This window comes from Triturus cristatus, chromosome 7 (genome assembly GCF_964204655.1).
Source record: "Triturus cristatus chromosome 7, aTriCri1.1, whole genome shotgun sequence".
In the NCBI taxonomy this organism is placed as follows: domain Eukaryota; kingdom Metazoa; phylum Chordata; class Amphibia; order Caudata; family Salamandridae; genus Triturus; species Triturus cristatus.
The window spans coordinates 432,215,334-432,287,422 of record NC_140590.1 but is presented as its reverse complement, the minus strand read 5'-3'; the positions used below and the strand labels follow the sequence as shown (position 1 = coordinate 432,287,422).

The 72,089-nt window shown below is 41.7% G+C and overlaps 1 protein-coding gene across 1 annotated transcript; it reads left to right on the top strand.

Moving 5' to 3' along the window:
* The first annotated feature begins 12,854 nt into the window (after positions 1 to 12,854).
* LOC146809877 (myosin-1B-like) lies at positions 12,855 to 68,585 on the top strand. Its single transcript, XM_085616733.1, has 41 exons — positions 12,855 to 12,890; positions 13,364 to 13,413; positions 15,712 to 15,928; positions 16,026 to 16,169; positions 18,116 to 18,272; positions 32,262 to 32,289; positions 32,382 to 32,496; positions 33,783 to 33,875; positions 38,589 to 38,652; positions 38,728 to 38,826; positions 38,943 to 39,046; positions 39,799 to 39,937; positions 41,898 to 42,016; positions 42,105 to 42,254; positions 42,373 to 42,543; positions 44,048 to 44,354; positions 44,786 to 44,853; positions 44,951 to 45,038; positions 45,691 to 45,808; positions 46,537 to 46,660; positions 46,900 to 47,036; positions 47,829 to 48,084; positions 48,383 to 48,625; positions 50,305 to 50,481; positions 50,605 to 50,750; positions 53,727 to 53,817; positions 55,290 to 55,679; positions 55,790 to 55,916; positions 56,018 to 56,136; positions 57,484 to 57,680; positions 58,466 to 58,649; positions 60,662 to 60,827; positions 61,969 to 62,093; positions 62,214 to 62,522; positions 62,613 to 62,816; positions 64,331 to 64,456; positions 64,638 to 64,808; positions 65,878 to 65,982; positions 66,082 to 66,177; positions 66,975 to 67,106; positions 68,446 to 68,585. The coding sequence occupies exons 3-41, from the start codon at positions 15,725 to 15,727 to the stop codon at positions 68,458 to 68,460; spliced, it is 5,808 nt and encodes a 1,935-aa protein (XP_085472859.1). The 5' UTR covers positions 12,855 to 12,890; positions 13,364 to 13,413; positions 15,712 to 15,724; the 3' UTR covers positions 68,461 to 68,585.
* Positions 68,586 to 72,089: the final 3,504 nt, after the last annotated feature.

Below are 72,089 nucleotides of genomic sequence, written 5' to 3'. Positions count from 1 at the left end.
CATTTCTAACAATCACCTACCCACCTCCCTCTTCCCAGCTCCCTTTCTTTTCTCCTCATACCTTCCACATCTCGCTCAATCCCCATCTTTCTTTTTCTCGGTCTTTGTTTACTCTTTTGCTCGCTTGTTTTCCTGTCTCCCATCCCATCACTTCCAGTCTGCTTAGCTCTCTCCCTGCCCCCATCATCCCGAGCTGCATATCGTCACATGCTTCCTCACTGTCCTGCCTCACTGCTTTCCCTGTGCCTCCATCACTCCCAGTCTCTGTCCCTTCCAATCTCATTTGCTCTCCTGTGGCACAGTTTTTCACCACAATTTCCAGCCATCTCTGCCACTACTGTCCTCGTTCACTTACCTTTCCTTGCCTGGGTATGCCTTGTACAAATAACTTCTAGATAACCACTAGACAGGTGATCCAGGCGTAGAATAAATAGAGGTAGTTTCTGCAAAGAAGTCACTGGTCATACTTCCAACCATTCGATCCTTTATAGTTACTATAACTGCCATACCCCAAATTAGGCATATTTAGTTAAACCATACAAGATAAGAAAACAATAATTAAACTTGTAAAAATGAGTGTGCAAACTATATGTTGAAGCCACAACCTCTATAGGAGCTGGCACGCTCAAAACAAATGCACAGTCCAGGTTTTTTTCCATTGTCCCTTTCCACGCTGAACAAAAGGACACGTTCAAGGGCCGAATTGAGAATGCTTGTAAAACTTCTAGAAACAGCCTATGGTGCTGCAGACTGCCACAGCAAGCTCTTGAGTCTGGCTCGAGGGACCGTTTATGAGGAATAAAGGCACTGCAGCCTACTACAGAGAGGACTTGGGTCCGACTTACAATACCTCTAGTAATGTCCAACGATACAGCAGCCTGCTATCAAAAGTGCTACTATCTGAGCCATTTTAATACCTTAGGGTACTGCGGTTTGCACCAGGAAAGTGCAGATTGAAGTCTTAAAACCTCCAGGGAAATGTTAATATGAACATCCCATTTGTCTGAGTTTTGTGTGTCTTTATTTAAATGGCATACCTTTGGCAGGTGCAGAGTATGAAAACGATATGTAGTAAGAATGTGAGTGTAATATGAAGAACCATCGCCAAAACAGGTAGTTCAGGCTTATTCACTTACAAGGCAGGCCCATTTTCTTTGGCAGTGTTTGTTTTTAAATAAAAAATGCCCTATTCCCTATTACAATACTTGTTAGCTTTGTTTTGCCACAAATCCCTCCTGAATCTAGTGACCCAGAAACTGTGTTTTCCAAGATTTAGCCCCAAATTGTTTTTATGCCGCAAATAGATACACCTTTATGTGGGTCTCCTTACAGCCCTGGGCTGGCCCTACCTGGCACTGGGCATTTTCCTCGTGTGCTGCCACGATGTGGGCTGGGTTCATTACTGGTGGGTGGCGGTTATGTTGGTGCAGATAGGCTGGCCTCTTGTCCTGCTTGTAATGCGTCGGCGCTTTAAAAATAAACAATGTAAAACCTATAGTTTTCATGCTTGCCTCTAAACCGATTGTTTTTGTAGGGTGGTTCCTGTCTCCTGCAAGGTCAAGAGGAGCAGCGCTGATATTCCGGGCTTTTGGGGGTAAAGGGCCGCTCTGCTGTTGCTTGGCTCAAAGAGCCCGGTACATATATGAATAAGACTCTTCAAAATTCCAGCCACAGTGTATTTCTGTAAAATGTAATCTTTGCAAAGCATTTCAATTCAATTCAATCAAGCTTTATTCGACAGTTGAGTCATAAAAGCACATTACAATCATTACATAAAACAGTTAATAAATTATCTAAAAGAATGAAAAATTACAATTAAATCTCTAGACAACCTTCAAATAAGATGTTTTAAAAAGATATGGTTAAGCCAATCTAAAAAAGAACCAATCCATTTGCTCTTATATTACACAAGTATTAACGTGGCTCAGCTTAATGGTCGTACTACTTTAGTTACCAACCTATATTAGCTACATCAAGTGGATTCTACTAAATGCAGATTTTTTTTTAGGAGGGAGAATTTACAACGTGCCTCAGTGCTTTTGACCTTATGCCCCAAGCCCACCCTAAGAATTTAGCCACGGCTATGCAAATTGGGGGTGCGGAATCTGTACACAAAATACGGAGAGCTATAGCATATCTTCTAATGCCCAGAAGTCTACAGATTGGTTTTATCCATATTTCCCGAGGTACTACATACATGGGACAAAAAAATAGTACGTGTCCTACGGATTCACATTTTTCTACACAACTGTAGCATTTATCGTTTTTGTTTCCTTGGCCCCGCCATCTGGAGGTAAATTCAGCAACGGGTAGAGTACCCACCCGTATCTGAAAAAACAATTTACGATCTAGGGTTTTTTCAATTGTATCCCAGTACCTCTCTAGGGATGGGTGGACTTTTAGATAAAAAAATCAACATGATAAATGGGAGGAGAGCATTTCAGTTTAGCACATTAAATTATACCATTGCAATAAGTGGTAATTGTTTGAAATGTCACATTGTTAAAAGAGACCAATTCTAATTATGAACTTAGAAATATTGATGCCCCCTCCACCATCCTAACGAGGTGTCTTTCATCCCCTATACGCAGCCTAGGTTGCTACTATAAAGGGGGTAACATGATATACTTTGTGTTCATAGCACCCACCCCAAACTGATGTATTTCTAGGTGCTCTCATGTGATGATGAAGGAAAAGGAGGCTGTGTGAAAAAAGTAATTGCCTAGGATCACACAGTGTGGTCAAGTGGAAACCACGACTGATGCAAGGTTTTTTGTGAAATTTAGTCACTGCATGGTTAACTCATTCTCTCTCCCATTTTAGATCAAAACTTAATGCTCTGTGTGTAATTCTTTGAGAAGCTAAATCAATACACTGGGTTAAATGCATCCAGTCTATGCATGTTCCATAGTGATTGGAGGAAATAGTGTTTGGGGAAGATGATGCTTTAATGTGGAAGCTAAAATGAACCCCAGAGCACCCACCCATGGTCATTGCATTGACATAATTTGCTCCACATAGATAAACGTCTTTATTCATTGTCATTCATGCTTGAATTAACTCAACCGCCAACTCCTCACCACCTAACTATTCATTCATAGATCAATGCAACCCTGACTCCAATCTCCAGCCATCCATTCAATTATTGGACCAGGTTTGATGATGAAAAATATGTTTAAGATGCATTTGCAAGTGTTTTAAAAAACTTCTTGGGAGGAATACTAACCCAACCCCCCTGAGGAAAAAAAAACCCCCTTGCAGTGGTCAAGTTTGCTTGCTACGGCCACACGGAACTTACAACACAAACATTTAGGGCCAGATGTACATAGGTTTGGCTTTGCGATTACCAAACAGCGAATTTTATTTTTGCAATTTGGGTATCGTAAAACCCTATATAATAATGTCTTTCTGAAACAATTTGCGATTCCCAGTGAGTCGCAAATAGACCTACCTCATTAATATTCATGAGGTAGGGCTTGGTTTGTGACCCATTGTCAATCGCTAAACTCACAGGAATGGTGGCCTGCCGGGGTCAGCAGACCACCATGTCTGTGTTTGCTTTTCAATAAAGCAATTTTTTTCAAAAGCAGCCTATTTTCCTTAAAGAAACAACGGAATGCGTTTTAAAAATAAAAATATTTCTTTTCATTTGGGAGCACTGCCTTGCCTTCTCTTAAAAAATGTTTTCATCAACATTCACAAAGGGGAAGGGGTCCCTTAGGGACCCTTTATCATTTGCGGTTGGGGTACCTCGAACCTGGATTGGTGGTAAAATGCAAATGTTTTGTGAACGCATTTTGGTCACAACACATTCACACATACCACTGCGAGTTTGTACTACAAAGGGACGCAGGAAACACGCCTCTCCCTAAAACCGAACCGCAATCAACCCCATTTGCAATTCGATAATAAGCTATTGAATCGCAAATAGGGCTTGGTACATGTAAGAAAGCATTTTTTCGTTCGCAAATGGCCCAATTCTGTGAATTGGGCCGTTTGCGGCCCAAAACTCGCTTTGTAGATCAGGCCCTTAATCCCAAAACGAAGACACTTAGCACGAGAAATATCCAGAAGGGATGTTTGTTCCCTGCATGCCGAATATCCTTTCTGGACATTTGTATCAAATTTTTATAAGGCAGCTTGTTTGGCATTGTATTTGCAATTCAGCAATTATTTCGTAGTTAATCTCTAAGGATGACCCTTGTCGTTTAAATATATTTCCTGCAAACTCTGTCCTCCAGGCCTGGGTCAAGATATCACGCTAATCACTTCAGCTGAACACTGGACAAGTAGGGACATTTTAAGAAGACTGCCTTTGAGCAGTGGAGTTTTGTCACTAATAGTTTTGTCAGTCACCACCGTAATTATAGTGTGCTGTGTAGGTTGTGAGAATAGACCCCTCCTCTCCCTCCCCAGGCGTGGAGTGGCAGCTGATCAGTCATGTGAAGTTTTCGTTGCAATTAACGCTGCTTTCCTGTAAAGTGATAGGCTACTGACTGGGGTGGGTGTGTGAGGGGACGAAAGAAGACATAGTAATTAAAGTAAATATATTATGGCCATGCACCCACCCACACACACAAGTATATGCAAATACATGGATAGTCACTTATGCATGCACATAAATAAGCATACACGCTGACATACATGTACTGTATACACACACACACACACAAACATACATCTAAATAGATTTGTGTCTATATGCATAATATATACATAGATACATATACATGTATACTCACCAATACAGCTATCCACACCCTTACACACAGACACGTACATCCACACATGGAAGTCCGTTTACAATCTGCACGCTTTCATGTGTGTTCACATGCAATATTTATCTATCTGTCTGTACAGTTACAAAAAAAAAACCACAGGTTGTAATGAAGCTTGCCAGTGAACCTCTGCAACCTTCCTGAAACGTTAGGATGCTAAAAATAGTTCCCGGATCGCTACATTTTGACTGCATAAAAAACTGATGAAAATAAGGTCAATGGTGGGATAAGATCAAGTTAGCTCTGAAGAGTTTCATACTAGGCCGTGCACCCCAAATTCACACCTTGTTAGTCTCTCTTCTCTTGTGCATTCACGCCTTGTTGGTCTCTCTTTCTCTTGTGCATTCACAGCTTGTTGGTCTCTCTTTCTCTTGCGCATTCACAGCTTGTTGGTCTCTCTTTCTCTTGTGTATTCATACCTTGTTGGTCTCTTTTTCTCTTTTGCATTCACACCTTCTTAGTCTCTCTTCTCTTGTGCATTCACGACTTGTTAGTCTCTCTTCTCTTGTGCATTCACGCCTTGTTGGTCTCTCTTCTCTTGTGGATTCACACCTTGTTGGTCTCTCTTTCTTTGGTGGATTCACAGCTTGTTGGGCTCTCTTTCTCTTGTGCATTCACGCCTTGTTGGTCTCTCTTTCTCTTGTGCATTCACACCTTGTTGGTCTCTCTTTCTCTTGCGCATTCACAGCTTGTTGGTCTCTCTTTCTCTTGTGTATTCATACCTTGTTGGTCTCTTTTTCTCTTTTGCATTCACACCTTCTTAGTCTCTCTTCTCTTGTGCATTCACGACTTGTTAGTCTCTCTTCTCTTGTGCATTCACGCCTTGTTGGTCTCTCTTCTCTTGTGGATTCACACCTTGTTGGTCTCTCTTTCTTTGGTGGATTCACAGCTTGTTGGGCTCTCTTTCTCTTGTGCATTCACGCCTTGATGGTCTCTCTTTCTCTTGTGCATTCACGCCTTGTTGGTCTCTCTTCTCTTGTGGATTCACACCTTGTTGGTCTCTCTTTCTCTTGTGCATTTATACCTTGTTGGTCTCTCTTTCTCTTGTGCATTCACGCCTTGTTGGTCTCTCTTCTCTTGTGGATTCACACCTTGTTGGTCTCTCTTTCTTTGGTGGATTCACAGCTTGTTGGGCTCTCTTTCTCTTGTGCATTCACACCTTGTTGGTTTCTCTTCTCTTATGCATTTGCGCCTTGTTGGTCTCTCTTCTCCTGTGGATTCACACCTTGTTGGTCTCTCTTTCTCTTGTGCATTCACAGCTTGTTGGGCTCTCTTTCTCTTGTGCATTCATACCTTGTTGGTCTCTCTTTCTCTTGTGTATTCACGCCTTGTTAGTCTCTCTTCTCTTCTGCATTCATGCCTTGTTAGTCTCTCTTCTCTTGTGCATTCACGCCTTGTTGGTCTCTCTTCTCTTGTGCATTCACAGCTTGTAGGTCTCTCTTTCTCTTGTGCATTCACAGCTTGTTGGTCTCTCTTTCTCTTGTGCATTCACAGCTTGTTGGTCTCTCTTTCTTTTGTGCATCCATACCTTGTTGGTCTCTCTTTCTCTTTTGCATTCATACCTTCTCAGTCTCTCTTCTCTTGTGCATTCATGCCTTGTTAGTCTCTCTTCTCTTGTGCATTCACACCTTGTTGGCCTCTCTTCTCTTGTGCATTCACAGCTTGCAGGTCTCTCTTTCTCTTGTGCATTCACAGCTAGTTGGGCTCTCTTTCTCTTGTGCACTCATGCCTTGTTGGTCTCTCTTTCTCTTGTGCATTCATGCCTTGTTGGTCTCTCTTCTCTTGTGGATTCACACCTTGGTGGTCTCTCTTTCTCTTGTGCATTTATACCTTGTTGGTCTCTCTTTCTCTTGTGCATTCACGCCTTGTTGGTCTCTCTTCTCTTGTGGATTCACACCTTATTGGTCTCTCTTTCTTTGGTGGATTCACAGCTTGTTGGGCTCTCTTTCTCTTGTGCATTCACACCTTGTTGGTCTCTCTTTCTCTTATGCATTCGCGCCTTGTTGGTCTCTCTTCTCCTGTGGATTCACACCTTGTTGGTCTCTCTTTCTCTTGTGCATTCACAGCTTGTTGGTCTCTCTTTCTTTTGTGCATCCATACATTGGTCTCTCTTTCTCTTTTGCATTCATACCTTCTCAGTCTCTCTTCTCTTGTGCATGCACACCTTGTTGGTCTCTCTTTCTCTTGTGCATTCACGCCTTGTTGATCTCTCTTCTCTAGGGGTGGGCGACAATTTCCGTTCCGCTCCCGGAAATTGCGACAATTCGACATTTCCGCGTTCCGACCGGAACGCGGAAATGCCGAATTGTCGCAATTTCCGGGAGGGAACGGAAATTGTTGCCTGCCAACCACAACAGGAAGCACTTACAGATATAAATAAAGCAGGGGCCCGAGTGGAAGCTCAAATTCAGTAACGTGGCGACTCCTTACCTGATGTGCAGCCATGACTTTCTCGAGCGCAATCCCCGTGTAGTTCCTGACACCAGGAGGTTCTGTCTCCTCGTCTGCTGCTCTGATCGGTCTCTGGCCCGCGGCATGTGAACTGCATGGAAGCCCCGCCCCACACACCAGCGGTGGGCAACGTCTTCCGCCCTTTCCCCCACTACGATGGACAGCTGACTCGAGGGACCCCAGGGACGTCGGCGCCGTGGCAAGTACGCACACAAACTGTAGCGGGCGGCAGCGGCAGGCCAGAAGCACCAATTTCCGGGATCACGGAAATATCGCGTGATCGCGGAAATTGCGTGCATTCTCGCGAGAATTGGCGGAAGTGCCTTCCGCCAATTCCGCCCACCCCTACTCTTCTCTTGTGGATTCACGCCTTGCTGGTCTCTCTTTCTCATGTGCATTCACAGCTTGTTGGGCTCTCTTTCTCTTGTGCATTCATACCTTGTTGGTCTCTCTTTCTCTTTTGTATTCACACATTCTTAGTCTCTCTTCTCTTGTGCATTTACGCTTTGTTAGTCTCTCTTCTCTTGTGCATTCACGCATTGTTGGTCTCTCTTCTCTTGTGGATTCACACCTTGTTGGTCTTTCTCTTGTGCATTCACAGCTTGTTGGTCTCTCTTCTCTTGTGGATTCACACCTTGTTGGTCTGTCTTTCTCTTTTGCATTCACACCTTCTTAGTCTCTCATTCTCTTGTGCATTCACACCTTGCTGGTCTCTCATTCTCTTGTGCAGTCACACCTTGCTCGTCTTTCATTCTCTTGTTCATTCACACCGTGTTGGTCTCTCTTTCTCTTTTGTATTCACACCCTGTTGGCCTATCGCTCTCTTGTGCATTCACACCCTGTTGGCTTATTGCTCTCTTGTGCATTCACACCCTGTTGGCCCTTCGTTCTCTTGTGCTTTCACACCCTGTTGACCTCTGCTCTCTTGTACGTTGACACCCTGTTGGCTTCTCGCTGTCTTGTGGGTTCACACCCTTTTGGCCTATCACTCTCTTGTGCATTCACAACTTGTTGGCCTGTTTCTCTCTTGTGCATTCACATCCTGTTGGCCTCTCACTCTCTTGTGCAGTCACAGCTTGTTAGTCTCTCGCTCTCTTGTGCATTCACACCTTGTTGGTCTCTCATTCTCTTGTTCATTCATACCTTAGTGGTCTCTCTTTCTCTTTTGCATTCACAACGTGTTGGCCTGTCTCTCTCTTGTGCATTCACATCCTGTTGACCTCTCACTCTCTTGTGCATTCACATCCTGTTGGCCTCTCACTCTCTGGTGCATTCACACCTTGCTGGTCTCTCATTCTCTTGTGCAGTCACACCTTGTTGGTCTTTCTTTCTCTTTTGCACTCACACCTTGTTGGTCTCTCTTTCTCTTGTGCATGCACAGCTTATTGGTCTCTTGTGCATTCACACCTTGTTGTCCTCTCTTTCTCATATGCATTCTCACCCTGTTGGCCTTTCGCTCTCTTGTACATTCACACCCTGTTGGCCTCTTGCTCTCTTGTACGTTCCCTGTTGGCCTATCGCTCTCTTGTGCATTCACACCCTGTTGGCCTATCGCTCTCTTGTGCATTCACACCCTGTTGGCCTATTGCTCTCTTGAGCATTCACACCCTGTTGGCCTCTCGTTCTCTTGTGCTTTCACACCCTGTTGACCTCTGCTCCCTTGTATGTTGACACCCTGTTTACCTCCCACTGTCTTGTGTGTTCACACCCTGTTGGCCTCTCGCTGTCTTGTGCGTTCACACCCTTTTGGCCTATCGTTCTCTAGTGCATTCACAACTTGTTGGCCTGTCTCTCTCTTGTGCATTCACATTGTGTTGGCCTCTCGCTCTCTGGTGCATTCACAGCATGTTAGTCTCTCTAGGGTGACCAACCGTCCGTAAATTTCACGGACCGTCCGTAAATTGGACCTCACGCCTATTGTCCGTAATTTTAGGCATTTCAGGGAACAGATCTGTTCCCCTGCGAGAGGCTTCAGCTCCGTGATGGGGCCGCTTCGCACTCCTCTGAGCACAAGAGCAGCCCCACCTGCCCATTTTCATTCTGTATGCGGCTGATTGCCACATACAGAATGACAATGGGTCAGTCTGGGCTGGCATAGCATGTGGTGGCCTCCACCAGCCTCGGTCTAGGGCAGGGCATTCTGTCACATGGAAGTGCAAGAACGCCCATGCTGCAGCTACCTGAGAATCTAGTTAATCGAAGGAAGGCAGTGAAAGAAGTTCAAAGGAAAGGATTTTAGTTATAGTATAGCAGCCATGGTTGCTGCTTTTTTATTTTATGCAACTAACAACAATTGACCAAGCCAATAGTTCTGGCTTGTTGTAGGTTAAATGTTACTTGTTCCAAGTGTAACTTTACTTGTATTATATATCTGGATGCAATGACACAAGCAACAAAAATACCAGTCGGGCGGCACATTATATTAAGCACAGATTTTTAGCTTATGTGGTTTAAGCCACGTATTTTATTACATTAAACACCCTTTTGGAGAGACCCCCCTAGTTTTTACATCCCACTTAAAGCTCTGGAAACAACACCATGTCACAGTCACCCCACGTCCAGGCACTGTGCATCATGCATGACTCATGCCTTCCACTTTTTCAGATTGCCTAAGTGCAGGGGCATAGTGAACCCTGTCCCACCCCACCCCTTGCTTTAGGAACTACAGCGAGGGTGGATTTCTTGATGGGTCTCATAATTAATGTGAAAAGGTGAGTGAGTAAGTAAGTGAAGGGATGGGTGGATGGATGGCTGGATAGATGAGTGAAATGATGGATTGATGGATGAGTGAAAGGGTGGATGATGGGGGAGAGAATGGGTGGATGGATGAGTGAAATGATGGATGGATTGATGAATTGATAAGTGAAAGGGTGGATTGATGAATTGATAAGTGAAAGGGTGTATGGATGGACGGAGGAGTGAAAGGGTGGATGTAAGGCTGGATGAGTGAGTGGAAGGGTGGGTAGATGGACAAAAGGATGGATAGATGAGTGAAGGAGTGAAAGGGTGGATGGATGAGAGAAAGGATGGGAGGATGAGTGAAAAGATGGATGAATGATAGGTTCAATGGATGGATTCATGAGTGGATGAGTAGATGGATGGGTGGGTGGATGGAAGGATGGATGGCTAAGTGAAAGGGGAATTTAGAGAGAAAGGGGATGGGTAAATGGATGACTGAACGGGTGAATGGGTAGAAGGATGAGTGACTGGATAGATGAATGAGTAAGTGAAAGGATGGCTGGATAGGTAAATGGCTGGATGGATGAGTGAATGGATGGATGGGTGGAAGAGTGGATGGATTAGTGTACGGATGGATAGGGTGAAATGGTGGATGAATGGATGATGGATGAGTAAAAGGGTGGATTGAGGGATGGATGAGTGAAATGATGGATGGAAGGATACGTGATGGATAGGTTTGTAAATGGATGAATATGGACATGGATGGGCACACAGATGGAAGGACAGAATGAATGGTGAAAGACTCAATGATGGATGAAAGTATGATTACACACTGTAAGCCCCATTATCTTAAGCAACATTTCCTAGGTATTGACTTTCACATTTATATGAGTGATTGTCTCTATATAATATGTGTGGTTGTAACGCACTCCAACACTCTGCCCCACATACTTGGGATGAGTAGCACTATAGAAGAAATTAAATACGCATGAGAGAGGGTCTATGTGAAGATGAGGGGCACCATTGGAGGGTGGTATCAAGGCCAGAATGGCTGGACCGGGCATCAGGCGTTTTCTTTGGGAGCTGGAAATGTGGGGGCGGTTTTGTTACCACAAAAAGACCTGCACATTTGCTTGAAGCTGCGCTCATACTGAAAAACCATGAAGTGCACAATTGTCTCAACCTAATATAAACTTATTTTCACTTGTACTTTAGTAGATGTCTATTTACTTACTTATATACTATTGCGCAACCTTCTCTGATGTGTCTGTAAAATGTACCTTTTGTCCTGAATTTTGACCTCCTGTCCTGAATTTTGACCCCTTGTCCTGAATTTTTACACTCACTGTCCTGAATTTGCACCCATGTCAGTTGGTCACCCTAAGTCTCTCACTCTCTTGTGCATTCACACCCTGTTGGCCTATTGCTCTCTTGTATGTTGACACCCTGTTGGCCTCTCGCTGTCTTATGCGTTCACACCGTGTTGGCCTCTCGCTGTCTTGTGCGTTCACACCCTGTTGGTCTATCGCTCTCTTGTGCATTCACAACTTGTTGGCCTGTCTCTCTCTCTTGTGCATTCACATCCAGTTAGCCTCTCGCTCTCTTGTGCATTCACACCTTGTTAGGTTCTCGTTGTGCGTCGGCAGAGCAACAGGGCACAAGACACAAAGCGATTTTATTGCAGAAATACCAGTTTTTGTACGAGGTCGGCTTTTAATCCGAAATCTAAAAGCTGTCAAAAAATAATTCACCATTTTTTTAAATCACTTTTTACCAACGGCTCTCTAGGAAACATTTCTTTATAGCGCCCTAGAACGAAGTAGAGCTGCCTGGCAGACTGAAAGCAGAACAGGTATGCAGAAAAGACAAAGAGGTATGACAAGAAAACACATGCATACCAACGAAGGGGTGCAATAGCCACCAACAGGGTATATCCCCACGACTGTAAAGACAAACGCAAACATGCAAAATCTATTGTGTTAAGCGATACAAACTGTATGCATGCACGTTCCTTCAAGGTCAAATAATGGGAGAATGTGCTAAACAGAATTCTATAGCACAGCATGACGTAACATAACATCACATCACATCACATAACATAAAACATAGCACAATCAGGGGCACTCACCAACAGTAACCGGCGTCCCTCAATATATCAAACTCATTAACCCGGTCTATTTAATGCTCTGCTCGTGTGCTCTTAAACGTGCATCAGAGTTTAGTTGCACAGTTGAAAGCGGGAAACGTGACGAACAACGCTGGGATTATCTCACCACAATGACTCCCATATGAGTTCCTGCTTTTCTTGTATCATAAATGACGCCCAGTCTCAACTTGATAAAGAGTTTTCCAAATTATATTTTAAATCTTTTTTCTCACAATTTCCAGAATAGATGCTACTAATAGAATTGCTTCGTACAATTCTTGGCCTTAGACCTTTCTTGTTTAGCCCTTTAAAGGAAATAACCATTCTAGCCTATAATAAGGTTTTGGACGCAAAATAAATAAATAAAAATGCACACAAAAAAAACATGTTTGAAGATAGAAAGCACACGTTTTCATGTCTTAAAATAACATGTAGGTTGAAGCGGAATTCCAAAGTTCTTTTCGTTCTTCTTGTCATTTTTAACTCTCCCTGGTTTTCCTGTCCTGTCTCGCTAAATCATTTCTCCTTCCCTGGTCACTCGTGTAGTTCAACGAACAAGGACCGTCTCCTCCGAGGCTCGCGACGAGACTGATGCACGTGTACACATTACAGAACAAACGAAGACCCGAATCCATCGGGGCAGGGCATCTGTTGTCCAATAATAACCCACCATGACGAACGGGAGGGGAATCAAAGCCTCTAGGATTTGATCGACGAATCGCGAGAACATATGTGACCAAAGATAGATGGCAGCGGTGCTGAGTAGGCAGATCTGACTTTATATAAGAGCAGGGTCCGTAGGTGACCTCCAATCCTGCCCAGCTCAGCTTCCAGAGGTAAGAGGGACCACTTCCTTCCAGCACTGACTGCCAAGGGCGCGTGAGCTTCCTTCCTGTATTCTGCTAGGGTACCCGACGTGAGGGCCGTACACGCATTGACAATTTGACACACGCAAGATTTGCACTTTGAATTGAATGTGTTGAAAATCTGTTGTAATTAGCCACTGGGCCGATTATGAGCCAGATTCTGTCTGCTTAGTCCACTGCTGAGAGTTCTGCATGGAAAAGATGCCTGGAATAAGCAAGGATGGCTGCGCTGTGCAGCTGTGAAACCTAATGCCTGCTCCACACGATGTGCTGGTACATGTCCCAGAGGGGAGAATTCACAAGTGCAAAGTGCCGAATACCTTAGCTGTCGGCTGCCGCTTGCTAAACCCCCCTGCATCGCACAGTTATGCGCATGATGTGCAGCAATGTTTGAAGCTAATTATAAAATACCCAAAGCTACAAGTGCTCTCTGTCTGTTCCAGCTTTCAGGGTGCCAGGAGGACGTATTCCATTTCTGTCGGGGGGAGTAAAGGTAAGTGCCTGAAAGAAGTGCTGCATGCAACTGTCCTTGCGTGAAACCCAAGTTACTAACTTTAATGATAGAAACATTTCACTAGGCAACACCTTGAAAACGAGGATAGGGTTGCTGCCTTTATGACGTAAGGCAAACTTTATGTAAAGGTGAAAATTATATCAACCAGTGAGTTTCTACTCCATGCATGGATTGACCACTCATCTGTGATCTCGTGGCTACTTTTTCTACTAAAAGCTGGTTCTCTGACTGCTTCCAGGGTGTTGTTTTCCTCCTTTTGTTTCATACCAATAGGTCAGGTTTTAACTTGTAAAATTATAAGTACCAGGGCTCAAAGTTTCTCTCAGAAGCTCATTACTGCCGAATATTGTGATTGCGAAATACGACGGCTGCCTACTCTCTTGATTCTATCTCATGCCTCTGTCTCCCACTTTATTACGCTTCCTGTGCCTTTATCTTACTATTGCAGGTTCTTTTTCATCCAAGATTTCTCCCTTTGTCAGTGTTTACTCGTCTTTCTCTTCTCCGTTCTTCCCCCCTTCTATGACTTTCCCCCTTCTTTTGTTTTGAGTCAAAGTCTGATGACGAAAAATAAATTCTGTTGCCCAAAATAAAGTGCCAGTGGGCCCCACCAGCAGCCATTGGCACAAATTAAGCACTGCATTTGATAGTCAGTATAGTAATATAGTTTGACATCATCAGCAAAGCAGCTTGGTAGGGAGATGATCTGAATGTCCTCTCAGTTGCCTCTGGCACAGTTCACCAATATATTACACAATATTTTTGGATATTAAGTGAGGTTCACCAACGATGTCGTAGAGTACGTGTCAGTTTTTCCGAAAGAACAGGGGAATTTTGTGTATTTTGCAATTTTCCTTAAACATGTCTTCTGATACTAGAGGGGTGCCCAGAGGACACAGAGCTCAATGCCATCACCCTTTTTGACAATAACCCCATTCAAGAGAGACTTCCAGGCAATCCTTCCATCACAATCTGAGAAGGACCTCAATCATAGGGAGAAAGAACTTTCCCCAAATAATCTCTCACTTGCAATGCTATCCAAAGCTGAATCGTTGTACTTGCTTCTAATCTAATCTTGCATCATGACCTTCTGTGACCTTCAAGCAGTGATGAAGGCCTGTGCCCTGGGACGCTTCTTCCCAGTGAATGAGCTTAGTAGTAGGTGTGCCCAAAGAACCTTTCCTAACCAAGGAAGGAAACTGGAGTCAAAGGGGCTAGCCTGGACTCACTGCTAAAGGCCATATGGTCCAACTTCAGACTCCAGAGCTGGTATTAAAAGAATAATTGGTCATGTTTTTGTTTAAGGAGATGTATGGACCTTCAACGTCTTTGAGACCAATGTAAACTACAGTGCCTGAAACCTTTTTTTTCAAATCTACCAAGTATCTCTCCTAGGTAGCAGGTGAGATTCCCATCTAAAGTTGGCACACTTCTCTAAAACGTGCCAGGAGCATTGTTGGCTCAAAGGGGTTCACCCTGAACAATTTTTCAGGGCTCATCTACATCCACCATTAGGGATCAGCATTTCACTGGCATACATGCAACAGAGGAAGCCAATGGATTTCACAATGTCAGCCAGGGGGCAACAGTCAAGGTGAAAGAGAGAGAGAGCCTTGTTGAGTGTCACCTATGGTGAAACTAGCCAGCCAGTGAAAATGAGTATGATCTCTAGTGAATGATTTCCTCAGTCAAACCCCAGCCAAAGAAGACTGAACAGATTCCTCTGGTCAAGAAATTGTCTGGTAAATGGTGTTAAAAGTCTTGGAGCAGTTATGCGGCATTAAAACACTTACAATTTAGTTTCAGAATAAGTGGCACAAGTGGTAAACGAAAGTACAATACAACACACCCTAGCACCCTACTCAGAGTAATGGCAGAAGTTTACCTGAAATCCTGAATTAAAGTTTCAGTATTACAGGCAACTAGAGACCAAGATAACAACACATGATATAGAAGCCAGTATGAATTTCTAATTCATCCATGTCCACCTTCTCCGCAAACCGGTCATGACAAATGGGGGTAGGATGTGTCCGTAAATATGTTGTCTTGCCCATTGTGCAGCGAGAACTTAGAATATACATGTTATTGTTATGATTGTCGTTCCAGATAACATTATCATACATGATGACTTTGGTTGTCGTTGACTTCCTTGATGTCTTGAATGAAGCCCTCCACCTTGTGTTAACATTGTCCGATGATGATACAGTCTGTGTGCTCAGCCATATATAAAAATATTCATTAGGCACACACTAAATTGATATACCTCTGCATCTGAAGGAACGTTGCAAATATGAGTTCGGACGCTGAGATGGCCGTCTTTGGGGAGGCGGCCCAGTACCTCCGTAAAACTGAGAAGGAAAGAATTGAGGACCAGAATCGTCCGTTTGATGCAAAAACGTCCTGCTTTGCGGCTGATCCCAAGGAGCTGTACGTGAAGGGTGTCATCCAGAGTAAAGAAGGTGGGAAAGTCAACGTCAAGACTGAGGCTGGTCAGGTAAGCGACCACTCGAAAGGTTTATGTCTTCAAGTTTACCAAGGTTCACACCAGCAGTGGGCATGTTTGACACCTGACTCTCTTCTCTTTTCACCAGAGTCTAACTGTGAAAGAAGATCAAGTATTCCCGATGAACCCCCCTAAGTATGATAAAATTGAGGACATGGCTATGATGACTCACCTGAATGAAGCAACGGTGTTGTATAACCTCAAAGAGCGCTATGCAGCATGGATGATCTATGTAAGTAAAAGAGATTGTTGTTTCTCTTTATGGAATTAATCACAAAGTGAAATTCTGCTTCATATAAATATATTGTCTACTGTAACCAAGAGACCATCTTATTACGTTGTTTGTCTAATCAGGTGGACTACCAGCAGGCAAATATATTGATTTAGTTTGAACATTCAGTTATACAGTGATTGACATTTCTAGTTTAAATTTGCTGTTTCATTGTGATATCAATTTTGTTATGATGGAATTTCAGGTTTTCTAACACATTCTAATTCGACTGATTTCAGACAGAATATTTGTAAATGTTTAGCAGATATCCACTTGTTGGAAAACATTTAAAAATCCCGTCTGACAATCATTCTCAATTTGAGGTTTGTGAAATTTCCGCCCAAGTATTCCAGGAGGCATATTTAGTATTCCAGCTCCAGTCCTGGAATATTTTGGGGAAAGTAATAAATGTTCCAAGTATGTTTAGGAATGGTTGAAAAGTATTAATTTTGAATGACAGAAAGCACTGCCCTGAGGGCGCAGCTCGGGGCTAAAAACTAGGAATACCAAAACATTTACTGGATGAGCAGTTTTCAATCACCTCTACTGGCAGGATACAGAGTTCTCACATTTAGCTTCATCTATTTTGTTCACTTGCATACATGGGCATTCTTTTACCAAAATACGGGATAACATCAATGAGATCGCGCACATTTTGACTCCTGATGAGATCCCAAATTGTCTTATCCTTTGACCCTCAGCAAGCTACTACAAAGGGGACTAGGTAATGAGTAAGAAATACAAACATAAAAGACAAAGGACTCTTGTAAAACTATATCCTTGCTCTTCCTGGCACAGCTTTCATGGCCTCTGGTGTAGAAAGGCAGTGCCAGGGGTATCCTAGAGCAAGCCAGAGCCAGCAGCTGTTGCTTGTGTACCAGGTGATAATTATCTTTATAAGTCTACATTCCATATTATGGATACTTTTCTAAAAATTGTTCTCAAAGAACGCCACATCATAACAGAAATTTTAAATAATAGCTTTTGTTTTGAGATATAGTACTTACTGATTTACAGGGTACTGAATCAACCTACCTTAGAAAGATGTAAGGATGAGTCTGCCTTGCTGGAATTTTTATTTATGATCTCGAGAACATCCTTTTTGGCAGCAATTGTGAATTAGAGTCACTGAACCCTCCCCATAACCCAAAAATTAGGAGGAATAAGAAATCTGCTGAACATTGCAAAATTTTCATTAATTTATATATGGTGCTATATAACTTCAATGATAGGAATTTGGTCACTGTATTCTGTATTTGCAGCATAGCCAATTCACATCCATATCACTTTTTGCTTGCGAATCCAGCATGGAAAATATAGTAAGATCAGATTTGTATTGTTTAAGACACTAATGTCCATCAAAGGTCCCGGAGAGACGTATTCATGACGGATTTGGAGAATAATCAGTGATTAAGTAAATTGTTTTCATATTGATTCCTTGAATGGAAATGTATCTTATGCAGAGATTCTGAAAAAGCTGCATGGACCTGAACAGGAGTACTTACGACAAACTACGACCTGTCTCAATGTTCATAAATGATCCTGAAATTATTGTGAATCCGTAAAAAACTGTCAACTTATGCAGGACTCAGGTCTAACTATAGGATGTATGCATTTCCAAATTTAAAGGGAAGGCTTGTGAATCAGGCCTTGAAGTTATAATGCATACATGACAATACATATACTGGACGATTCAACTCTAAATAAATTTGCAGTTTGCCTGACTTGCAGGTGCATTGCTCAGGCATCTGGTGTGATCACGCCTTTCCAACTGCACTTGATGCACATATTTTCTTGTAAAATGCATCTTCTATGACATTTTGGCTACAGCCCCAAATCCCTTGCAATAGCGTCAAGTTTCTTGCACAAATGGTAACATTTCTGTGTTATTTTTCGCTTTTGCTCAGACGTACTCCGGTCTTTTCTGCGCCACTGTAAACCCCTACAAATGGCTGCCGGTGTACAACCCGGAAGTGGTGTCTGGCTACCGAGGCAAGAAGCGTCAGGAGGCCCCACCACACATCTTCTCCATCTCTGACAACGCCTATCAGTTCATGTTAACTGGTAAGTATTTCAATAGTGTTTTGCAAACATATATTACTGGCTCATGATATGGATCACACACTTTGTTTGGCGCTCAAACAACTTAATGGCAACATTTCTTGAATGCATAGAGTGAGTTGGTCTCCTATAGTTTGATTTTATCCAATGTAACTATTGGCTAAAATCTGATAAATATGCTGTACTTTAAATGTATTTAAATGCACCCCAAATAGCTTATATTCGCACTATAACGTATTTGCAACATCAGCAGGCTTAGATTTGGTTAGCCCAGCCACAAACCTTTGGGTAGGAAAAGATGTTCCAGTGCTGCTAAGTTGCTCCATGTCATGCACAATATTTTCAGCGAGTCCTGGCGCTTTAGTCTGTTGAACTTAGCATTCTGGGAAGCGTAGTTTCTCTTCTCATTGAAGTATACTCTCCACTTGCAAGTAGTTGGCAAAAAAAGTTCCAGGCATTGCACGTAGCAGGGCACCACTTGGTAGCCCTGAGGGTCACCTGGTAATGCTATTTTAAATATGATCTATTTCTCCCGTAAAATATATTATCAATGAGGTAGTATGCATAGCCGTGTAATTCTGCGCCTTGACTCAGCCTAACGCACGCATCTTCCATGCTGAAATCAAGTGTTATTTTCCTGCGACAAAAAAGTCTAGTGGAGAAGTTGTTGACGTCTTATGCTTTGGGGATATCACAGTTTGGAAAAACAATGGGGCAGATTTACAAGCCCATTGCGCCACTTTTCCCATCTTAAAAGTGACGCAAATGTGGGGCAAGGGGCTTATAAATCTGCCCCAATGTGTCTGATTGCTACCCAGAGCGATTGCCAGTGTTCTATACTATTTGCAACCGTTCCTCCCATCACATTTTGTGTGTTTATTTTAAAGTGACTATCAGCCACAATCAGACTTTTCTCTGTGATGTTCACCAATGATCGATCCTAGCCTCGAAATTTCTTCTCTTCGTAGATTTCGGGATGAACCCTCGTTTGGCTCTCATTAAACTAACCCAGAAATCCCAGCCTTGGCATAAACATGCGTTTGTGTTTGAATCAGGATGACTAGTTGTGCTCAAATTTCGAAAAATACCTGAATTATTTTCACGAACTAGTTTTGTTAAGTTAAACTCTGGTTAATGTGTGCTGCTGGCACGTTAACCCGCATCCGGCCCTTCAGAACTGTAGAGAGGTGATCGAGCACCAGGGAAAAGTAGCGCCATGGGAAGTCTTATGTACCCAGTTGGTCTACTCCAAGTGTTACCACCGTACTGGGAAGAGTTTGTTGAGCAGAAGACGTTTGTAGGAGAGAAGTATGTGCCCTGTTAGACCTGGCATCTTTGGCGTGGTTACCCCTGACTTTTTGCCTCTACCTCCTGTATTTTTGATGCTATGCTGGATTTCGTTTTTGCTGGTTTAGATGCTTTGGGCACTTTGCCACTGCTGATCAGTGTCAAAGTGCAAGTGCTCCCTTGGTAAATTGTTGTATTGATTGGTTATCCATGATTGGGATATTTGTTTCACCTGTTAGCCCCTAGTAAAGTGCACTGCGTGTGCCAGGGCTGGTGATTCAAATGCTACTAGTGGGCTGCAGCACTGATTGTGCCACCCACAGGAGTAGCGCTAAAATGATGTCTTAGGCCTGCTTGCAGTGCCTATGTGCAGTCCAGGACTGCCATGTCGACCTGGCCACTGCACCCACTGACCAGGCCTTATCCTTCCCTTTCTGTACATGTCAGGCATCCCTATGGTGGCCCTAGGTACCCCCCTGGGCTGGGTGCAGTGTATCTGAAAGGTAGGGCATGTACTGAGGTGTGTAACATGCCCTGGTAGTGAATTACAGCCATTTTCGTTTTTCACTGCTGAGAGGCTATCTTGCCCATAGGATAGAATGGGGAAGGCTGTTTACATGCCTATCTTCCCATAAGGGCAAGATAGAAAATCCAAGTTTGGTATCTCTGTGTTCAGAATTTAATCATACATCTTTTTAGCAAGATGGTTTTTAAATTCACTGTGTGAGAATAGCACTTTTTAGAAAGTAGCTATTCTCCTGTTTAACCTTCCTGTGTGCCTGTGTGCTGGTTGGCTGACTGGTGTCAGGTGATGTGCTAGGTGGCTCCAGGAGCCTGGATGAGTCAGCAGCAGGGTGAATAGGGAGATCTGCTTTAGATGGGTGGGAGGAGTAGTCCCTGGGTCTGAATAGGGCTGTCCCTGCCAAACACAAAGCTGGCTCCACCCCCTGCTGGCCAGGCTGAGGACTCTGCCTCTGCTGGCACAAAGAAGGCTCCACCTCCTGCTGAGCGTCTAACGACCCTGCCCCTCACTCTGAAAGGAACCAGGTGCTCCAGAGCAGAGCACACCCAGGAACCGGTTTGAGCAGGGGAATCCCCCCACTGAAACACAAGAGACAAAGACTTGGAGGGGTATAAGAAGAGGACCCCAGACACCTAAAACTTTAGATCACTTTGGAACTAAGAAGAAACCTCTGCCAAGGAGAAAGCTGGAAGAAACTGAAGAGGAGAAGACTGCCTGCTTGCTGTTTTGCTTTGCTGCCAAGGAGAGGGGAAGGACTTTGCTGTGTCCCTTTCTTTTGATTCTGATCTCCAAGGGCCTGAGAAGAGCTGGCTCCCTGTTAAGAAGTCCCAGGAACAAAAGGACTTCACCACCAGCTCCCCTGGAACTCTGCTGAGAGAGTTCTGACCTGCCTTGGAGTGCTTGCCCAGTCTTGGGGCTTCAGGAGGTCGTTTTGCTGTGTTGAGGGAGCTGGGAAGCAGAAGCGTGAACAAGAGTGACTGGTACCCAACGCATCATCCGATTGCGTGTCGCAAGACGAGAGTGCGTGGAAAATTTCATCGCGGCACCATCGCAACACGCAGGGTCTCCGCATCGCCGAGTGCGTCGAGCATCGTCCCGAAGCGTGAAGCTTCCTGCCATTGCGAGGGTTGTCGCAGAACCAGTTTGCGGGCCGCACCACTGCCGGTGCGTGAAAAGTCTCCAATCGCTGCGTGCGTCGACGCAGAGTCCCGTTCCGTGGCGCATCGAGAGTTGCGGCGCCGGAAGGCAACGCTGCGCCACGCATCGCACCACATCGAAGAGTGTCGCATCGAACCTGTGCGTGAAGCTTCCCCCTAAGAAACCTACGCAACGAAAGCCAAAGGTATCGCATCCTCCCCCTACAGATCGGAGCCGGCACATCCACCTCTGCTGCGTGAAGCAGGGCTGCTGCAAAGCCTCCCCAGGATCTCAGGAGCATCGCATCGCCTTTGCCATCTTCCTTGTTATAGCTTTTGGGAACCTTATCGCAACTACAGGTACTGTTGGGCACGAGAGTGTCGCATTTTGTGCATTGAGAGTCGCACTGTGCAAGACACTGACTTTGACATCCTGGAGTACTTTCTGCAAACTCTTGAACTATCTTTAAAGTAACCTTTTTGAATGATATGTTGGTTTGTCTGTAATATTTGGTCTTGTGAAGTTTTTAGTAAAGATACATTATTTTTCTAAAACTGGTGTGGAGTAAATCTGTGGTGTTTTCACTGTGTTACTGTGAGTGTTGGTACAAATACTTTACACATTGCCTTTGATAGCCTAGACTGCTCAGGCCAAGCTACCTAGAGGGTGAGCAGGGGTTATCTTAACAGTGTATCCCCCTTTCCCTGACTAGAAGCAAGGGTCCCTACTTGGACAGTGGTACCTACCCTGCCAACTAGAGACCCCCAGATCTAACATTGGTGGTCAGCGGTGAGGATTGAACTTGTATTTGTACTTGACCCACAGTAATTGGTGTACATCACTAGTTTAAGTGCAGACCAATAGACAACCACATACTATATTTTTTTGATTCTATTTTTGAGTAACTCTTCAAGAGCATCATGTCTCAGGTGGCAACAAGCGAGAAGGCAGAATTGGAGTTTTCCATTGCGGATTTATATTCATACAAAGTTGAAGATCTCAAGCAATTCTGCAAAGACCGTGGTTGCTCTTTTAAAAGCGGAGCTAGAAAAGATGTGCTACAAAGAGTCCTGAAGGCCTGGTGGGAGGCCCAAGAGGAAAGTGATGCAAATGAAGAGGATGGTTTTGTTCCCCAAGATCTGCCTGTGAGCAGACCAGTCTCAAGGGCTAGCAGCTCCCATTCCAGTAGGGGGCTCACTCCAGAGGAGCTGGAGGAGAATCAAAGGGTGAGAAACCATGAAATCGAAATGATGAAAATGAAAATGAAGCAATTGGAAGTAGAGAAGGACAAGGCGGCGGAGGAGAGCAAGAATGCCCGTGCCTTGGAAGAGAAGAAATTGCTTCTGGCTCATGAAGTGAGCATGAGAGAACTGGACATCAAGGCCAAGCAGGTGGAGTCCGGTTCAAATGGTGGCAGCGCACAGCCAGTGCAGGGGGGTAAAGTATATATCCCCAAAGATTTAGTACAGAATTACAATAGGAGTGAGGATATCTATGCCTGGTTCACATCGTATGAAATTGCATTGAGGATGAATGGGGTGCCTGAACAGCATTGGGGGGCGGGCCTGTGAAAACATTTTGAGGCTTCTGGGAGGAGTGCTCTAGAGCCCTTAGAATTAGCAGGTGCCATGACCTACCCCAATATGAAGGAGGCCCTATGTCTCAGGTATGGACTTACTCCAGAGCAGTATAGACTGCAGTTTAGAAATTCCAAGAAGAAAGAGTCTGAGACTTGGATGGAGTGTGTGAATCTGTACTCGCGGGCACTGGAAGGTTGGATGAAGGGCAGCAAGGTAACTGATTATAAGGGGTTGTTACATTTAATTAGTTGGGAGCACTTGAGTAGTCTATGTGTTCCAGAGCTGCGCCAGCATCTTTTAGATAGCAAGTTGACGGACCCCATTGAGCTTGCTAAGGTGGCGGACCGCTGGACCAGTACCAGGGTCCACAGAGGAATTGTGGGTACCATTGCCAAGGGTGGGCAGGGTCCCCAGCAGAAGAGTGGGGGGGACAAGGGTAACCAAAAGGAGTTCTCGCAAGGGCCCCAAAATAGTTCCCAGGGTAACCAGTCCCAGCCCCCCAAGTCAAAACCCAAACCAACCTGGCCCCCTAAGGGCAGGTCGGATAACAAGGGTCCCATTAAGTGTTATCACTGTCAGGAATTGGGTCACAAGTCTCCTGTGTGTCCCAAGAAATCCCAGGCACCCACTGGTGCTCCAACACCGGGTATAGCTAGTGTAGCTTTTGGGGGGGATTTACTTTCTAGTGATTTGGAGGGTTTAGCAGTTATGTCCCTTGTCTCTTTAGGAGACACAGAGATGGTCCAGGAAACCCCTGTCCCTGATAACACTAAGAAGTACAGGCAGTGGGTGACCATCAATGGGAGGAGGGTGGAGGCTCTCAGGGACACTGGAGCCAGTGTGACTACGGTCAGGTGTCAGTGGGTCCCTGAGGAGCTGATCATTCCAGACGTACTTCACCCAGTAGTGTCAGCTGACAACTCTGTGCGCCTTTGCAAGGTAGCACATGTTCCCTTTGAGTGGGGGGGGGTCTCAGGTCTTCTCAAAGTTGTTGTGAGTCCATCCATGCCAGTAGACTGTCTGCTAGGTAATGACCTGGAGAGTTCCCCGTGGAAGGAGGTGGAACGCCAGGCTCATTTGGAGATGTTGGGTTTGCCTGAGTGGGTCTGTGTGACCACCCGGTCCATGGCAGCCAGACAGGGTTGTGAAGCAGACCTGGAGCCTGAAACAGTGGCCCAGGTCCCTGCCAGAAAGAGGAAGGGCAGGGGGCGTGGTGCGTCCACCCCTGCTGTTCCCACGGTCTAGGAAGGAGCAGAACCTACGGGGGATGCCCTGGAGCCTACAGGGGAACAGGTCGCTGAGCTGGGAGACATACCTGAGCTGACCCATTGGCAGCAAGAGGGTGGTCCCTCCAGAGAGGAGTTCTGCCGTGCGCAGAAGACATGCCCTACTCTTGAAGGTCTGCGGCACCAGGCTGCAGACCAGGCAGCAGGTGCTGACCCGAAGAACTTTTTTCTCTACTGGGAGAATGACTTGTTGTACAGTGAGCCTAGGTTTGCTGAGCCCAGTGGATCACGTACCCTGGTGGTACCCGCAGGGTTCAGAGACTTCCTACTGGGTCTGGCTCACGACGTGCCGCTTGCAGGACATCTTGGGCAGGACAAGACCCGACAAAGGCTTGCCACCCACTTTTACTGGCCCGGGATGAAGACGGACGTCGCTTCCTTTTGTAAATCATGCCAGACTTGCCAGGCAAGTGGCAAGGCTGGAGGAAAATGCAAAGGCCCTCTCCAGCCTTTTCCGGTAGTGAGCACCCCTTTCGAGCGGGTGGGAATAGATATTGTGGGGCCACTGGACCCCAGGACCGCCTTAGGCAACAGGTTCATCCTGGTCCTGGTGGATCATGCCACCCGGTACCCGGAGGCTATCCCTCTCAGGACAACCACAGCCCCGGTGGTGGGCCGTGCGTTGATGGGGATCTTTTCCCGTGTGGGTTTCCCCAAAGAGGTGGTATCTGACCGGGGTACCAACTTCATCTCCAGGTATATGAAGTCTCTGTGGGAGGAGTGTGGGGTAACTTATAAGTTCACCACTCCTTACCACCCTCAAGGAAATGGGTTGGTTGAAAGGTTCAACCGGACCCTGAAAGGCATGATCATGGGGCTGACAGAGCCCATGAGACGGAAGTGGGACGTCTTTTTGCCATGCCTATTATTTGCCTACAGGGAGGTACCACAAAAGTCTCTAGGGTTCAGTCCCTTTGAGCTTTTGTACGGGCACCCTGTTAGAGGACCTCTCAGTCTGGTGAAGGAGGGTTGGGAGAAATCCCCGGGGAAAACCCCTCAGGATGTGTTCAGCTATGTGCTGGCCATCCACAACCAGACACAGCGCTTCCGGGCCCTCGCTCAGGCGAACCTGGAAGCCAGCCAGGATGAGATGAAGAGGTGGTATGACCAGCATACCACTCTGATGGAATTTCAACCTGGGCAGATGGTGTGGGTGATGGCGCCAGTGGAGCCTTGCGCGCTCCAGGACAAGTGGACTGGGCCATATGAGGTGGTGGAGCGCAAGAGTGAGGTGACCTACCTGGTCAACTTGCGATCTCCCAGGAACCCCATGAGGGTCCTACACGTGAACCGCCTCAAACCCCATTTTGAGAGGTCTGAAATAACAATGCTACTTGCTACAGATGCAGGTATGGAGGAGGATAGCGATCCTCTTCCTGACCTCCTGGCAGCTAAGGAGCAAGATGGGTCAGTGGATGGAGTGGTCCTCTCGCCCGCCCTGACCCCAGAACAGCAGAGGGACTGTCGCCATGTGTTGGGTCAGTTTGCATCTCTGTTCTCCCTGACCCCCGGTATCACCAACTGGTGTGTCCATGACGTGGACACGGGAGATAGCATGCCTGTGAAACAGAAGTTTTACCGGGTGGCTGACAAGGTCAGGGCCAGCATCAAGAAGGAGGTTTCTAAGATGTTGGAGCTAGGGGTGATTGAGCCCTCCAGCAGCCCCTGGGCTAGCCCAGTGGTACTTGTACCGAAAGCTGCTGCACCAGGTGCCACTCCAGAACTTAGGTTTTGTGTGGACTACCGTGGGCTCAATGCTGTCACGAAGACTGACGCACACCCCATCCCCAGAGCTGATGAGCTCGTGGATCGGTTGGGAGCTGCCAACTACCTCAGTACGTTTGATTTAACGTCTGGGTACTGGCAGATTGCCTTAACTGATGGGGCCAAGGAAAGGTCTGCGTTTTCAACGCCAGAGGGGCACTTCCAGTTCCGTGTCATGCCCTTTGGGTTGAAGAACGCCCCTGCCACATTCCAGAGACTGGTCAACCAGGTACTGTCCGGGCTGGAGCAATTCAGCGCCGCATATCTGGATGACATCGCTGTGTTCAGCTCCACTTGGGAAGAACACTTGCAACACCTCTGCGCAGTGTTGAAGGCTCTGCATAGTGCAGGCCTCACTATCAAGGCCAGTAAGTGCCAGATAGGGCAGGGTTCGGTGGTGTATTTGGGACACCAGGTAGGAAGCGGCCAGGTGGCGCCCCTACAAGCCAAGATAGATACCATCCGGGCTTGGGAACCCCCCAAAACCCAGACAGTGGTGAGAGCCTTCTTAGGACTCACCGGGTACTATCGCCGTTTTGTCAAGGGGTATGGCACCATTGTGGCTCCCTTGACAGAACTAACTTCCAAGAAGTTACCGAAGAAAGTGATTTGGACCAGTGCCTGCCAAGAAGCTTTTGATGCCCTGAAGGAGGCCATGTGTACAGCACCTGTACTCAAGGCGCCTGACTTCTCCAAGGAATTCATAGTGCAGACAGACGCTTCTGAGCATGGAGTGGGAGCGGTGCTCTCACAACTAAATGATGAGGACTTGGACCAACCGGTAGCTTTCATTAGTAGGAGGCTACTTCCCAGGGAACAGAGGTGGAGTGCGATTGAAAGGGAAGCTTTTGCTGTGGTCTGGGCGCTGAAGAAGCTGAGACCCTACTTGTTTGGGACTCACTTCCGGGTTCAGACGGACCACAGGCCCCTCAGATGGTTGATGCAGATGAGGGGTGAGAATCCTAAGCTGTTGAGGTGGTCCATTTCCCTACAGGGGATGGACTTTACGGTGGAACACCGCCCCGGTACAGAACACGCCAACGCTGATGGTCTGTCCAGGTTTTTCCGCCTTAGCGATGAGAACTCCCAAGAGGGTGGGTAGTTCTCCCCACTTTCAGCTGGAGGGGACACGTGTGTAGGAAGGTGGATATCTGACTATGGTTACCCCCAACTTTTTGCCTAGTGTCTAGCTGGTTTTTCGACTTAGTTGGCCTGAGATCCTGCCATTCAGGGTCTCAGGCTGTCTGCTCTCTCTTTAAAATGGACTCCATGTACCCTAGGTACATAACCAATTGGTAAGGATCACCTTATTGGACCCTGTACAGTGTACCCTAGGTACCCAGGGCATAGGTGTACCCTAGGCCTCCCAGGGGCTGCAGCATGTATTATGCCACCCCTGGGCTGGCCTTCCAATCAGACACAACTGGCTGATCACTCAGCTGGGGCAAGGTCGTGTAATCACCCCTTGCTTAGATATAGTATGCCTATATCTGCCCTTATATATAGACACATGTGTACCTATCAGTCACTCCTATGGCAGGCCTTAACAATCCTGGAGGCAGAGTGCTTGGTAACATGTGAGATGGTGCTCTAGCATGAGCTGAGCCTGTCTGCAGCTTTCGGAACCATGTCCTTATAGCTGTTCTATGATATAGCCTACCATATACTCTTAAAGTGCCTTATAATCTTAAACGGTTATGGTAACTATGGTTTGGCTTTATCAAAACATGTCGTGTAAGGTGTCTAACACTTTGGAATAATACCCCCATACCATTTCTGGTGATGAGGATATTATTCCTCCCTTCTAGAGGGAGAGACATGTTAAAATCCTACTTTGCTGTTTAACTCTAACCAAAGCCTCAGCATCACAAAATGGATGCTGCTGCCACGACACAAGTCTGACCTCCTGCAGCTGGGAGTGATCCCAGCCAGGGAGGCCTGGACAATAGGTTTCCTGCTTGGGGAGGTGCTAGCACCTCCCCAGACAGCCTTTAGTGTATTGGGGCAGGGTGGGCTGAAAGGAATGAGACATGCCTGGGGCACACAAGGTGTTCCTTGCATAGTCCAGTTCAAACCGGCGCTGGGGCACTCCAGCCCCAGCTCTGGCGCGAAACTGGACAAAGGGAAGTGGGTGTAACCACCCCCTCCCAGGTCCCACCCATAAGGCGTGACCTAGCAGGTATCCCAGCCCCCCAGATTAGTATAAGAGTGGGAGTTGGGCCTCAAGACTTTAGATTATCCTGAACCTGCAAAACTGAACAGAAACTCTGGACCTTCGACATTCGACGAAAGAAGAAGACTGAAGAATCTCCCTTGTAGCCAAGGAGTGGCTACCCTGTGCAAACAGGCACCATCAAGTGACTACCCTTTGCTTTGTGAAACGTTCGACGAGGAACCGACTGCAGAGCCCGACCAGAGCCTTGATTTCCAGACTTCTCCGACCCTCATCCACATCTGCAGCAGAGCTGAGATCCGTGGAGGCGACGAGCGACGTGGGACCGGCTACCTGGGAAAAGTGGCTAGTAACTTACAGCGCAGCTTCTGAGGTACCCTCGAAGTTGTGCACCGGGGATTGAGAAGCCCCAACCCCAAGCACCATCTGCACCGAAGACCAGCCCCCCACACTCCACGAGTCCTGCGTGGGGCCCTTCAGCATTTTCCTGCTTGCCGCGTCTGTCCGGTTGCTTGCCCGCTGGCTAGTGGCCTCTGTGACGACGCTCCCTGAAATCTTCTGCGCTGGTTTGGCTCCTCCAGACTGGCTCCCGCTTCTCTGCAAAGAAGAAGCACCCCAGACCTTCCTGGTCTGCACCAGAAGCAAGTCCCTTGTTCTTCGTGGGTTCCGCTTGCCAAGGCTTGGTGAGTCCTAGTCCAACTTCGACGCCGCCGACAGCAAGAGCCTTCGTGGGACAGCTCGCCTCCTGGTCCTGGTCGTCCTCGACGCTTCCTGGTCCTCCTGGCTGCAGCGACAAGCTTCACCTTCACCTGCAACTCTTCACGACATCGCCTGGTTCCTTCCTGGTTCCACGTGGTCACTGGCTAGTGACCTTGACTCTGTCCCTTCTGCTTGCAGGTTTCTTCTCTTCTTGATCCCAGGCTTGGGATCCACCGGACACTCTCCCCTGACTGCCTGTCAGCATCTTTCTTCAGGCATCCATAGGAGTCGACGACGAAAACGACGCATCTTCACCCCTATGCACCCGCAGCCTGTGGGCTAGGTAACTTGGGTACTCCGGTGCTCATCAGGATAGTGACTATCCTAGTGTCTAGTTTTCAAGTCTCAACTTCCTAGCTACTCCGGAAGTGTCCTAAATCTATCTATTTCTAAACTGTAACATTGCTATTGACTTTTACGCATTACGCGTGAGTGTTTCCACTCTGCACACGAATCCCGTGGGCCTCCCACTTCCTAACTAACGCTAGTGTGGTGTAGCCCCAGCGATTCCCTAGGCCTAGGCCTATTCTATTTCCGTGACAGTGGTTCTTATACCACTTATTTAGTATATGGTTTGCGTGGCCCCTAGGGCCTAACTGTATTACTTACCTGTGTGACTTACTGTATGCATTAATAAGACTGTGTTGTACTTACCTCTAAACTCATAAAGAGTGCTGAGGGTTTGCTTAGAATAAATACACTTTATTTTATATATATATCTGTTGTGGTGTCCTTTCATTTGGTATTCAAGGGATTATATATGGTATCACAGCTGGCTTCACATGCCATTCAGAGTTTAGCCTAAGACTGCTCTTGTCCATGCTACCACTAGGATAGCTGGTCTATAAGGTTGACTTTACAACCAATCACCATAAGGGTATTTGGACTGATATAAGGTGTACACTATAACTAGTGACATCATACATCAGGCCAACTTCTCACAACGTGTTAGACCTGGCATCTTTGGCGTGGTTACCCCTGACTTTTTGCCTCTACCTCCTGTATTTTTGATGCTATGCTGGATTTCGTTTTTGCTGGTTTAGATGCTTTGGGCACTTTGCCACTGCTGATCAGTGTCAAAGTGCAAGTGCTCCCTTGGTAAATTGTTGTATTGATTGGTTATCCATGATTGGGATATTTGTTTCACCTGTTAGCCCCTAGTAAAGTGCACTGCGTGTGCCAGGGCTGGTGATTCAAATGCTACTAGTGGGCTGCAGCACTGATTGTGCCACCCACAGGAGTAGCGCTAAAATGATGTCTTAGGCCTGCTTGCAGTGCCTATGTGCAGTCCAGGACTGCCATGTCGACCTGGCCACTGCACCCACTGACCAGGCCTTATCCTTCCCTTTCTGTACATGTCAGGCATCCCTATGGTGGCCCTAGGTACCCCCCTGGGCTGGGTGCAGTGTATCTGAAAGGTAGGGCATGTACTGAGGTGTGTAACATGCCCTGGTAGTGAATTACAGCCATTTTCGTTTTTCACTGCTGAGAGGCTATCTTGCCCATAGGATAGAATGGGGAAGGCTGTTTACATGCCTATCTTCCCATAAGGGCAAGATAGAAAATCCAAGTTTGGTATCTCTGTGTTCAGAATTTAATCATACATCTTTTTAGCAAGATGGTTTTTAAATTCACTGTGTGAGAATAGCACTTTTTAGAAAGTAGCTATTCTCCTGTTTAACCTTCCTGTGTGCCTGTGTGCTGGTTGGCTGACTGGTGTCAGGTGATGTGCTAGGTGGCTCCAGGAGCCTGGATGAGTCAGCAGCAGGGTGAATAGGGAGATCTGCTTTAGATGGGTGGGAGGAGTAGTCCCTGGGTCTGAATAGGGCTGTCCCTGCCAAACACAAAGCTGGCTCCACCCCCTGCTGGCCAGGCTGAGGACTCTGCCTCTGCTGGCACAAAGAAGGCTCCACCTCCTGCTGAGCGTCTAACGACCCTGCCCCTCACTCTGAAAGGACCCAGGTGCTCCAGAGCAGAGCACACCCAGGAACCGGTTTGAGCAGGGGAATCCCCCCACTGAAACACAAGAGACAAAGACTTGGAGGGGTATAAGAAGAGGACCCCAGACACCTAAAACTTTAGATCACTTTGGAACTAAGAAGAAACCTCTGCCAAGGAGAAAGCTGGAAGAAACTGAAGAGGAGAAGACTGCCTGCTTGCTGTTTTGCTTTGCTGCCAAGGAGAGGGGAAGGACTTTGCTGTGTCCCTTTCTTTTGATTCTGATCTCCAAGGGCCTGAGAAGAGCTGGCTCCCTGTTAAGAAGTCCCAGGAACAAAAGGACTTCACCGCCAGCTCCCCTGGAACTCTGCTGAGAGAGTTCTGACCTGCCTTGGAGTGCTTGCCCAGTCTTGGGGCTTCAGGAGGTCGTTTTGCTGTGTTGAGGGAGCTGGGAAGCAGAAGCGTGAACAAGAGTGACTGGTACCCAACGCATCATCCGATTGCGTGTCGCAAGACGAGAGTGCGTGGAAAATTTCATCGCGGCACCATCGCAACACGCAGGGTCTCCGCATCGCCGAGTGCGTCGAGCATCGTCCCGAAGCGTGAAGCTTCCTGCCATTGCGAGGGTTGTCGCAGAACCAGTTTGCGGGCCGCACCACTGCCGGTGCGTGAAAAGTCTCCAATCGCTGCGTGCGTCGACGCAGAGTCCCGTTCCGTGGCGCATCGAGAGTTGCGGCGCCGGAAGGCAACGCTGCGCCACGCATCGCACCACATCGAAGAGTGTCGCATCGAACCTGTGCGTGAAGCTTCCCCCTAAGAAACCTACGCAACGAAAGCCAAAGGTATCGCATCCTCCCCCTACAGATCGGAGCCGGCGCATCCACCTCTGCTGCGTGAAGCAGGGCTGCTGCAAAGCCTCCCCAGGATCTCAGGAGCATCGCATCGCCTTTGCCATCTTCCTTGTTATAGCTTTTGGGAACCTTATCGCAACTACAGGTACTGTTGGGCACGAGAGTGTCGCATTTTGTGCATTGAGAGTCGCACTGTGCAAGACACTGACTTTGACATCCTGGAGTACTTTCTGCAAACTCTTGAACTATCTTTAAAGTAACCTTTTTGAATTATATGTTGGTTTGTCTGTAATATTTGGTCTTGTGAAGTTTTTAGTAAAGATACATTATTTTTCTAAAACTGGTGTGGAGTAAATCTGTGGTGTTTTCACTGTGTTACTGTGAGTGTTGGTACAAATACTTTACACATTGCCTTTGATAGCCTAGACTGCTCAGGCCAAGCTACCTAGAAGGTGAGCAGGGGTTATCTTAACAGTGTATCCCCCTTTCCCTGACTAGAAGCAAGGGTCCCTACTTGGACAGTGGTACCTACCCTGCCAACTAGAGACCCCCAGATCTAACATGCCCTAAAGTAAAAAATAAAATAAAACATAAATATATATATATAGATGTATAGATATATATATATTTAAATCAATCGCACTTTTTTCAAAATCCAATAGTTTTAAAATAAACACGATTTTATCTATTTCAGATCGCGAAAACCAGTCAATCCTGATCACGTAAATATGCTTCTACTTATTTTATGTATCTTAATCAGACATTTGTGGGTTACTCGGAGTGGATGGTTCATCTTTTTCCCTTTACTACACAGTGGAGAATCCGGGGCAGGGAAGACTGTGAACACCAAACGTGTCATCCAGTACTTTGCATCAATTGCTGCCTCTGGTGACAAGAAAAAGCAGGAGCCACAACCTGGAAAGATTCAGGTAGAGTACACCTATGCATTTGTGGAGTGTGATTCAAAATGACGGAGTAGAACACACTGACTATCTATTGTTTCTAAAATACCACCCCATAGAACTTTATTAATTATGTCATCTTTACTAATTAACTTGCCAGATGGCATCTAATTCCATTAGTCTGTTATGTATTCGCAACATGTTAAGTTCTGAAGTTTAGAGGCTGCAGTTTTCGTAAATCTGGCATTCCATTTATAAAATTGTATAAAACCATGTAGATTTGCACTCTTTCCTTATATGGGGTGATATTTAGTGCGCACTTGGCACAAATACCATGGAGCACCTCGGTGTATAAATGGTGGCACACTGTAGGAACATGCGGCACAGCGGTGAACGATTCAGGGCAGACCTTCACTAGCTCCTCTAACACTGTCTGCTAGAAGCCCCCCAGTCCTTCCAGTGGGACTAACCCCGCACAATTAAAACAATCCTCTGTTGAGTAAACCACCAATGTTGTTCTTCAGTGCATTCAGTATGACAGAAGAGATTGGAAGACCCATTCTGTAATCCCAAAGTGTACACAAACCAGTATAGTCTGTAGGCGGTGTTGGCTAGTTTGACTGGCACATTTTGTAATCTTGCATTGAACAAGGAGATGCAACTAGTTTCCTCTTCACTCTTTCACTTCAAATGTCAGATTGTAACGTGGGTGAACTGAAAACATGGCTGTGATGGAAAGAAGCCAGGAAAGACTCTCCCAGGCCCTACTTTCTCCTATTGCAAAAGTTTTCTAAAGGTCCACTTGCTCATGAGACACTTGCATTGAAACCCTCTTTTCACCCACACATGCGAAAGGCTGTTTTAACGGTCACTTGGTCCCCATTTCATTTCAACAAGTCTCTGTCCTTTTTACTTACCCATCTCAAGCTCTTACATTATTTTATACAAACCTGTATTACCACCATTCTATCTTGATTAGGCGTTCAATCTGTGCATATAACTTATGCAGCATAATTAATATCAGAGAGTCCTGACATCTTTGGAAGACGTCCATGCTCTATAAGAGATGCTATGAAGCAAACACAAAGACACACTAAATGGAACTGATGTGATTGATTAAAATAATTCTTACCGAAATGCAAATAGCACCTAAACTCCGTTTTCTAGGACTTTAAGGTACAGCAAACAACACTCTTGCCATTAAAAACTTCTGCTTATAAATTGGCCAATACAGAACAATGAAGACTGAGATTTAAATGACGACGAAACAAAGCTAAGTACATCATGAGGAGACTTCTGTGTTTCGGTTTTAGGGCACCCTGGAGGATCAAATCATCTCAGCGAACCCGCTGCTGGAAGCCTTCGGCAACGCCAAGACCGTGAGAAATGACAACTCCTCACGCTTTGTAAGTTGGCCATTTCGATAGAGAAAATATACATATGTTTACAATTTGTATTCTATTCTATACATACAACTTAAAATGACACATGTAGGCTTCTGCAACATTTAACATTTTTTAGCTCTCCATTGGTTGTAAGATCAGACATTCAAACATTTATAGCAGGTAGCACATGGAAAAGATGTCGCATACGCTAACTGCACAGTCTAAAGCTATCTATGTAAGTAAAATTGTTTCAGAACAACTATGAATGACATGGTTATGACCCAAGAGTCAATCTGACGTTGTTTTTCATGTAATCATCTTATAGTATATATGTTATTCAGGATCCCTGGGAAGCCTTGGGAGCAGTGTGTCAATCATGCCCCTTAATCAGCTGTACTTGTACATTTGATTAATCAGCACAGATAGGAGCTACCCAAACAAAACCAGCAACTGAGACATTACAAAGCCAGGCACTTAATGCTTATAACATTTTATTGGGGCTAGTTAATATAGTGAAGACCTTTGCATGATTGTCTTGAAAAGAACTAGATGCGTTATGGTATGTTAATTATATTTATTTGCAAAGCACATCTCCATTTCGCTTGTTAGAGCTGTGAAAATGAATCTGCTATAATCTATTGTTGTTGTTGTACATCTTTCTCATTACTGTCCTGTCCCTTGCTGCTCAGCCATGAGTGATGTCACTTGGAATGTTGGTGTGTGGGACTGGAGGAGTTGGCAGTTGGAAGAGATGGGCTGAGCAGCAGGGAGGCTGCTCCTGGTGGGGCTCACATAGGATCTTAGCAGAGGCCTTTCTGGTGTTTTACTTGGACTTTGTAACTTATGGAATAAACCTTTAACCTATTCTAAGCCACCTGTCTACAAGACATCCTTGATTATTACACTGGCGACGATTTGGAGGAACTAACGCGTGTGCTGGATTATGCTTTATGAAGCTTAAAGGAACTTCAAGAGAAATTGCGTGTTTTGTGGAAACACTCAAGAGCCCCACCAGTGACCACTCCATCGGTCGCCCTAATATGTGAGTGCCAGTTTATTTTGGAACTTTATGTAAAGAGCCTACATGTTGAGGGAGGATGGCTGTGGATACCTTTTCATGCCCTGCTGTCCTTTAAGAGTTCGCAGTAGTAACAAGTGTTTGGAAATTGGCACCTGCGATGCATGCTGGGCAAAACCAGCAACCCTGTGATCTGTAACTATTAGAAAAACAGAGACTATTATTTCTTTTAAACCTGGAGAGAGGCTGCTGAGGTGAAAGGAAATCGGCACCACACACGCTAAGGAATTAGCAGCTGCGACATGTGCTGTAAGCTGTAATGATTTTACACTGGCAGCGTGTGTTTTAGTATACTGGGAGGATCTTTTGCGCACAAAAGAGGACTGTTGTGGTGTTGGGTGCGTCCTGTTTCAAGCGTTGCTGTGGAGAGACTGACTAACTTTAATGCGAGTCTTTCTACTGACACTCCTTTGTCGGGGGCATAAGTCGAGCCCCAAGGAGTGTTTGCCTGAACTTTGATGTGATTGAGCACAGAGCGCTGGCAGCATTGGCAACTTGGATGACTTTGGGGATGTAAAGATCGGTTTTTGATGCCGTTTAATTTGAGTTGAACTTGGACAGGATTGTAGCCGTTACGAGCGCGCAGACCTCTTTCATTTAAATGAAAATAGAGCACGAGCGCTTACCTGTTCTGTACACGCGCGGCTTCTGATGATCACGTCTTTACTGGTTTTCTGCCCTGCGTCCACACGTTTGAATGCACGAACGTGCCGGCAACCACCCGGCTTACCGTTGTATTGCGTGCCACCATTTTGTACAAGCTACTGCTTTGCCAATCGAGCATCGTTTTCTCGGTACAGTTAGGGATTTTCGAGCAGCGTTCCAGCCTTGCCAACCACGTTTCTTCAGTGTCCGATTATGGAGTGCATGCGCGGTGCACACCTTCGTTTCCATAGCTGATCTCTGCTCTGTTGGAGCACTTGCGCATGTGTAGGGAAAGAGGTGTTCACTTTTGTTAAAGCTGCAGATCTTTGTCAACTGTCAACTACGTTTTTTTTAATGGGAACTTCCTAGTCATGTGTCTTGAAACACACGGAGGACACTGGATCTTGCCTGCAGTTTGGGTGGTTATGAAAGGTAGTGCGCATCTTGGACGAAGACAAGGACAAGGACTTCACTTTGGGTGAGGACTTCGGGTGAGAGATCGCTCACCGGAGTCAAGAATTTCTTGTTTACTTCTTCACATTGCTTCTATTGTTATGCATGCCCTTGTTTTTGTGTGTGTGTGCTCTTGACAGTGTTTTGGTCTTATCCGTGATTGGGCAACCTCTACTACTGCACTGTGTACCCTTCTTCACTGCACTGTGTACCCTTCATGCTTTGGTTTGGTGATTGAATTCACTCATGGGGAAGTTGTATGGGCGGTGAGTGTCCCAGTTATGTTCCACAGGGTGGTGTACATCCTGTCACGTGCTGGTTGTGGAGCGGTAAATGCCTGTTCTGGATCTTGGGGGGATGTTTTCCCCTATTACTGTGATTTGAGTCATGGAGTACCATGGGGAGGTTCCCTATTACAGAGTCTTTGGGAGGTGTTTTTCCCCTATAGGGTGACGTGGTTCCCCTATTTCTGAGGTTACGGGAGGTGTTTTTCCCCTATAGGGTTCCCCTATTTCTGTGTTTGGTATCATAGGGAGGTTTATTTTCCCTATTTCGGAGACTTAAGGGAGGTGTTTTCCCCTATAGGGAGGTGTTTCCCCTATTACAGTGTTGGAGTTCATAGGGAGGTGCGTTTCCCTATTTCAATGTTCTTTGTGTCTAAGGGAGGTGTTTTCCCCTATAGGGAGGTGTTTCCCCTATTACAGTGTTGGAGTTCATAGGGAGGTGCGTTTCCCTATTTCAATGTTATATGTGTCTAAGGGAGGTGTTTTCCCCTATAGGGAGGTGTTTCCCCTATTACAGTGTTGGAGTTCATAGGGAGGTGCGTTTCCCTATTTCAATGTTATATGTGTCTAAGGGAGGTGTTTTCCCCTATAGGGAGGTGTTTTCCCCTATTACTGTGTTGGAGTTCATAGGGAGGTGCGTTTCCCTATTTCAATGTTATATGTGTCTAAGGGAGGTGTTTTCCCCTATAGGGAGGTGTTTTCCCCTATTACTGTGTTGGAGTTCATAGGGAGGTGCGTTTCCCTATTTCAATGTTATATGTTCTAGTGTGTACCATCTAATTTGTTTCTCTGGGGAGGGGGATGGTGTTCATCATTCTTTTGTTATTGTTATTTTCTTGCGACTATTTGCTGATTTGATGTATAATTATTTGCTTATTGTTCTTCCTTTTTGATTTTGTGCTATCTTGATTCAATGCATATCTTTTGCTTGTTTTTCTAAGGAAGGGAGATGTGCTATAATCTATTGTTGTTGTTGTACATCTTTCTCATTACTGTCCTGTCCCTTGCTGCTCAGCCATGAGTGATGTCACTTGGAATGTTGGTGTGTGGGACTGGAGGAGTTGGCAGTTGGAAGAGATGTGCTGAGCAGCAGGGAGGCTGCTCCTGGTGGGGCTCACATAGGATCTTAGCAGAGGCCTTTCTGGTGTTTTACTTGGACTTTGTAACTTATGGAATAAACCTTTAACCTATTCTAAGCCACCTGTCTACAAGACATCCTTGATTATTACAGAATCCTACTCAGATTACAAAATATATGCGAGAAAGGCAGCACTAAGGGCAAGGTATAATAATTTATTAAACAGACAGGTTTTAAGCTTTCTTGTAAAATGTCAGCGGTGTGAGGCTGCTAATTCTCAACTCTAGGTTGGGAAGAAGAATTACAATTTGTTTGGGTGTACAAAAGATCAACATTTTACAGTTTGCTAAAGTGTAAAGTGGTTTGAAGGTTTGCCTCCTCCACCACATTCACCACACCACAACAAGAAAGTGGGTGTATGGCTCTACGTGAGGAATTGGGGGATTTACTGTTGGACTACTTATATGTTTAGGTGCATATGAATCATGCAGCGGTATGGATTTCTGGGAATATACCATATATAGCAGCATACAGTACATAATACCACGATGTGCAATAGGCTAGGTTCACTAGCTAAAGCTAAGCTGCTTGGTGAACTGATTTTTCAGTCCTTTTTGAAACATTGACAGGGGCCATAAGACACAAAATGGAGGGCTAGGAGAGTTCAGGACAATGACAAAGAATGCTTGGTTGCCCTATGGGATTTATTTTTGTCAAACATCTTTGCTGCCTTTATAAGACCAGCTAGAAGGTGTTGCAGTTAGCTTTAGAGATCCTTGGAGAATTATATCTGTACCTATTAGGCAGCCTAATATGAAATGTATCTGTGCTTTACGGGGTAACCATTGGAGGGATATTTACACCTGGATTACATGCTTGGATTACCACCATTTTAAATGAACTTTTAGTATTGTTGTATCTACATCAGTGTAGAATTAGTTGGAATGAGTTTTGAATGATTTGGTGGAAGAAAAGTTTCATCCTTCTTTGGGGTGAAGTTGATTTAGAGCAAACTGTACGTCTTGGAAATGCTGTTGGAAATTTAAGCACAATCTGCACTAGGATAATCTAAATAACCTTGTGAGGTAACAACATTTATAGTGTACAACATCCAAAGAACAACATTAAACATGTAATTTAAGATCACATAATGTACATTGTTAGTATTTAAATATGCCGTTATTGTGTTTTCACAGGGTAAATTCATCAGGATTCACTTTGGGGCCACAGGAAAACTGGCCTCTGCTGACATAGAAACATGTAAGTCAGACAATTGTTAGAGCTCATTGAGCGAGGGTGTTGTATAACAAACTAATGCCACACTTTTGTCATTAGATCTTCTGGAAAAATCCAGAGTAACATTCCAGCTAGCAGCCGAAAGAAGTTACCACATCTTTTACCAGGTCATGTGCAACAAGAAACCTGAGCTTATTGGTAGGTATACGCAGTAAAAGACACGTGTACGCAGTTCATGCAAACCAGAGAATGCTAAATTTTAAAAAACAAATATGTTTTAACACACAGTATTGACTGCATTAATTTGCTTCCAGATATGCTTCTGATTACAACAAATCCATATGATTTTGGATTTGTGAGCCAAGGTGAAATCACTGTGGCCAGTATTGATGATGCTGAAGAGTTGATGGCTACAGATGTAAGTGTGATTGCTTATACTGATTCTTTAAAATGGGTTTTCAAAGCAATAAATATAATATTTCCTGGTCATTGCACTTGTTTATAAACTGTTTACAACACACTGTTCAGTATGTTTTTCAAACAACTGATTACATACGGATGAGTGGCCATCTTGTAAATCTGTAACAATCAAGATATGATAAGCAATGTAATTTACTAGACTAAATTCATTTAAATTCATCAAGCACTATCGATAATATCAATTAGATTTGTTCCGAATCGAAGCGCTCTACAACACATTTCCAACAAATGCTTTGCGGCTTAAGGTCATTAAGCAGTAATTTCTGATAAAAATCATTTGATTTTTCCCGGTTCTACAATGTAATAATCACTTTAAACCTCTTTGCTTCCAATGTGACTACATACAGCATACTCTAATTTTAAAATCAAAAAAATTCTCTCAATGTAGTTCTTTAACACTATACTATAAACAACTTCGAAGTAGGGTAAGCGAATATTATGTTACTGAATTACAAATGCTATAAATAGATCAATAGGGATAGAAAATGTGTCATACTTGATATTAAAAGTTATTTCTACTGAGGGAAGTCTACAAGAAACCATAGTTCATTATTCCGCAGGAAGACTTTGGAATGTAGCTCATAACAAATACCAGGAAACCTTTTAATGTTGGCAAAACAGTCCATAAGTATTTTATTATGTTGCTTTAATTTGAACCAAGCATTTCACCCATCACTTTGTTATGTGCAGAGTGCCATTGATATCCTGGGCTTTAATATAGATGAGAAACTGGGCATCTACAAATTGACTGGTGCGGTCATGCACCATGGTAACATGAAGTTCAAGCAGAAACAAAGAGAGGAGCAGGCGGAGCCAGATGGCACTGAAGGTAAAGATGTTTACATTTTAGCATGCACCCATACTAGCCTCACTTTGAATATAATGGGTCTGGTATTAGTGTTGCCAATTGAATTGAACAAAGTTAACTACACCATTACTATCAATATAGTACGTTAGGGCAAAAAAATAGAAAGTGAGTCTAATTTAACAAATGCTTTAGTCACATTCCTAGGTGAATAGTCATCATTTAAAAATGAATACATTTAAGTCAGGTGCAAACTGAAAGCATCTAGCATGAAACAACAATAGGCATACATGGCAGACTCGATTATTTGTATTGTATATGATTTATTAGTAATGTTTTGAACATTTTCTAGGCTTATTATTTCTGTCACCACCCATTGTGCATGATTATCACCACCCATTAAGTTAAAGGTTTCGTAATGTCTATGGATCCTGGCTCTAGGGCTCAGATACGATGATACCAACAGTCATTTAGAGTTCATGCTATCAGAAATAAGGGAGGTGAGTGAAAGGAAAAACAACTTCATTGGCAGTCCACTCAAATAAATGTGTATCTCAGAGACCTTTTACAAAGAAGAAGCATCAAAAAAGCTGTTTGAGATGCCTTTTTATCCTGCTCTAGAGATTCGGGGTACAATGTGTTGGTCACTGTTATTGTGCTCCTCCCGTAAATCCTCCACAAATGCACATAATCCTGTTTTTACGAAAGTATAAAAATTGTAAAATTTTTACTTTTCCACTGGAACACAGATTGTAGGCCAGCCAGTGGTATGTCTAATCATGCTGCAAAAGTACAACACTGTACTGTGTGCCTGTTTCCCACATTGACACAAAGAGCAATCAGAGGGAGAATTGGTTTTAACTACAGTAATCATTAAAGCGATACCCAGCCAATCCCTTATTATCAATACCCTAGCTCACCAAGTATATATATATATATATATATATATATATATATATATATATGTGATCAAGGCCGTTCGTCGGCCGAAACGCGTCATGACAGAAGGGAGACTCTAATACTTTTACAAATAAAAAGTGTTTACCGACGAAGAGGAGTTTGTGCATTCTTTTTCTTGGAGAAACTGATGAATGCTCTGTGCATATATATATATATATATGCATGTGAACAAGGATACTGTGATATCCGAAACGCGTCGAAAGGCTGTAATTTCAAAATAAAGACCTGATTTTGCCACGAAGAAACGAGGTGTCCGTGACTCTCTCTTCGCTGTTTGCCGGATGGGAAGCGGGAAGAGTTGGGAATTTGCTTCTAAATATATATATATATATACATATATATACACATACACACACACATATATATATATATATATGTATTGTTTTAGTTTAAGTGTCACGTTCGATCTGACATTTTTCACCTAACCATAAGGTCATTGTAACCTTTGACTATTTTCAGTGGGAAAAAAAATATATTCACTGAAAAAAGCCAAAGGTCAAAATGACCTTATGGTTAGGTGAAAAATGTCAGTTTGAACGTGACACTTAAACTATAACAAAACCACTCAGCCAGTTATAGTTAAATCAAGAAGCTACAACTTGAACTTGCATCTGCCATGTACACTGTTGTCATCAATGAAGTAATTACAATTTTCATAAGTGATGTTATCAATGATGCCATAGAATATGTAATGAGTGTTGTAATATGTGAGGTCACAAGCAGTGCTTGGTGAGATCGCGAATTATAGTATTTCTGACCGGCATGCTCCTCCAGTCCAGCGCTACACCCCCTAAGAGACCGGGTTCAACAGGAGCTTTTTGGGAATACATATACATACTAACACTAGCCACTTACTGCAAACGAGAAAGGCAGTTTAAAACAATTCCTTATTTCTGGGTTATTCAATGGCAGAAAAAAAATACTGATTTAAATCTATAGTGAATTGAAAGTGAAATACAATGTGTTAGAGTAAAAATCATCATAATGATTCAATTGTCAATTAAACACGTTTCCATGATTACAGTTGCTGACAAGATCGCTTACCTGATGGGTTTAAACTCAGCAGATCTGCTTAAGGCTCTCTGCTACCCAAGGGTGAAGGTTGGGAATGAGTATGTGACCAAAGGCCAAACTGTTGCACAGGTACAGTAGAACTGCCATCATCACTGCTGTCACTATTCAAGGGATTCTAGAACAATAAATACTTACTGATATAATGCTTTTCACTAAGGTTTACAACAATGTTGGCGCTTTGGCTAAATCAGTTTATGAGAAGATGTTCTTGTGGATGGTCGTTCGTATCAACCAGCAGCTGGACACCAAACAATCAAGACAGCACTTCATTGGTGTCCTGGATATTGCTGGGTTTGAGATCTTTGATGTAAGTTAAGTATATCTTTTTTTTTTAATTAATATGATATCCTACAAGTGTTGATGATACAATAATAATGGTACACCTGTGCAAACTAATTCTAAGATTGTGTTGCTTGACTGTTCAGTTCAACACATTGGAACAGCTATGCATCAACTTCACCAATGAAAAACTGCAACAGTTCTTCAACCATCACATGTTCGTCCTGGAGCAGGAAGAGTACAAGAAGGAAGGAATAGAGTGGGAGTTCATTGACTTTGGAATGGACTTGGCTGCATGCATTGAGCTTATTGAGAAGGTATAGTTGCTAATATACTAGCTTTCTTCACTGTTTTTAAGTCACTTACCACAGGCTTGTAGCATAAATACATGATATTTTTTTCTGCAAGCTTCTCTTATGCGTAAAACACAATGAAAACTCATAGAGCAGATGTGCTTAAAAGGTTTTTACATTTCTTATGCTTACATAATGCCTAAACACCAGATAAAGAAACATCAAAATATCTTAGAAAAAATGTTGCATAAGCATACATAAAAGTGAAAATGATTCCAAAACCCACCTCAAGAAGCAAAAGCCAATAACAACAATGTATATTTATGAGAAAGTGCCCCTTTTGGCATGGCCACCCCCATTTTCGTTTGACGGATGCTGCTGGTTTTTTGACTCGGTGCACTGCAAGACTGCTGCATGTTTTTGATAATTTTTAAAAGTTTTTTTCTCTACACTTGGTGCCCATTTAATTCTCATATCATAATTATCGAAGGTGTAGACTAAATATTACAAAGCTAAACAAAACTGCAAGCCAACCTTAGCATATACCTTCTAATATTTATTACACGTAATTGTCGAAATAAGTAGTGCAAGGGTCCACAAATATAAAGTCATTGAATGTGGAAATAATTCTTTTCATAACTGTGATGAGTATTATACACAATTACATATCTAATGTCTATTTCTGCAAGCTTTTTTCAATCTATGCTCCCTCTACCACTTTCCCTAGGTAGAGTCCTCTTTTTTTCACGCTCTGATGTCTAATTTCCAAATTACTTTAAGGGGATTTCCTGCAAAGGCCGCGCTGCTACAACTTGATCTTGAAACAGCCAATGCTTCTCTGATTCCCAACTGCTCCATTCCACCAAGTGACGTAACTGGGCAGCTTGGAAGTAAAGCTGATGGTCGGGAATCGCGAGTGGACAGCGACCGCTTCATTCGCGGCTTCCGACCGTTACAAATAAACTGGGCAAGCTCTGATTGTGTCTGCTGTATCCAGCTCATGGGCAGATGTAGAGGGATAGTGCGAAAGAGGTAGAGGATCTGGGGCAGGATGGTCATCTTGACCGCCGCAATTTTGCCCAACCAAGCGAGGGGATAATGCTTCCACTGATCGAGTTCCCTGCGGATCTTCCATTCTCGATGCTGTCAGCTGTGTCAAGCTGCTAATAACTTTGATTGCAACACCATTATTATATACATTCAAAAGCTAGGCCCTTCGGTTCATCCCATTTGATAGATTATTATTATCTCTATAATTTTGTAAACAAAGGAATATCACATTATAAGCTGGGATGACCATGTTGTTTCTTAATTTAAATATATACTGCTTACCCTATCACCATGAACCACAAACGAACAAGGACATTTTATTGAAGTGCAAAGTTTATGTGTTTATTCTGTAATGATCAGAAGTAAGCAGCTAAATCAATATATTTATATCACCAAATATCGAGAAATAAATTAGACTTTTGCTAAATCTGCTGTTAAACATTTTTATCATTCCAAACCTTTGTTTTTCATCCATCAGCCCATGGGTATCTTTTCCATCCTGGAGGAGGAGTGCATGTTTCCCAAGGCTACAGACACTTCCTTCAAAAACAAGCTTTATGACCAGCATCTGGGCAAGTGCAACAACTTCCAAAAGCCAAAGCCAGCCAAAGGCAAAGCTGAGGCCCACTTTGCGCTGGTGCATTATGCTGGCACTGTAGACTACAACATCACTGGCTGGCTTGAGAAGAACAAGGACCCACTGAATGATTCTGTGATTCAGCTATACCAGAAAGCATCTGTGAAGCTTTTATCCTTCCTCTATGCCTCACATGGTGCTGAATCAGGTGCATATTTAGTGTTTATGAGGCCTAGCCTTTTACTTTTAGAATGATTTAAATTAATTTCCCTTATCACAGCGTATCATCTATCTTTCTGAGAGTTGATGTCAAAATTATTATTGTTGTTGCTGTGACGAAGGGCTATGTTTTAAGGCTCTTTTTCCTAAAGGCCTGAAAGAATTATGAAAGGAATTACAACCTCAATGCACACCTCTAACATGTAGGCAATTGAAAATAGGAAACAAATAACTAAAGAATGCATGTTTCTGTAAATAATTTAAAAACATATGCATCCATTAAGTATGTATTCAATTATTGAATTCACCATTATGTGTGAAAAAATTAACATATCACATGATAAATCTAATGTAGTTTTTTTCTAAGATTCTTTAAATTTCTATTTTCAAATATTTCTCATTGCACTTAATTTATTCAAGATACCGCTGGCAAGAAGGCTGGCAAGAAGAAGGGTGGCTCATTCCAGACTGTGTCTGCACTTTTCAGAGTAAGTATTTTACAGTAATTTCAAGAATAAAGAGTATTTACAATAACAAGCAGAAACACCCTATGTGATTAAAAGTCGTCTATTCTTTTAATCATAGGAAAACTTAAACAAATTGATGTCCAACCTCAGGAGCACCCACCCTCACTTTGTGCGCTGTCTTATCCCCAATGAGACAAAGACACCCGGTAAGTCAACCTATTGACATTTCACACACATTGTTCCTTTTATATGCTTAATGGTCCTGTATAGAAATGATTTGTTTGTGACTTATTACTGGCAAAGTCCTTAATTTTCAATAACAAGACACACTTACTCAAGTACAATAGATGCAGCTTTAAGGAAATTCATCAGAAGCTTAAATATTTGAAAACACAGTTTTGAATGTGCCAATTCTACATACACCAGCATTGAGGAAAGATTACATCAATGTATAACTTTTTAACACAAATAATACTGAGAGGAAATGATGGGGAAATCATACTGCATTTCTGAAATATTAACACTCTAACTACGTGTTTATAAAACAATTATTTACTTCAATGATTGTTAACAAGAATGTATTATTTGAAGGAGATTTCACAGTTAAGTAATCACACCCCACAACCACAGAAACGTCAAGAAACACAAGCATGTATGACACCTAAGATTATTTTATAAAAGTAATTGTTTGCAGTAATCCTAAGGAAGAGAAAGTTTCTAAAATGAACAAATGTTATATATTTAGCATTTTACACCAGCCGTTCTAGATGTAACAGCCTTCTAATAGATTAATTGTGCAAATTTGATTTTAATTATTGGATACATATTAAAATGCATTATTGAAAACTTTGGTTTAAGGTGCAATGGATCACCATTTGGTTATCCACCAGCTGAGGTGTAATGGTGTGCTAGAAGGCATCAGAATTTGCAGAAAGGGATTCCCCAGCAGAATTCTATATGGTGACTTCAAACAACGGTAATTTGTGCATGAAAAATATTTTTTAATTATTTAATTAACATACTCTACAACTCTATAAACATTCAATAATTATCAATTCACAAATCTCTGTTCCGAGTCTATATGCAAGAAAATTATATGAAACAACAAAGACTTACTCCTCTCCCACAAGCAGAATGTATTTTTTTATGTGAATTTATGTGTTCAAGCATTTTTGCAATAAACATATTTATTTGTTTAATACTTAGGTGAGTGAATGAGGTTAGTACTTGTCGATTAAATATGCCTAGAATTTTCCATATGGTTTGAAACTTTGTATAGAAAAAATTGTATTAACCAGTGTGACCCTGAGAACACAGAGGTTCATGATTCACTTAAACACAATGCTCACCATTTTGCTAGTTACATTTTAGATACAAGCAAGCTACAGCATAAGGATTATGTGATCTGAAATGAATTGTTAGCGCTGGCAGACTTGGAGCATCTATATTCAAACATGATATGTCTTATACAATGTCCTTAATATAACTCAGTATGTCAACAGTGAAAGTTCTAACTTCATTGGTAAAGTATTGAAGTATTACTTCAAGTCTTATCAAATGCATTAGGTATCCTATTTTGCAATACCTCTGATAATCATAGCTTAGTGATCACTTTTATTTTCTAAAGTGCAAATATCTATTGCAATCTGGAGTGATGTTCTTGTTAAAGTAGATCCAAAATAAACATATTTTTCTTCTCTTTAGATACAAGGTCTTAAATGCAAGTGCTATTCCCGAAGGTCAATTTATTGATAGTAAGAAGGCATCTGAGAAACTTCTTGGATCCATTGATATTGATCATACTCAATACAAATTTGGCCACACTAAGGTAAAATCACTTACCAAATATTATATTATTTATTTTCAATGGTTTAATAGTAGCACATAAACACTTAGTTGAAATTTGAGCTATAATCATCCTTTACAAATTAGTAACAGATTTTATTTAAAAAAATGATATTTCTAATCCTCACTATTGATTTTGTTTATACAATTATTGTGATAGTTGCTCTTTTTTTACACCTCTAAATAAATATTTCCTGACAATATGGTAAATCTGTGCTAAAGGTGTTCTTCAAAGCTGGTATTCTGGGTGTTCTTGAAGAGATGAGAGATGAAAAATTAGCTGAGCTGATCACTAAAACTCAAGCTATGTGCAGAGGATATCTCATGAGAGTGGAATTCCAGAAGATGATGCAAAGGAGGTATGCACATTTTACAATCTACAATAAAGTTGATTCAACACAGCTCACCAAAAGTTGATTTTACATTGCCAAATAAAGGAACGTTAGATGCTTCGGTTGGGGAGATGAAATGTGTGGGGAAGAAATGGATTGAAATTAGTGAGAAGCCTGCATGAATAAGTGTAGAAACAATGATTACCACTAGCTGTTTCGCATTTCTTAGGGGTAATGCTGTTTTTACCCTGTATTGCCACATCCCTGAAGTGCGGATGCCAGCAGTATGTAATTACAGTATTCTAGCATCAGTCATATATGGGCCCTTATCTCCAATTTAGCCACTCATTTACATTGCTGATTCTGCTCTGAGTAAGTTCCAGGCCTTTTTCCATTACAGACTTGATTTTGATACTACCAAATTGATGCCATGGTGATTGAAAGACGCTGAAAGCAATTTAAAGTTTGTATATCATGAAAATTATATAAAAGTGTCCACTTCCAAAAGTATTTGGACGTTGTTCTCCAATCTAGACAGAAATGCCTGTTGCTGACTTTGATGAGCAACAATTACATTTTAAGCATTTAATGATTTTTAGAAATGCTATCAACTTTTATCTGTTTAGTTGGATGAACACCTATAAAATTACCTTGAATGAACGAACTTGCATATGTGTTGAAATAATACCGACCCACACAAAAAACATCTTATAAATGAGAAAAGAGGACTGTAGCAGTTCTAGAGGTATTCACCTATAGCTTTATTAGTCACATTGAGATGCAACAATTTTTTAAGCTAAATACCATTTTTATTTTCAGGGAGTCCATTTTCACGATTCAATACAATGTCCGCTCATTCATGAACGTCAAGCATTGGTCATGGATGAAGCTGTACTTCAAGATAAAGCCTCTCCTAAAGAGTGCAGAATCTGAGAAGGAGATGGCCAATATGAAGGAAGAGTTTGAGAAAACCAAAGAGAGCCTGGCCAAATCTGAGGCTAGGAGGAAAGAACTAGAAGAAAAAATGGTTGCAGTAATGCAAGAAAAGAATGACCTGCTGCTGCAAGTTCAGTCTGTAAGTTCCTTATATAATTTAAGTGCTACACAAGCTATATTAATCCAATATAATGCACCTCCATGAATATCTGTTGTATGGATATATATTTAACAATTTAAAGTGGTTAAATGTAAATAGAGGAAATATACTTGGATATTTCAATTAATATGTGATATCCATTATCTGTATTCAATATGTGGGCAAAATTGTTTCAGTATGTTAGTAACTCAGAATGACTAAACCTAAACAGGCAAAACAAAATCTTTGAATCATGTAATTTATATTGGTATCACACAATGTATTCTTAATCCCATAGGAAACTGAAAATCTATCAGATGCAGAGGAAAGATGTGAACAGCTCATCAAAAGTAAGATTAGCCTTGAAGCTAAAATTAAAGAGTTGACTGAAAGACTTGAGGATGAAGAAGAATCCAATGCTGAATTAACAGCCAAGAAAAGGAAGCTTGAGGACGAGTGCTCTGAGCTGAAGAAAGACATTGATGACCTTGAATTGACACTGGCCAAGGTGGAAAAGGAGAAACATGCCACTGAGAACAAGGTGCAGTATGCCGTACATTCATTGATGATTCCATCATCCCAATTTTCTCAGTTTCAGTGAAAAAGACAAGGCAGAGAAATGTTCACACTGAGGACGCTCAGAATGATCTTCGATCTAGATTTTGTATTTTTAATGGCCGTAATTGTTCAGCTTATTATCAAAAAAGAAAGGATCACTTGACATGTTTCAGCTCCTTGTTAGCCCCGTAGGGTCAAGTGAGCTTTCTTCAGGACCAGGGGTGTAAGAGTTCGAAGAAGGGTATTGTCCCCTATCTAAATGAGGAGTTCCGACATAGATTCGTTGGGCTCCTGGTGAAGGTTATTTCCTTTTAGCGCTCCGCTTTGGGGCTTCAGAGGAGAGTTACAGCGCAGTTGAGTGAGATTCCGCTCTGCACGACTTGTGCTGAAGCTGTCTTCCTGTCTATAATTGTTCAGCACCTGTGAAAGAAATGCTGATGTTCAAGTGTGGTCCAAATATATTATTTTAAATTACATTTGGGCTGGTAGAAAAAGGCAAACTTCAGTAAATAATAAACAATGACCTGATCAAGTTCAGCAAGTTGCAGCTGAGCAGATAACTAAATACACAAAGATATGAACACTTTTCCAGAAAAAGCTGATGCAAAATGACGAACGTTTGATGATATTTAGAGTTTGGTGGGTTGATTCAAAAGGCACATTGTGACTCGGAAATGGTTTTCTAACTCACAATGAGCAATTTGTGACTCCCGTTTAATTGGAATGTGAAGGCAAAAGTGCAATGAGTGTTCCCATCTTCCTTCCATTTCTATGAATGAGTCCTTTGCGACTACAGTTGCACAAACCAATGCTAATTTACTTATTAGCAAATTGAAAGCTGTACATGATGGACAGCTTTCATGCTCTGAATTACAAATGGGGACATCAGGCTGTGGTGCCTGATGCCATTCAAAGAATATCTATTCTGTTTTCTTATTCCAGCCCCCAGGGACAGGACCAGGAATTAAAAAATATAGGTATTCTGCATATGTGTATGTTTGGATGGAGGTTTGCTGTCCCTTGCATGGTTTCATACCTTCACTCGCATCCATTTAGAAGGAGAAGCAAAAAGAATCCTACCTCGTTCATATTGATGAGGAAGGACTGTTTGTGACTCCTTGTGAATGGCGAGCTTGCTTTGCAACTGATTTACCTATCAGTGGCAGTGCAACACTATGGTCTGCTCACAAGACAGTTGCTGTGCATTCGTTTTCAGATCTTTGAACACCTTGTCTAAAAACAGCTACATGTTCGTGAATGTTCGTGAATGTATTTTAGGAATAACAAAAGGTAAAGGTTTTTGAAAATATCAATTGACCTCCAATTTTTAGCTGTTTCTTCAAAATGAAGGTCAATATCTGCATATAATATCTGCTGTAAAAGTGTGATAATATAAAGTTGAATTTCCCTTAAACTGTACACTTGGCCTACTCACTCTATTTTGAAAGATTCAAAAATAGTATATGTGTTCCTGAAATTATGTGAAGCATAGTAAATCATGAAAAGTATTATTTTGTTAAACCCAAACATGTAATTGTTTTAGAATGTTTAATGGTGAATTCATTTGAGGACACATCATATACATGAAAAGGAAATGGAAAAAGTAGCATTCATTAGGAATGGTTTTGGACTGCGAGTTTAAGAATATTTTTTGGGTGACAGGTCAAAAATCTTACTGAAGAGATGGCTGGTCTGGATGAAAGCATTGCTAAGCTATCCAAGGAAAAGAAGGCACTGCAGGAGGCCCATCAGCAAACCCTGGATGATCTCCAAGCTGAAGAAGACAAAGTCAATACTTTGACCAAAGCAAAAACTAAACTGGAACAGCAAGTTGATGATGTAAGTTACCTAATGTACAGTAATCCAGAACTAATTAATCCAATGAAGCTAATTCATTTAACAGAACACTTCCCTCTTCTTTTAAATCAAAAATCTGATTTCCATTTTTTTGTTTGTATTTAGCTGGAAGGTTCACTGGAACAAGAAAAGAAGCTTCGCATGGACTTAGAAAGATCAAAGAGGAAGCTTGAAGGTGATCTTAAAATGTCTCAAGAGTCTCTGATGGATATGGAAAATGACAGGCAGCAGTTGGATGAAAAAAATAAAAAGTAAGAACCTAATAGAAGATTTCAAAAAATGAAGATAACTTAAAGGACGTTTGATTTGTTTTCAAGTGGTTTCTCCTTGTCCGGGCATGAGTTTTGTTATAATTCTGTTAAGATTCGGGAATTCAAGTTGCATGTAATACATGCTTTGCATTTATGATGGGGACATCTGTACTTAAAGGGCCTTTAAAATACTGTACTTTAGAATTGTATTCATAATTGTTCATTATAGTGACACTTTATTTCTCTTGAAATCCTAACTATCAGATATATAATTATATATTTAAAACAGTCACCTGAGGCCTGCGAACTCTGGCCAACAGTTCACAAACTTGTCATAGGGTTCATCCCTAGGGTCTAAAAACACACATCATAGGCCTGCGATAGACCTTTTGTTGGTTCTGCACACCTGGTTAAGGTCAGTGAACCCTTTTAAGGGGCCAGCATAGGCACATGAGCCCGTGAAGGTTTATGAACCATTCAGCATGGGCCGTACCACAGCAGATTGAGCAATATTAATACCAATAAGTAGCAACATCTAAAAGCACACAGTAATTAGATAGCAATACATACTTAAACTACTAAATAATACTATATTCATAGTCGCCGCTTTCTAAATGTGAAGGACAATGCAATAAGCAATCTCATCTGTAAGAATATTTACAACCTTTGTAACTGCATCTGTCACATCGAGGGTAAGATCATGAGCAGCAAATTTGTTTGCGTCATTTGAGATGTGATCATTGATGTCATCAATGATATCATTAAACATGTCATGAGTGATGTAATATGTGAAGTCATAAGCAGTGGATTATGATGGTGCAACCTATTGTTAGCTCAGATAACTATGATTGATGCTAAGTGCTACTTAAGTGGGTTGCATAATCAGTTCTGCAGGCCCACTAGTGACCTATAATTCACAGGCCCTGTGCACAGGGGTTGCCTCTTTCCAATGGATTTACAAGCAAACACAATTTGACAATTGGGCATAAACTAACTCTATCATGTTTTAAGGAGAGAGCACAAGCACTTTAGCATTGGTAAAGTATGCAGAGTCCTAAAGCCGGTGAAAATGAAGCCAACATACAGGAGGTTTGAAGGCAAAGCGTTAGGGGGAAACCATGCCAACGATGCCAGGTTGAACACCAGGTTTTGAAGGTCACAAAAAGAAGCATATATAAAGGTTGATAACAGATTTCAGTCAAAATATAAATAATTGCTTGGTGGTGTTTCACTCATTTTAGGAATTCTGGTGACCTTCTGCTAGGATTGAAAGAGCCATGCATGAGAGAAGACTGTTTTCCCATAGAGATTATGGAAGGTGCTCCAGAAGCTAAAATGAAAGCACCTTTCCTATACTTTTTTGGAGAAAGTGGTTTATTACTATGGTGGGATCCTGAGGTCCACCACAGGTAATAAAGGCCCTAAGGGCCTCATGTAGGTAGCCAAATACCGGTCGGTAACGGCCGATTTTCGGTAATTATACCGTTACCGACCGGTATTTTGGCTTTTGAGATGTAGGGGGCGAATTTCTGTATTCGGAATTTACCGAATCGGTAAAATTACCGATTCGGTAATTTTACCGATTCGGTAAATTCCGAATACAGAAATGAGATGTAGGGGGAGTGTGTGGGTGTTGTTTGGAGTCGGTATATACCACCAACTAATAGTTGGTGGTAAATAATGAATGGATGTGTAAATGCATTTTATAGCGCTTAGAAGTGTGCAATGTGGCAGACATACATGCCCTTAGGCCATGTATGTGTGCCACATGTGCACACATGGCCGAATCAGGGTTGCAACAGGGTGTCAATGTGACACCCTGACACCCTTGCATGTGCTCCCCCATTACCGAATCGGTATTTACCGATTCGGTAATGAGGCATACCTTCCCATCAATGGGAAGGTATGCCTCATTACCAAATCGGTAAATACCGATTCGGTAATTACCGAATTTTTCCGAATCGGTAATATTTACCTACATTGCATTTACCACTTCATAAATACCGAATCGGTATGATTCGGTATTTATGAAGTGGTAAATGCAAGCCCACCTACATGAGGCCCTAAATGTTTAGATCCAGTAAAAAGTTCAGTTAATTCAAATCTGAGCTCATCGCTTGGTAGCTATGGCTCAGAGCACACAAAGGTGTTGTACACCTGAATACCATCATGATGAAGTCAAAGCTGTAAAACTGAAATGAATTTCTTACAGAGGTTACGGAAGTAAATGAAAAAATAAGGGGTTCCTTTTTGCCGAAATAAGTATGGTTAGTGCTCTAGAAAGCTAAAATGAGGACACATTTTCTGCGAGTTCTCAAATATCTTCTGCATTCATTTCAGTACAGCATTCTGACATGCAGAGTGAAAAGTAATTCCAATACCAGAAGCAGTCTGTCACTTAACTCCATTGGTAACAACTGAAGCGTCACAACAGAGTTTTAATTCGCTAACTAGAGAGCTAACATTTTATATTCCCAACAAAAGTGAGGCAGTCCTGAACACTAGTTTGGTGGAATAGGAGCTGTTGAATTAAAAACCTTTCCTGGGGGTTGGCTTTAGTAAATGATCATTGAGATGTCAATGCAAGTATGAAACTAGTGAGCCTCAAGTTATTCCTTCCAACCAAGTCTATCATTGCCACCTACAAAAGTCCAAGGGATTCTAAGCACCTTACATTTCAAATGGAAAGCCTCCAGTTGCTGAAAGAATATTTTGTCCACTATATCAATAGCATTTCATCAATATCCCTATAGTAACATAATGCATATATTTACAAAGAAATAGTCAATGACCACCTCTTTTCTATAATAAAAGATGTAATACTTGTTTTTATGTCTGGTATAATCTGAGTTTGGAACAATATATAGCCACTATTTCCATAATGTGAAGAACTGAATCTATTTTGATGAGAGAGGATACAGGACATTGATGAAGAAACCCTTCTCACACATCTGTTCACACTATTTATTTTTTCAGAAAGGAGTTTGAAATTAGCCAGTACCAAAGTAAAATTGAAGATGAACAGATGTTAGGTATACAGCTACAGAAGAAGATTAAGGAGCTACAGGTAAACTGTGTGTGATTGTATCATTTGCGATGTTTTATCTTAAAATTAACTCTTTAGTGTGACTCACAGAACAAGAATGTTTAAGCAGACGTGAACAATTATAGGGAGGTGTGTTAGGCCATACCTTTCTAGTCTTCTACCAGTGTCAGGAAGTTGTGGCACATACCTGGATGGCATCATCTAAGTTGATATCATATTTTTTCCCCATCGTTTCAATATGGGGTGGAAAAAATGTGTATACCTCAAAATTACAAGGAAAACAATTGTACACCTATAGTATGAATAGTCTGAGTCTACATTTTTTAAACAAACATAATTTATCACATATGGGCATTCCTAATAGTGAGTTATAACTGCACAGTGCTCATAAAGGTGACATAGGACAAAAGGCAGGGAAGGAAAACACAATCTTGCTATACAATGATGCAAACTAAATGTACATTGACAAACACAATGAGTTTGTTTTTATTCAGTTATAAATATGCAGGGCATTTTAATAGCTCCTCTGTACCTCTATAATCACAGTTTTGATTGCTGGCTAGTGAGTCTGACAATTCCATCATTGTTCCCTGTAAGCCAACCCTACCCAATGGTCCAACCAAATCTCAAAACAGTTTACTATTGTTTTCCTTTTTAACCATTGTTTATTATGGCTTCACAGAAAATATTTATAATATTTAGATTGTAGGTTTTCACTGTTTTCTCCATTGTGGGTGTTTGGGTCTGCATATTTAAGGCAAGAAAGATGTGTCAGTTCTGTGACTAAACATGAAGCACAGGATCATTCAAACTCTGTAGGTGCTGCACAATGATCTTATCTGACCTAGGTTAAATTATCAAGGTGTTATATTAGGTCATATGTTACTTGTGATTTATGAAACCTCTCATTAAAAGGTGCTAAATCCGTTATAGTTGTGATAATTGCTCTGGAACTATTCAGAGGCATAGCGGTTTTAATGTAGAGGTATTCAAAGCTCTTATCTGTTGGATGTTTTATATTTGAATTATGTAAAATGTTTTAGGATTGTTGAAATAATTTTTCAAGAACTTTTAATAATTTGCATTCATAATTTATTAAACCTTTAACATATTTGTTAACAATAACATGAAAAGTATTTTACACATTTGTTTAAGCATTGTTAGGCATGCATACAAAAAGTACTGAACTTCTCCAACAACTATCTTTCTTATCCACATCAACTTTGACAATATGCCAGGATCTGGTGAGGGATGTAGATGAAGGAGATAGACATATTCTCCGCTTTGCAAGTAAATAGATCAAGGATACTCTGGGGTTCATTTCTCAACCAGTGTGGTCAGCACAGTGTATTCAACTCAAGCTTTTATAAAAGCTGTTCTGTACTTTTTTATCGAACAATAATTGTCAAACACATTCAATGTTCTTTACACAATAGTTTTTGTAAATTAACACATGCACTGTTTTACAAGCTTAATAATTCCTATTTTTCCAGGCTCGCATTGAAGAACTTGAAGAGGAGATTGAAGCAGAACGAGCAGCTCGAGCTAAAACAGAGAAGCAAAGAGCTGATCTCTCCAGAGAACTTGAAGAGATCAGTGAGAGGCTAGAGGAAGCCGGTGGGGCCACATCAGCTCAAATTGAGATGAACAAGAAGCGAGAGGCAGAGTTCCAGAAAATGCGCCGCGATCTCGAGGAGTCAACTTTGCAGCATGAGGCGACAGCAGCTGCTCTGCGCAAGAAACATGCAGACAGTGTAGCAGAACTTGGGGAGCAAATTGACAACTTGCAAAGAGTCAAACAGAAGCTGGAAAAGGAGAAGAGTGAACTAAAGATGGAGATTGATGACCTTGCAAGTAACATGGAGTCTGTCTCTAAAGCAAAAGTAAGTTTTCTTTAACACAGGCGGGAAGTGTGTATTAAACAAATTTAAAATGTGGTGATATTTAATAAAAATAATTGTTACAAATTATCAATATTTTACATTTTTAAAAGGCTAACCTAGAGAAAACATGTAGAACCCTTGAGGATCAACTCAGTGAAATTAAGACAAAAGATGAAGAGCATCAGCGAATAATCAATGATCTCAACACACAGAGAGCTCGCCTATCAACAGAGAATGGTAAATGAAAAGTTTAACCAGTATGACTTTGCTTTGAGAATAGCATGCATACAGCACATGTCAGACAAATATGGTAACCCTTAAATGACCTATACTTTCAGGTGAATTTTCTCGCCAGTTAGATGAAAAAGAGTCCTTAATTTCTCAGCTAAGTAGAGGCAAGCAAGCTTTTACCCAGCAACTGGAGGAGCTGAAAAGGCACCTTGAGGAAGAGATAAAGGTAAACAATATCACCCTATATGAAACTAATAATTTCAGCAAAGTTATGTAATGGCATGCTGATGTTATGTACCCATCTTTAACCAATTTAGAGAGCAGATATTTTCTTCAAAGACATATCAGTGTACAAACCAAATATTAATTATGCTTCGCAGTCAGGGTGTGATTAATAGATTTGCTCTAACTGCATCTTATGTAGCTTTTGTATTTTATAAATGAGTTCTGTTCCCAAAAATATACGTTTACAGGCCAGAACTCCAAATTGACCCATAATATCACTATTATATATTAGAAGAACTGCATTAATTTGATATAAAAATGACAGAAAGATGACATAGTGAATCAGTGAAAATAGTTTGGTACATTGCATTAAGCAAATAAGTGAGACATTTAAAACAAACTCAACACAACTTCATAGTTCTTGAATTAGAGTGTTCATAAAGTGTGAGTGAGCACAAGTTGCTTAGTCAGTCATAGCTTGAAAACAACTGTTTTGCAGTGTATAAATGGTGCAGAGGTCTTTTGATGGGTAAAGGGACTGAAAAGGAATACAGAAAGATGTACAGTAGGTCGCATCCTAAGTTGCCAGTTACATTACAATGGTATTGTTATTTTATATATCACACTAGCTTTCAAAGGTAGTAAATAATCCCATGGCCAGAGCTCAGCCTACCCAGAATAAAAGTTCTCCCTACATTACATGGCGTTGTCTTCTCTTGTCAAATTTCATCTGAAAATGAATTCTTTATTACTCATACGAATAAGAATTTCATAATGGATTTTGATCTATTCTAATGTCTTTTGGGTTGCATACTTTATTGTTGTACCCACTCATAGCTTCAATATTGATTTGAGTCTCAAAAACCAACAAGCAATACACCCTGTCATCTAGTCTATCACTGGGACCACTGCCTATTATCCAGCACCTATGCATGTCTTTTATATGTTTTTTTAGTACAAGCACATGATTTCTTCATTGCATGCCACTTATTGTTCGTTGTTTCGGCCCGAGTGCGGATGTAAAGTTAGGAGTCATAAGTGCATTCTGTGAAGACCAAAAATCGTAAGTGTCTTCTGTGAATACCAAAAGTAGTAAGTTTAGGATTTTGTCTCAGATTAGTTCTGTGAATCGGCCCCTAGGTTGTCAACCACTAGTGTGGTTCTTTTCCTACAGAATATTGTTATAGGTAAACAGATTCAACCATTGTAAAGTATTTGGCTATATTAGGCACTGTGCCCATTCATACAATGCATAGCATCATTTGTTTGCTACAGTTGACCTTGCACTGGATCAAGAGGAAAATGTAAAAAGAATAACCACATTTAATTGTATATCAACATACTACAGGCTAAGAATGCTTTGGCACATGGTCTGCAATCTGCCCGCCATGACTGCGACTTACTGCGTGAACAATATGAAGAGGAGCAGGAGGCCAAGGCTGAGCTGCAACGAGCACTGTCCAAAGCTAATGGGGAAGTTGCTCAGTGGAGAACCAAATATGAGACAGATGCTATACAACGGACAGAGGAGCTGGAAGAGGCCAAGTAAGTATTTATTTTCTTTTTTATATTTCACGTATTAAAAATGTAATAAAAACAAGTCTAATATGACAGAATTAAAAAGTACATTAGAACTTGAACATGAAAACATTATATCGCTTTTGTTATTAAATATGAAAGAAAATATTCATAACTCTGCAACATAACTAAACAAATATGGATACATTAAAACTATGAATATTTGTACCAAATGGGGAAAGTGGATGACATAGAAGTAAAGACAAATGAGGAGAGAGACCAAGTAGATCATTCATGAATCTTTGCAAATTTCGATGTTTTGCTTTTGTGAGATTGAACTTTAGCTCAATATAGTTACTCTTTGCTCCAGTCTCATTCTTTGGAACTGTGTTTCAGGCAGCTGCACCTTCTCACTGAATGTGAGCTTTACTACCTGTAATACAGAAATGCCTAGATTCTGTTGCAATGCATTTCACAAAAAATATGGTGTCACTTTATTGCATCTCAACTACTTAATAGCATCACTGTTTAAATTCCTATTTGAAACACTGTGTGTAGCTTATCACATTTTATATAATACAATATTGTGAACATGAATGTTAAAAAACACCTGCTGAAGTGCAATAGAACAGCAACATTTCCTGCTTCATGGCATAGAACAACACTTCACTGCAAAATGTCTGAGCTAAGACTTCGCTTCCTGTGACAAACTACAATGTAGAGCAGAGCAGTAAAAATAGTAGTATTTCCTATCAATCCTATGGTGTTATTAAAGCCCTTGTGCTAAAAATCTCAATCGTTTTCTCTTTAAGGAAAAAGCTTGCTCAGCGCCTACAGGAGGCAGAGGAGCAAATTGAGGCTGTTAATTCTAAATGTGCCTCTTTGGAAAAAACAAAACAGAGGCTTCAAGGTGAAGTTGAGGATCTTATGATTGATGTAGAGAGATCAAACTCAGCCTGTGCAGCTCTTGACAAGAAGCAGAAGAACTTCGACAAGGTAATTCAAGAGGCATAGTTATGTCCTGGATTAGTGTTCCTTGGTAATCTGTGTTTTACAGATTTTTATATTTTACTTCTTGAGTACACACAACAGATGTTCCATTCATAGGATGTTGTTAGGCCAATATATAGATGAATAGCAAAATTGAGTGCTCGTAATCGTTTGAAGATGCCTTTGAATTGTCCACTGACTCATTATGACATAATATGTACCTTAAATTCGGGACTGTAATCTTACCTACTGGTTAGTTATGAACATATGAAAAGAAGAGAAGCAGGTGCACGGATCCTGAGCCAGCTCTATACTCAGCCCAGAACCATTAACTCCTGAAAACAAAATTCCAAAATTACTTCTTCACAGTACACTGATTCTGTTACGTAATAAAGTGTGGAAGTTTATTCCCAAGAAGGAATAAAAGCACAAATTCACTATTATGTCAAGTAACGAAGTAGAGCAAGGAAAGTTGCTGTGCTGTGTTTCATAAAAGGAACAGGACAGAAAAGCATCATATCTACAAAGATATAGTGCTACTGCTTTCGTCTTGTGTGCTGGCACACTAGAAGCACACACAACTTTCCACTATAGTGTGTGTGTATAATGTCCAGCATATGTTTGTATGCAAGTACGTGGGACTTCTATAGTGCAGACCTAGACAAAAGGCAGCAAGGCATTGTACAGGATCACAGACAGAAATACAATCACTTAACTATAAGAGAGGTGGCTGGTTAGTGGATTGTTAATGCATTGTGATATAGTGTTCTTGAAACAGATGCATCCTCAATGATTCTAAGTGCATTGATGGAAAATGCCTTCTGTCTTGATTTTTCTTTTTCACACTTCTTAGCCTGCAGTCTGATGGTGTTCTGGCTGCTAGTAAGCTGAGAACCACCGGGGAGGGTTAGCTTGTCTGCAAGATATGTGGCAATGCTGGTCATGATGGCTTTTTAAATGATACAGCTGGATTTGACGATGGTGTGGTCTGGCAAGTGGAACCAATGGAGTTCCATCATGATGGGGCGATGTGAACATATTTTTTCTGGCACTGAATGAGACATGCTATAGCATGGAGGAGGTCCTTAAGTGGGGCCAATGTGGAGTTGTGGAATTGGAAGTTGCCAACATCCTGATGTGAGAGCACAAGGTCTTCAATGGAAGCTTTGAAGTCACTTTCCTGAATAAACATTTTAGAAGAGAGGTGGTGCCAGGCTGTCCTTGTGTTTTTTGCAATATGGCCCTTGAAGGTGTGGTTGGTTTCCAGGGCGAATCCAAGTGCAATGGCATTCAGTGAAATTTGGGATTCAAAGCTGTCAAGGTTTATGCCATTGAATGAGGCTTTTACGGTTTCTGGTTTGTTGCTCTTGGAAAATTCAACTCCAATACAAAACAATATGCTTAGACTAATACAACTTTTCCAACTTTGTATGGGTGTTGTACAGTGCAACACACATGCAAAGCTTAAGAAGTTTTGAGAAATAACATTTCTCTAACTTTGCACCTTTATCGATTAGGCATAATGTTTTGCATAAAGGTCTTTTTAACATTGTTAGTAGAATGGGCTTGCATCAAACAAACTGTGGATGATAGCATGAGAATGCCCTTGCATCACACATGGGATACCCCCTTGATGCAAAGTAAAGCAAAGCAGCACAAAGCCCTACTTTATGTTATCTTTAGGTACCTCTCCAGCACAAAACATGTTTTGTGCTAGAAAGCAAATAACAAATCAACATTTTACAATTAATGGTTTGCTTAATTTTTGGGAACTTTGCACCAGCACAATGTTGATAAATATTGCCCAAAATGTCAAAAAGACAGGCGAAGGTGAGACATGATTTTCACAATTTAGTGCTGACTTTTATTGCTTATATTAAGAATGATTCTGTTTACTGCATGATTCTGTAGCTAACAACGCAAATATGACATAGCTTGAATTTTACATTGTACAGAGGTCTCTTCTAGATCAAAGAGATACATCATTGATGTAGTTTGTGTCCTGCCTACCTATATAGGTGCTGGTAGAGTGGAAACAGAAACATGATGAAGCACAGGCTGAGCTTGAAGCAGCTCTGAAGGAGTCAAGATCACTGAGTACTGAAATCTTCAAAATAAAAAATGCATACGAGGAATCATTGGACCATCTTGAGACTCTGAAGAGAGAAAACAAAAACCTCCAACGTAAGTACTGACTGCATTCCAAATTTGCATTCCAAACTCCAGCGCTTGATATGTCTTTTGATTTCGACCCACTGTGTCCATTGATACCATTTGTGATTTAGTTTGGAAGATGCAATTTTCCAATTTTGGAAATTAGGTATTGTGTTTTAAGAACAACTTCAGATTAATGGTGTTGTGCCATAACATCAGAACCATAATTTTGCCAGATAGAATTATTGTCTCCTAAATAAACATCTACACCCAATGGGACACAATTTTTGTCAACGTTATGTGTGAAATGATATTCCTGTCAGACAATATTTCCCTAATCATACTCTGCCCTACAACCTAGAATATTGTCAAAATACAAATTAATCATGGTTCTTTGGAAACTACCAATGTGTGTCCCTCTCATGGAATCTGAGTCCATCTCATTGATGTGTCCCTAGTTCTCATTCCGCAGTCAGTTACACTTTCCTCTAAGATCCATCTCTAATCTCTGTTTCTGTCTCTAAACCTTGACAAGTGCCATGTCCCTCTCCAAACCCAGTGGATCTATTATCACTCTACCCCTGGACCCGCCGTTTCAACCCTTCCACTCATCCTACCTATATCCAAGGGAGCTGGTTACTAGATTTACAGTTATCATCCAATCATTTTCTCACCCAAAATGTATCTTGTGAAATGAAGGTGCGAAGAAGGAGCTGTTAGGGATATCATCCATACGTTCAAGTGGTAAAATATTGCGATAAACAATGTATTTGTTTTCAAAGTAAAGGCCTTTATTCTAGCTACAATTAGGTCAATCTCTTAGAAATCAAAATTTTCCACTTAATGCATTATTATTTACAATTTTCAGTATTTTCACATAGAACAAAATGTATGTTCTTGCTTACGTATCTCACATCCACGGAGGAAAGATATTGCATCCTTTCTTGTAATCTCACTATGTAAATAAACTTTCTGCCTCACCAAAGAACCGTGTGTTAGAAGCAAGGGTGTAGGAAAAAGAACCTTAATTTAGCTTTTCATTTTTTGCCCCTTGTGGTTGGTGTACTGTGAAGTTGCAAATTGATCCTTACATCATGTCTTCATTCAAAAAAGAAAAATAACTATTAATATTGTGTGCGTTTTACTCAAATTACAAGTTTATTCCTTTCAGAGGAGATTTCTGACTTAACGGAACAAATTGCTGAAGGTGGAAAGAGTATTCATGAATTGGAAAAATCCAAGAAACAACTTGAACAGGAGAAAGGTGAACTTCATTCTGCACTGGAAGAAGCAGAGGTATGTATTGTCATAACAGAGCATTATAATCTATTTATGGAAAATTAGGTAAATATGAATGAATACTGTTTCGAATTTGAAATATGATATCAATTAAGTAATGCATTTACACACCTGCAGGCATCACTGGAACATGAAGAAGCAAAGATCCTCCGTGTTCAGATGGAACTGAACCAGGTGAAATCTGATATCGATAGAAAGATTGCTGAGAAGGATGAAGAGATCGATCAAATCAAGAGGAGTAGTCAGAGGGCAATGGAATCCTTGCAAAGCACCCTAGACTCTGAGATCAGGAGTAGAAATGATGCCCTCAGGCTAAAGAAGAAGATGGAAGGCGATCTGAATGAGATGGAAATTCAGTTGGGACATGCGAACCGCCAGGCAGCTGAAGCTCAGAAACAACTGAGGAATGTTCAAGGACAGCTTAAGGTACTGCTTTCTTATAGAGATGCTAGCTATTAATAATTACTTCCAAGAATGTTAGTTCACATATGTTTACCTCCTTTTGTTCACACACAGGATGCCCAAATTCACCTGGATGATTCTCTTCGAAGCAATGAAGATTTGAAAGAACAAGTGGCCATGGTAGAGCGCAGAAGTAACCTGATGGCTGCAGAAATTGAGGAGATGAGAGCTGCTCTGGAACAGACTGAGCGTGGCCGCAAAGTAGCTGAACAGGAACTTCTCGATGTTACAGAGCGTGTGCAGCTCTTACACACTCAGGTATGCCATGTCAGAAGTGTTTCACAGATTTTCATTCACTTCTCTCCACATCTTTTTTCATCCAAAACCCACAATTTCAGCATACTCTTTCAGGAATTTTGTGCTTTCCCTCACATTGGTAGGTAGCATACAAGTTACCACTTCTTAAATACCGAACTTTACCGATTCGGTATTTAAGAAGTGGTAACTCGTATGTAGGTAATCATTCGGTAAATATTACCGAATCGGAGAAATTAGGTAATTACCGAAATCGATATTTACCGATTCGGTAATGAGGCATACCTTCCCATTGATTCCTATGGGCCTGGAGGCCCATAGGAATCAATGGGAAGGTATGCCTCATTACCGAATCGGTAAATACCGATTCGGTAATGGGGGGGAGCACATTCAAGGGTGGCAGGGTGTCACATTGACACCCTGTTGCACCCCTGATTCCTGCATGTGTGCACATGTGGCGCACATACATGCCCTAAGGGCATGTATGTCTGCCACATGGCACTGTTAGTCCAGCAAAATATTGCTTTTTGCAATGAATTCGGTATTTAGCACCAACATATATTTGGTGCTAAATACCGAATTATTTTCCCTACACATCACTCATTTGAGTGTCACCTACATCTCATTTCAGGATTCGGTATTTACCGAATCGGTAAAATTACCGATTCGGTAATTTTACCGATTCGGTAAATTAACGAATCCTGAAATGTTCCCCCTACATAGCACAAGCCTAAATACCGGTCGGTAACGGGATATTTACCGAAAATCGTCCGTTACCGACCGGTATTAGGTTACCTACATATGGCCCTTAGTCCCTTAGATTCCAACATGTACTAGCACTAACTCCATGATGGTCAGACATCTTCTGCTTGATTAGTTGTCATGTTATGAAACTAAAATTATTGTTCTTGTCTGATCTTTTTTTATTGATATCTCCCTATTGCGGGGATTATTGGAGTATGCTGTAAATCCACTTCAAGCAATTGTAAATGGTTTTCTGCTCTCTATTGCTAATTCTCACGTAGATTTATCGAGCACAATAAGGGATATGCTCAATTATTTGCCCAACTCTGCTTCCCTTAAGGTCCTAACTTGCGGTTTTAGTTTCGGTTCCTAAACCCAGTTCCAAATCGCTTGGTGTACTTATACATCATGCTACGGATCTTTAACCCTTAAATATCCTAAGTTCTTAAATTCATTATATTACCAGTTTTTATATGTGCATCTCCCAACTCCTATTATCTACACTCTGCTAAAAAGTCATTGACTTTCATGAGCTGTGTTGAGTCATTCTACTGGTTTTGGTTCACTATATTTCTTTTGATATGCAAAATTGTGTTATCGATATTGTGGTGATTGTCTAAATTGCTGGGCTGTATGATGGGGAAAGCATGTCGATAAAATTAACTCATTTTAATTTTTTTTTAAACTAAAGTAAAACATATATGCTTTCAAAATGTTTAAAAACATCAGTGTGAAAATGAAATCATTAAATATGTTTCAAATATTATCAATAGAACACTAGCCTTATTAACACAAAGAAGAAAATGGAGACTGATAATGCTCAACTTCAGAGTGAAGTAGAAGAAGCAATCCAGGAGGCAAGAAATGCAGAAGAAAAAGCTAAAAAGGCAATCACAGATGTAAGTTGTGCCTGTTCTCCTAAATTGTTGTTTATAGGGAACACAAACTGAATCTTTGTATAAGTTAATAATTTTATGATATTCATTGACCAAATCCTATCATCAATTTTAAAATCAATGACAATTACGATGTTTACTGAGGCTTTATTGAGGTTCATTATTTATTACTGTACCTAACTAGGCTGCAATGATGGCAGAGGAGCTCAAGAAGGAACAAGACACAAGCTCCCATCTAGAGAGAATGAAGAAGAACTTGGATCAGACCGTAAAAGACCTTCAACACCGACTGGATGAGGCTGAGCAACTGGCTCTAAAAGGTGGCAAAAAGCAGCTTCAGAAACTGGAAGCCAGGGTATGCATTGAAGTAGAAAATATTGGTGAATAAATGATGAGTCATTTTAACCATCTGCTACACATGCCAAGTGGAAGCCCACTAATTTACAGTGGGTACTGAGAGCAATAATAGTGCTCCAATTCATTCTGTCTTGCACTACTTTTATAAAATACAGACTCCATTCCGACCCAAGTGATGTTCAGTCATTATTTCCCCATACCATGCCATCTCAGATCAGAAATGTGGGCATTTGTATTGCAGTGTTGTAAGTGGTTAACTATGGTTTACACCTTGATAGCATTTCCATTACCACTAAGGAAGTAACAGAGACTACATTAAGATGTTTGCACTTTGCACATTAGGACAATCTGGGTGCTTTAGATGCACGTCTGTGTCAGGCGGTAATAATTGCAATCATGGAGCAACTAAGGCACACAAGGAACATTAAATAACTGAGGATATAAACCCAGTGATAGTATTAGACTTAGATCTTCCAGGATCTACACCGACTCTTACATAATATTCCAAGTATACAACTTGTTTAGTATAAAATGCAGCTTCACTTGGAGCACACCAAGGCATACATATATGTAACAGCTCAAAGATGAAAAGGTCTTTAGGAAATTTAGAGGTTCATGGTGTTAAGTTTTAATTTGCTACAACTGTATTCTGTGAACCTCATATTTTACTATATTGGATTCCCTCTATCCTACATCTTAAGAAGACAACTGCACTGCTATCACGATGGAGGACATATTTCTAATAAATCATCTATAATAGCCATTCAAATGTTGCTTACAATCCTAAAATCATTTGCACTGTGAAGGAATTTCATAAGTAGTAGGTCTTATTATCGATAACTCACTTCACATTCATATAAGACATCAATAATCTGCGTTCCACATAGGTCATCAATATATTCTTCTCTGCCAAATTCAAGTCACATCCTTCCTTTTGGGAGCCATGCCAGTAACCTAGCTACTTCCCAATTGCAGTGCATCCTCTGTGTTTGGTGCAATAGGTTTTATAGCATTGTATACATTAATACAATGAATTGATTTTTCATAACAAGAGTATTGTGTTACAGGTGCGGGAACTAGAGAATGAGCTAGAAGCAGAGCAGAAGCGTGGAGCAGAATCTATTAAGGGAGTGCGCAAGTATGAACGGCGACTCAAGGAGGTTACCTATCAGGTAAAACATAAAACCCTTGGTCGGGGGCAATTCTTCAGACTATTAACAGATCACATAAGCGAGTTTGTTCTTGATGAATACTAACTCTTTTATTCATAGTCTGAAGAGGACAAGAAGAATGTCTTACGGCTCCAGGACTTGGTGGACAAGTTGCAGCTGAAGGTGAAAGCTTACAAGAGACAAGCAGAGGAAGCGGTAAGTCATCTTTTCAGAACAGCATTACAAACTAAAGTATCGATGTCAAACTGCAAAAATAGTTTTTCCCCCAAGTTAACTGGCCATCAAGATCCACCCACTGCAATCCAGCACAAGAAATTGCTTCAGCACAACTTTAAATTGATTGTGGAAATTAGCGTAACTAAGGCACGAAAAACAGTCTGTCAAGTTATAAATAAAGAAATGCTTTGATACGGATATAATGTGCAGCAGTAATTTATCAGTCATTTCATTGGGAAATGTTACAACTGGGCAATCTTGTTCTTCAGAAAGGACCAGCGACATTGAAACTACTGCCAATTTTTGGAACCCCAAAAACCTTTGTAGCCTTTTGAAATAATAAAAAACAAAAAGTGTATGAATTTGAGACTGTCTTTCAGTGTGAGGAATTCTGGCCCTACTTAATTGTCAATTACAGATTTTATAATATGCATCAAACAGGTGAATACTGTACCACTTTGAAATCCTTGCTGTTTGCTTTTGATTTTGACATCAATTTCTTTTTGCTTTAATATCCTAACCAATGAAGTTCACCCATCCATCTTGCATCACACTAATGTTACTTTTTCACATAGATAATAGAAATTGATTGAACTTTTAAAAGTATCAACTGAGTACTTAATTTTCATTCTATCACGCATTTTAATTAATGTCAAATATTAGGGACTTGGCTTTCCTTGAACTTATTTTAAACTTTAGAATACATATTTGCCTAAAGTTTCTGAAACTCCAGTCCTAGATTGCGCTAATGGGATGAGATATTCTAATTGTTTCAGGAAGAACAAGCCAACACCCACCTCTCCAGATTCAGAAAGACTCAGCATGAACTGGAGGAGGCTGCTGAGCGTGCTGACATTGCGGAGTCCCAGGTCAACAAGCTCAGAGTCAAGAGCCGCGACATGGGCAAGGTAAAAGTGGTTTTGTTTAACCTTCTATATAGTATCAAGAGTAATAAAGTTGTGCTAATCGAGGTTCATGGCCTTTTAAGCATGTTGGAGTTGGTTGGGATGGGATTATTTGCATACAAATATTGTGTACCTTTCAGAATATCTAACAATGTACAGGTGACAAAAGGCTCTAGATTGTTTTGTCCAGAGCACATACAATGCAAGCATGTTCAAATTGTCTTAGTTTATTAATGCAGCTGATCTTGTATCTTTGGTGGAAATTAAATGAATTCTCTGGCGTTTAATCTCACTATTTAAAAGGTCATCTGAACAACTTAACTAGATAGTAGCCTCTCAATGCAATGGTAGGTTAGAAGCATTTTACCACAGAAATTTTGAATTACATTCATTACGTTACATCTAATACTCCTGTTCATTGAGGACGTATGCTCTTTAAATATTAATTATGTTCAAATGACCTGAGGGCTACAGTTCTATAGCAAGACATTGCACTCTCGAAAATGGAGCAAAATGTCATTTAAATTTCATAGTTTAACATTGTATCACTGAAGAATGAAATTTGAGCCCGGTCCTGGGCAGAGTTCGCGGAGATCCGCTGCGCGGAACTCTGTGAAGTGACAAAAAACTCTGCGGAGTTCCGCAAGTGGCGGAGTGTGGTGCGAACTACCATTTGCGCTGATCTTCCTGCCACTCAGGTAGAAATTCTATCCGAGCAGCAGCTGGCGCTCGTCAACTTACCGTTGGTGACCATGAGCGGGGAAAAAACTTTACTGCACTACACGGAGCAGAGTTTTCTGCACCCCCGCGAGCTCCACGGAGCGTGGAGTACAGAAAACCCCACGAACAGAGCGGAGTTCACCGCCCAGGCCTAATTGAGCCCCCTTATGAAAATATAGCTAACACAAATAAAATCGGCTAGCCAATAAACATATATTATTAACTCTGAGTGTACGATATGCTCCTTTATCAGGTACTTTTTCCAATCTTTGTACAACCCTTTTACAAACACTGAAGAGAAACCTCCTTTACTTGGTACACTTTTCATGACAGCCATATATTATTAGTAGAGCAGTAAATGGGTTAAGATAAATCATTATGCTAATGTTTTACTGAATGTCTTGTAGTCCTCGACCTATTAATTCTTATAACTGATGAGATGTCAATTTGGACAAATGGGACGGCCAGCCTTCCTTAGGAACGTGCAGCCCAATATATGCATCATATGTCCAAATCATTGTACACATTTTTAGTAATTGCCAACATGTTGATTATTTGCAAAAATGTCGCGTTTTGTAAAATTGGCGAACATTAAAACACACCCTTGTTCTTTTTTTTACAGAAGGCTGAAGAATAAGGAGGTGTGACAGTCCAAAGTAGAGGATGATCATATAATATGACTAACTTTGCGATTGGCTATATACTGTACATAATGTACTATACACAGAGGTCTAGATGAAAATAAATTTTATGTGAACACAATATTTTTTGTTGAATATTTTGTCACTTCTACATTGTACTGATGAATTAAATCTTTAATGTATACATAAATTAATTTTACATCTCTTACAACAGAATGCTTTTTTTGCAATGTGTTGCAAATTAGAACTCTAATCAGTGTGGTGAGGTTGCCGGTAGAATGATCACTAGTACACAGACTGTTTATACAGCCAACAGAGCCATTTAAAAGCACATCAAAGACTGAATATATTCCAAATGTCATGAAAAGGCAGAACCAATTTCAGATTAAGAATAGTATCTAAATACTCAGGGTGCCTTTTTTTCTCCTTTATCTTTGGTCTGGATTTCTATGGGTTGCATGTGGAGACCACAATATTGTAAGATCAATGCAGTTTTGTATCCCAAAATTCTACATCTTGGTTGGACAAAATGTATATAAGAATGCAAGTCCCTTCACCATTTGTGTATATGTCTTACTGTAAAGACTAATTTCAATGTCTCCAAGGAATCTTGATTCATCAGCAAGTGTCAAGAAACTTAACAATGGGCATGGCGTTTTGAAAATGACTCGGTTGTCAAATTGGCACTCTAGAATTTCCACCACAACATCAGCCAGCTTACTATGTTTATACTCTTGCCCACTAATCAAATAGATGCTGAAAGACTGGTAGATGCCTGCAAGATGTCGTGCAGGAAAGGGTACCTTTGGGGTACGAAATAATGTGTACAGAGTACAAGCAATCTTTTTAGTGGAAGCACAATTTGCCCCAATCAAAGCTGAACCAACATGTAGGTGGAACCTAAGCTCCTCTCAGTAGGATTCTGAAAGCTCTTTTTTTGTTGATCACATAAGGTAAGGCTACAGTTGCACTGTCTAGCTAGACCTAAAATTCCATGTAGAATAGTGTAGCCCAGGACTCTCAAACACAAAACGGTATTCTAAAGTCTATAGTTAATTACTGCCTTCCTCCCATCTGTGCAGCAGCCAGAGAAAAGCAAACACAGTAAATAATCTAGTTACGTAAGGCACTTTAATTGCATTATATTGCCATGTGTGTACCCCTGAAAATTCAAGCTGAGGCAGCTCGATAAATAAACACAATGATCAAAGGTGAATGGAGGGCACAAGCTTTTTGTGGGAGCACACAACATCTGTCCAATTAAAACATGTACTCCTGGTTACCAAAATGCGAGTGGAGTCAAAGCCCTTTTCCTGGTAGTGCTTCATAAATCCATTTTTTAGATTGATCACTAAGTCTGACAACAGCTGCACTGTCAACCCAGACCTAAAAACTGTTTTCAAGTGGTATGTAGATAGGTATGTATACTTACTGAGTGTCATCATCGTCTGCCATTTTAGACCAAAGTAGTCTGCTAACTAAAGGCAACTTAGAAAGAAACCTTACGTTTTCATTCAGCTCAATACTCTATCCTCATTCTGTAATTTCCAAGAAATCTTTAACTACGCCCTTATTGCCAAGAACACATTGCCATATTTTTAAATGCTGCTCATACTCAACTCACACAAATGCATCTAAAGATCAATCGTATCCAGCTTTTGGTCACAATAATCATAGTTAATGTTTTCTTGGTCATTTTTGTAGTAATGTCTTCTTGGTTATGGATTCAAGATTACATTTTTTTTTAAATGGATTCAAGATTACATAATGCTGTTATAGCACCCTTTCTTCTTCCATATGATGGCAAGACTATTTGAAATTGCATTAAGTATACACAAGAAATGCAACACAAGAATAATTACAAGATTTATCATTTACATTTTGGAAGTTATTCTGCCCATCAGTCTACATCAAGAGGTCACATCAAAAATATTACACACTTTATCTATAATAAAATACAATTTCTCCACAACAATTTGTCTATCCTAGTTTTAACTGCATAAAGAAGAGCGATACAGTGGCTTCGAACTTAAAGGATAGGGCACTCACAATCCTAGTGTAACTTTGAAGAAACTGCTGGAAGAAAATTGCACCAGTGACAATGGTACAGTAAACTACTGGAAACATTTGGTCAAAGCAGATAGATCACCATCAAATAACTGGGATAGGCAATTCAAACAGTAACTGTGTCCACTATGTATATAGCATGGTGGGATCATGTGAGCTTATCATGAGGCTCCTTTGATTCTAGGCCTGCTCAATGCTCTTGTACTTCAGGTTCCTCAGGTGCATGTTTGAGGAGCAGACTGGAAGATGCTCCTAGCAGCTTTTATTCAAATCTCACTTTGGACCAGGCCAGAAACCTTGCTCTCCCAGGGCTTGAAATCAGGTCCTGGATTATGAGGCAAGACCAACTCTTCCAATGTTCTTCGGATGGCCATACAGAGATTAATTTAGCACCACAAGTACTGGAGAGTTGTTCCTATTCTTATGGCTGAGCAGCTTTCAAAGTGTCATTGGATTTGGAATGGGTCTTTAAAAAGAGAAATAGCATGTCAGGAGTAAGTTATGCTAATTCATCCCACTTTAACTATTTCGGATCGGATTTAGCATTTGGCAAACGGGTACTCAGTCACAAATTTGATGGATATCTCGTGCAATTATATATAATGCACTTGTAATAGGGTGGACGGAATATCTGTAAAGTTTGTGACTTTGTGTCCATCCACTAAACTCTAAATGTCTTTTGTGTACTCTTTTGGAGTGCCTTAAGGCCCTAACTTGGCTGGTTAGCTAAGAAACTCTCTTGTACCCTGCAACTCTACCAAACACTAGCACATAAGCTACATCTACTTCAAGTCTTTCCTAAACCTTCTAATCACACTTCCCCAGGATGTCTCAAACAGCAAAGGTAAGAATGGATGCCTTCATAAAATAAGCTAGGTATAAATAGATCTAATCACTATCAAATTGATGCCAGCATAGAGAGCAACACTTCTCGGAATCTCCAGGATATTGTGGGTTTCTTCTTTGAAGTTCTGAGCTGGAAGGTGTCATAGGGAGGGTCGGCCTACATTCACAAGTGTAAATACCTCATTAAATTACTTATATGGACTCAAGCATTAGGTTTGCCATGTGTTATAAATTGGGTCTCTATTTGGTAGAGGTATGCGCCCTGGCCAAGTAGGGACCACAATCCTAGTCAGGATAAGTTAGATACACACCCTAAATTAACCTGTACTCACCCTCTGGTAGCTTGGCACAGAGCAGCCAAGCTTGACTTAAGTGAGTGTTATAGTGTATCCATACAGAAGTTCAAATGGGTGAAAGCCATCTCATGTCTGTAGCACCTCTCTGCAAGCAAAGAGAAGGGATGGCAAGAAGACATACCACTTGTGCTTCAAAGCCTCTGGTAGCCCTTTGATCATGCCATTTATAATCTTGTTAAACCTTTCAACATGTCCATTGGTTTGTGGATGGTAGGGTGTGGATAACTTGGAAGTCACTCCACACTCCTTCTCCATTGACTGCATACAAGACGTTGGTGCGCCTGTCAGACAACACTTCCATGGGGACACTCATTTGGGTAAAAATCCCCATTAGGGCTTCAGCCACTACAGGCGCA

What these genes read in the sequence shown, in the direction of transcription:
- LOC146809877 (XM_085616733.1), top strand. Translation starts at nt 15,725, where the DNA reads ATGAGTTCGGACGCTGAGATGGCCGTCTTTGGGGAGGCGGCCCAGTAC. An exon ending in GGAGCCAGATGGCACTGAAG is followed by an intron (nt 39,938 to 41,897) that starts GTAAAGATGTTT and finishes CCATGATTACAG; the next exon opens with TTGCTGACAAGATCGCTTAC. An exon ending in CAGAAGATGATGCAAAGGAG is followed by an intron (nt 47,037 to 47,828) that starts GTATGCACATTT and finishes TTTTATTTTCAG; the next exon opens with GGAGTCCATTTTCACGATTC.